Source organism: Mustela lutreola, chromosome 4, assembly GCF_030435805.1.
Source record: "Mustela lutreola isolate mMusLut2 chromosome 4, mMusLut2.pri, whole genome shotgun sequence".
NCBI lineage: Eukaryota > Metazoa > Chordata > Mammalia > Carnivora > Mustelidae > Mustela > Mustela lutreola.
In genome coordinates, this window is record NC_081293.1 from 113,501,157 (window position 1) to 113,573,245 (window position 72,089).

At 38.2% G+C, this 72,089-nt stretch overlaps 1 protein-coding gene and 1 long non-coding RNA gene across 2 annotated transcripts; both read left to right on the plus strand.

Annotated features, from left to right (window-relative positions):
- Nucleotides 1-9,012: 9,012 nt before the first annotated feature.
- On the plus strand, nt 9,013-10,124 carry LOC131829256 (uncharacterized). Its single transcript, XR_009352794.1, has 2 exons — nt 9,013-9,658; nt 9,931-10,124. It is a non-coding gene; the product is annotated as an uncharacterized LOC131829256 (long non-coding RNA).
- A 2,568-nt stretch (nt 10,125-12,692) lies between these two features.
- On the plus strand, nt 12,693-51,833 carry NAMPT (nicotinamide phosphoribosyltransferase). The gene is made up of 11 exons (XM_059170832.1): nt 12,693-12,995; nt 28,463-28,619; nt 30,100-30,203; nt 32,317-32,445; nt 35,187-35,345; nt 35,901-36,037; nt 41,455-41,680; nt 43,902-44,021; nt 46,873-47,013; nt 48,137-48,271; nt 50,306-51,833. Exons 1-11 carry the CDS (start codon nt 12,939-12,941, stop codon nt 50,414-50,416), a joined length of 1,476 nt encoding a protein of 491 aa, XP_059026815.1. The 5' UTR covers nt 12,693-12,938; the 3' UTR covers nt 50,417-51,833.
- Nucleotides 51,834-72,089: the final 20,256 nt, after the last annotated feature.

Here is a 72,089-nt window from a genome sequence, read left to right on the forward strand (position 1 = left end):
ATATGGTGAGGTATGTTCCCTCTAAACCAAGTATCTTGAAGTTTTTATCGTGAATAGATGTTGAATTTTGTCACATGCTTTTTCTGCATCAATGAAATGATTATATGATTTTTATCATTCATGTTGTTCTTGTGGTGTATCACATTGATTTGGAAATATTGACCCATTCTTGCGTCCCTGGAATAAATACCACTTGATGTTGGTGCATGATCCCTCTCATGTATTGTTGAATTGTTTTCAACCAATATTGGTTTTCCAATATTTTTTAACTCTTTTTTTTTAAAGATTTTATTTATTTACTTTTAACTCTTTTTTTTTTAAAGATTTATTTATTTATTTATTTGACACAGAGAGAGAGAGATCACAAGTAGGCAGAGCAGCAGGCTGAGAGAGGAGGAAGCAGGCTCCCCACTGAGCAGAGAGCCTGATGTGGGGTTCGATCCCAGGACCCTGAGATCATGACCTGAGCTGAAGGCAGAGGCTTAACCCACCCAGCTACCCAGGCACGCCTGGTTCTCCAGTATTTTAAATATTGAGTACTTTTGCATCTGTGTTCATCAAGGATATTGGCCTCTCCTTTTGACTTTTTTGTACTGTCTGTTTCGGCAACAGGGTTGATGCTGGCCTCATAGATTACATTTGAAAGCATACTTTCCTCTTCAGTTTTTTTTGGAATAGTTTGGGAAGGATAAATATGAACTCTTCTTTAAATGTTTGGCAGAGTTTGGGCGCCTGGGTGGCTCAGTGGCTTAAGCCGCTGCCTTGGGCTCAGGTCATGATCTCAGGGTCCTGGGATTGAGTCCCACATTGGGCTCTCTGTTCAGCAGGGAGCCTGCTTCCCTCTCACTCTCTCTGCCTGCCTCTCTGCTTACTTGTGATCCCTCTCTGTCAAATAAATAAATAAAATCTTTAAAAAAAATGTTTGGCAGAGTTTACATGTGAAACCATCTGATATTAGACTTTTGTTTGTTGGTAGTATTTTGATTACCAATTCAATTTCATTGTTAGTTATCCATCTGCTCAGATTTTTCATTTTCCTGATTGGATCTTGGAAGATTGTATGTTTCTAGGGCTTTATCCATTTCTTCTAAGTTTTCCAATTTGTTGGCATACAGTTTTTCATAGTAGTTTCTTAATCCTTTGTATTTTTATGATTTTATTTTTCTGATTTTATTTAAGTTTTTTCCCTCTTTTTTTTTCTTGATGAATCTGACTGAAGGTCTACCAATTTTGTTTACCTTTCCAAAGAACCAAAGAACCATCTCTTAGTTTCATTGATTTTTTTTTTTTTTTTTTGGTCTCCTTTATTTTCACTCTGATCTTTAGTATTTCTCCTACTAACTTTGGGCTTGTTTATTCCTTTTTTTTTTTCTTCTGTTTTCTTTCTGTATCGCTTGTTTGAGATTTTTCTTGTTTCTTGAGGAAGCCCTGTGTAACTATAAACTTTCCTCTTAAAATTGCTTCTGCTGGCCATCAGAAAAAGATGAAATCCTGTCATTTGCAACAACATGGCTGGATCTACTATTATGCTACGTGAAATAAATCAATCGGAGAAAAACAATTGTCATATGATCAATTGTCATATGATCTCACTGATACATGGAATTTGAAAGACAAGGCAGAAGATCATAGGGGAAGAGAGGAAAAAATGAAACAAGACAAAACTAGAGAGGGAGACAAACTGTAAGAGATTCTTAATCTCAGGAAACAAATTAAGGGTTGCTGGAGGGGAGGGGCATGGAGGGATGGGGTGGTTGAGTGATGGAGATTGGGGAGGCTATGTGTTGTGCAGAGTGCTATGAATTGTGTAAGACTATGAATTATAGACCTGTACCCCTGAAACAATTTATTTTAAAAAATAATTTTTAAAAAAAATGCTTCTGCTATATCCCAAATATTTTGGGATCTTTTGTTTTCATTTTCATTTGTCTTTAGGTATATTTTACTTCTCTTTTTCCTTCATCGACCCAAATGTCATTTAGCCTGTTAGTGAGGGTTTTTTTGAGTTTTTTCATGTAACTGATTTCTAGTTTTGTATCCTTGTGATCAAAAAAAATGCTTGATAAAATTTCAGTCTTTTTAAGTTTATTGAGACTTGTTTCGTGGTTTAACATGTCACCTATAAAGGAGAGCGTTCCATGTGTGCTTGTAAAGAATATAGATTCTGCTGTTTTGGAATGAAATATTCTATAGATATAGATATAGTTATAGATATAGATATATAAAGTCCATCTGGTCTAATTTGTTGTTCAAAGCCACTGTTGCCTATGATTTTCTGTAATAGTTGCTTAATTTAAAAAAAACAAATAATGCATATATGATCAATAAATTATATTGATCAAATTTATTGCATAATTTTCTAGTTCACTACTTTTGTATCTTTGTCAGCCCAGCATTTATCCTGTGATCAAAAATAATACAAACTTCTAAATGTGTAAAAATAATTGGAAAAAGTGAATATAATCTGTATAAATTTACTGCCTCTTTGATTTTTAACACATATCCATATACCAATTATAATTTGGGACCCATGGAGCATTTTTGCCAATTTATGCCTTCCCAAATTATGTAAATCCTCACATTTCAGCAGATTCTTACACATCAATAATTAGTTTGTATAATTTCATTGTGAAGAACCTTGAGAATTCTTAGTAAATGTGATCTGGCACAGAGCTTTAAAGTCATTCTTAATGGGGCACCTGGATGGCTCAGTTAGTTGAGTGTCTGCCTTTGGCTCAGGTCATGATCTCAGGATCCTTCAACCCATATTGGGCTCTCTGCTCAGCGGGGAGTCTCCTTCTCCATCTCACTCTCTGTGCATATTCTCTCTCTCTCTCTCAAAAATAAGTAAAACCTTTAAAAAAGTAAAGTCATTCTTAAATCTTGAATATTGTTGGCACATGAAGGACTACACAAGAATATCCAGAATTTGGCGACAGCATAAGGAAAAAAAACATCTGAAAGTGAAAACAGAAAGCCATGTAATCATAACACCAAACGCTGAAGAAACAGCTTACAAATGTGTTGCCTGATTTGGAAAATGGTTGATTCCTGTGTCAAGAAGACATGGTTCAGATGTCACTGATGTAAAATGAAACTGTCCCCCCTCTCCAGCTGCATTGTAGCTTGCCTGGCACACTGAAATGGTACCTGTGGGATTTGCGCTGTTTTCTGATACTATCCAGGAGGTGCTTTGATTCTAGAAGACCAGAAGCCCTAACCTTGACCATATTATTGCCAGAAGAAAGAAAGCTAATTTTCCAGACTTAACTAACCTAATGAAGATATTTTCTGAGAGCATCTAACACTCTGTGTCTTATTCTGTATCAGCCAACCAAATTACTAATATGTAAACTCATTTTCAGAGGGAAACTGCTGTACAAATAACAGAATCCCATTGTCAAATCAGGTTTGTTTCACACTGCAGTTTATTAAATCTTCCCGTGAAGTAACCAAACTTGAAGTTGCTTGTGAGCTTAGTTGACGTTTCAGCCTCTATAGTTTAATCAGCTTTGAGCAAGCATTTGATAGAACTATTTCTGGACCAGCTCTAGGACTATGTAGATACCCTTAAGACATTTTATATATGAGGAACATAATGGCTTCTCTGGTGCTTCTCTCTTCGTTTGCAATAGGTAGTTACTCTGTTTAATACTAAGTAAGAAAATATCAATGATAAACATCCAACTTCTATTTATTATTTGGCCATTTTCTAAAAATATATTTTATTTCTTTGTTTACAGTCACTGAATGGACAAAAGAAGACGAGTACACAAGACAAGTTTCCAAGATCTTGTTTCATTCAAAAAATTATTTGTCTATTCCCAGCAGCTTCATCTGTATAGACGTGATAGTCCCAAGATATTTTGTGACTACAGAAACACAGGATCTGAGCTCACTCTGGGGACAGAAAACCAGCACCAGGCAGAACGGAGCTTGGAAAAGTGAAAACAACAAAGACTACTCTGAAAACAAATGGCCAGGAAAGTCCAGGGGAAAAAAAACCTGAGGACTGGACAGGGCCACAGATTTATTTCTAATTATGGAGGGCTTTGGGAACAGGTATCCATTTCGCCATCAGGATATAGGAAGAAGAAATCCAAGTAGTCAAAAACTCCGTAAGCAAGCAGGTAATCCTATAATTACCTAATAGAAATCTCAAGCTTAAAGCCCAAATTGAGCTTTTAATTTGATCTCCTAAGTCTCTTTCCACAATTGAAGTTGTCCACAATTCATTTATTAAAACTTTCATTTTAATTTCAATTCATTTATTAAAACTTTCTGTATTTAAAGCCAAAACCTAAGAATAATCAAGATTCCATTCTTCTCCATATAATTCTCGTGAATCTCCTCCTACTCTCCCACACAAATCTTATGTCTCAGAAAGTCTTGTTAGCTCTATTTCCAAATATCTCAGATCTGCCCCCCTTTTTTCTCTCCACTTTCCATCTTAGTCCAAGCCTCTATCATCTCTCATGCGGATTGCAGTGACCACTTAGCTGGTTTCCATGCTTACTCTCTTGCCCCTTAACATCTCTTCTGCATACAGCAGCTATGTTGATGCCAAGTTGATGGCCAGAGTTGGAGCAGCCCACTTAGGCCACAGAATCAAAGTCTTGCATTGAAAAGAGCAAAGCAGAGGCACCTGGGTGGCTCAGTGGGTTAAAGCCTCTGTCTTCTGCTCAGGTCATGATCCCAGGGTCCTGGGATCGAGCCCCGCATCAGGCTCTCTGCTCGGCAGGGAACCTGCTTCCTCTTCTCTCTGCCCGCCTCTCTGCCTACTTGTGATCTCTGTCTGTCAAATAAATAAAATCTTAAAAAAAAAAAAAAAAAGAAAAAGAAAAGCAGGAGGATTGAGCAAAAGTGTGAATTCCTAAAGCATTATATCATTTCTGCATGGCTTATTCTGAGAGAAAGAAGTCAACTTAAATCTTATTTAGGACACTGTTTTTTTGGGTCTGTTTTGGTTTGGTTTGGTTTGGTTTTGGCTTCTGGTACAACCAACTAAGTATAACTGCGTCCAGATACAGATTCTGGATGAAATAATATGCTCTAACAGAGACATGCTGTAAAGGAGGTGAAGTATATCCCATATGTCCCTGCCTTCCGTGGTGGCCCTTTCAGACAGGGCCCCATTGCACTGAAGAAGGTTGCAGTCTGTGCCTCCCAGGTTCTAGGAGCAGCAAGTGAACAGAGGTTTGAGGTGGGACATCAGCAGAGCAAGGCTAAAGAACACCATTTCTGAGCGGACACGAAGGAAGGAAAACTGATTCCTGGGTTTCCCCATAAGATTGTTTGTCCCTAGAAGGCAGAGTTTCTATCATATAATTCCCTGTAAGTCCAACAAGATCTTGAGCATAATAGCTGCTCATGAAACAATAGAATCCAATAAAGGCTTTTCTGAGAGGAAAAAGCCTTTGAGCCCACCCTGAGCTTGGCCTCCCTCTTTGTCAGGGAAAATTATGAATTTTGAACTCAATCAATTGCTTTCCCATGTTTAGTATTATACCTCTGCATAGAGGCACCTGTTGGCTCAGTTACTGAAGTGTCTGCCTTTCGTTCAGGTCATGATCCCAGGGTCCTGGGATTGAGCCCTACATCGGGCTCCCTGCTCCATGGGGAGTCTGCTTCTCCTCACCCTCTGCTGTTCTCCCTGCTTGTGCTCTCTCACTCTCTATAAAATAAATAAATAAAATTTAAAAAAAAAAAAAAAAACCATCTGTGTAGAATGTGTTGCATTGTTTTGTTGATATACCATCCAGAATAGCACTACATGGAATTCAGTGCTTAATAAATGTTTTGGGGTGCTAGTGATAACAATTTATTGAACAGAAGCTCACATTAATTTTTTTTAAAGATTTTATTTATTTATTTGACAGAGAGATCACAAATAGGCAGAGAGGCAGGCGGGGGTGGGGGCGGCAGGCTGCCCACTGAGCAGAGAACCTGATGCAGGACTCAATCCTAGGACCCTGAGATCATGATCCGAGCTGAAGGCAGAGGCTTTAATCCACTGAACCACCCAGGCGCCCCAGAAGCTCACATTAATTTTTAAAGGTCTAAGCATTAGTACAGAGAAGTATCTAGATGGTAGCTAAAAACTACTGTTGACAATATGAGAGCCAATACTATGCTAGATTTAGTGTAATAATACAATGGGCACATGATGTAAGATTATAATGAAACTAACTGAATAAATGTCTGTGAGAAGAGGTCATTATTTTGTGCTTACTCCTCAGAGATTGTAATGATCACACTAGAAAAAAGTATTAACATTTTTGCTAGCCCACACACATTTTTCTGAGCCTGCATAAGGAACACCCATGGCCTTCTGTTGCTTTCCTCTAGCAAAACCAGAGGCAGAGGGCAGGACAGAATGGGAAGATAAATGGCAGAGGTAGGATGCATTCTACACATTCAACTCAGTTTGATTCTGGAGTACAAGAAGGCCACTAGGAGTTATGTTTACACTAAAGCTATTTTGGAAATGGTTAGATTATTACCCAATAACAAGGACGCAGAAGAGGCAAGTGTAGGGGCAGATTCCTTCATGCAGACAGAGAATTAATTCACCCTGAGCTTCTAGCTAGTAGCGATACTGTGATTACTGTTGTTACCCATGCGACAGACAATTCTTTTTTCTTTTCAACATTTTATTTATTTGAGAGAGAGAGCACATGAGTGGGGGATGGGGGGAGAGGAAGCGGGAGAGAGAGAAGCAGACTCTCTGCTGAACAGGGAGCCTAATGTGGGGCTCAACACCAGGACCCTGAGCACGACCTGAGCAGAAGCTCAACCATCTAAGCCAGCCAGGTGCCTCATAATAGACATTCCTAACTCCCTTCTTTCTTGCAGGTGGAGCTTTCCTCCCATTCTACAAATTGGGCGTGCCAGCATTCTCACTTTTGCATCCTCCCTACGACTGGGGCACGGGCGTTCATCCAGCTCGGGCCAGTGGGGCCCAAGAGAAGTCCAAGGGGACCTCTTGAAAAAGATTTTTGCATCTAACAGACACCTTCAAAACAAAACTCCACTTTATCTTCTTGCTTCTGTGTACTCTTGTGTGAGGTCATGATAGTTAGAGCTGTAGCAATCATCTTGTGACTTGTGTGACAAAGACGGGTCTTCAGTACATTGAGGGTAATGGAGCGGAGAAAATGGAGAAGAGCCAGAATCTTGATATTCTTGAGTTACTGAGCCCACCCTAGAAAAACCATCCCTGTTGTGGATGAAATTAAACCCTTATTCCTTAAGCCACTTTTAATAGTAGCTTATTTCCTGGAGCCCAAAGCATTCTTTCTGAGAAAAGTGAGGGAGACCTTCTTAAGACAGGATGGTACCATTCAAATGTCCTCTAGCTAAGGAAGCCCTTGAGAAGTTGTCCTAAGTATCTGAGATGAGACAACTGCAAGAACCAGAATTCTTTTTAGGGTGTATTGTGAGCTATAATTACTGGGGGTCCAAGAGCCTCACACAGCACCACATTTCATAAAAGTACAAAACCACTGAACGAGCATGAGTTCAGGACATGCGGCTGCAGGAGGATGGCAAGTATGCTAGAAAACCTCACCATCAGCCAGAGGATGGAGCAGAGACAATGACACCAAAATCGGAGCGCAATCAGGGCACTGAAGTGAGTCTCAATGAAACCTTGAGAAGGGAGGATCTGGGAAGAGAAGAGGAGAGAAGATCGTAAGTCCTAAACCATGTGGTTTGTTTCACAAGTTTTTGATTATCCCACAAGGTTGGTGGGACCTCAAGAGACAAAAGAAAATCTAGAACAGTTTATTGTGTCTATGGTATCATAGGTGTGGTTCACCAGAAGAGAACATTTAAAGTCTTGGCAAGGACCATGAGCTTTAATTAAATGGGATTATTTTAATTGAATAGTATCTACAGACGCACTGCTCAGTTTTCAGGGTGGTGCTCACATTCATTCTCACTGAGTTTGGATGAATTTGAGCAGCAGATTAATATCCTAATATGCAGCTTATAGCACGAAGTATCTGTGGGAAATCCAGTCCACGAGCCCAACTCAGAATTCTGAATTTCAGAGAAGGCCACAGGGATCCCACTATGCAAGAGGAGCCCCTTGGTCCCCTCTGAAAAATATGGAAAGGCTCTTTGGAGCTGAAGTTTGCCACCGGTTTGTATGATTAACACCCCTGGCTACAGACAGGATCCAGAATGTTCCCTAGTTTCTGATTAACAGAAGCTATAGTTTATCAGAAAATTCACCCCTGGGAAAGAAAGAGGCACCTAGTCCAGGTCTGGGTAAATTTTGGGATAGATGACATATGGTTTCTTCTGGGACCTATAGTCAAGTTCCATGCCAAAAGGAACTGTGGAATGATAGGTTCCAACTTCCTTTGGAGAAAATACTGTCATCCTGGTGTCAAAGGGAAACACAAGAGGGATAATGGTTAAAGGAAGAAAAGAAAGTTGTTGTTGTTGTTTTTCTTTTTACTGGGTTTACTAGCCAGTATCTATGAACTATAACCATTGAGTCTGCCAGCTTGTCTGGCCAAAGGCTCAGTGCCACACAGACTGAGGTAGGTAAAAAGAGGAAAGAAAGCAGAGATGGGAGGCAGAGACCTCTCTTTCTGGAAAAGGAGAACGATATTGTGGTATCTGGAAAGGAAGTTGGGCTCTTTCCGTTTTGTTCTTTAAAAGAAGAGAAATCCAAATATGTCTATGTGCCAAGAAGAAGTCAACAGGAAGGGGGTGTTTAGAGACTCAGAAGAGAGATGATGTCTAATTGAGCTGGACCAGGGGAGACTGAATGGGGGTGGGCAGGGAGGGATGGACCCAGAGCACTGATGAGAGCGATTCACCTGAGGCAGAAGGAAGGACTCTTCTTTCTCCGAGCAAAAAAAGAAAACACAGGTGTGGAGGCCAGTATCTGTCAGTATAAACCCGGTTATGCTTATGGTAGCAACCTCTAAAAGCTCCACAGCTCACACCAAGAAAGGTTAATTTCTCACTCACACTTCATGGCCAGCGCCAGTTGGCTCTGACTTGATTCTGGGTTGTTCGCTCTTCAGGATTTAGGCCCATGGGTCAGCCCCTCCGTGGCCTACTGCAATCTTTGGGACAGAAGGAGAAGAGAGAATGACAAACCACGCCTGGGCTCTTAAAGCTGCTGCTGGGAGTGATGCTCATCCCCGCAGCACACATTTTATGGCGAAAGCAACCCCCATCATCACGCCTAAGCTCAACACTAAAGGACATAGGAAAAGGACTGTGATTTGGGGTGAACCATACAAGCTGTTAGAAGTTGCTCCTTCGTTCATTCAGTCAATATCTGTGAAGCCCCCGCTCTGTGCCTGGTGCTCCACTTGGCTCTCTGAATGAGACCGAGGTGCTGTCGAAGCTATGACCATTTAGGGAGTTCCTGCTAATGGCCTGGCATCACCTGACTGACACAGGGGACTCCCCCAACCGCTGAGAGGGAGGGAGTTGTTTCGGGGTCATGGGTTTGAGGAGAGAGGTAAACATTTCAAATAACCTCTGAGGAAAATGGGGAAAAAAAAAAAAAGCTGAATGGAGGAAGTGGAAGAGTCACCGAAGGCGTCCTGCAACGGATGCAGATTCCTGTGTCACTGTGTGACGTTTCCTGTGAATGCTCAGTAGCCTGGATACTCCCACAGAAGAAAAGGTAAGGATCTGGGACCAGCTGGGAGATGATGGAGCCAGGCATGGTGCGGGTACTATGAAAAAATGGTATCTAGCCCAGGTCTCGATAGGGAGAAAAGGAAAGTCATCTGGGCAGATGCTGGGTCTTGAGAGCTAAGGACATTTGCAGTGCAATGACCGTGAACAACCCAAGTCCATGTGCTAATCCTTCCTGTTTGTGGGCTACACTTACGCTATCACTTCTGTACGTTCAGAAGACTCAGCAGTTTTCTGTGTGTTCCTGTGTGCCTGCAGAAGACCCAGCCGCTGAGTCATCGAAGAGTGCGTCAACGGTGGGCAGCGCTGACAATCAGATCTGCGAAGACCCACATCTTTTTGTTGATGAGTCCCTTTCCTTGGGAAATTACAACACTTGAGAAGGCCCCAAAGCACCATGGAAGTTTGAATAAGAAAAGACTTAAGTTTAATTAAAAAGTTCTTCTGTTACATTTATCTTTGTGACAATTGTTGCTTCTTGGTAAAACTAGAGGAAATTATAAAGGGGGATGGACAGGACCATTGTCAGGAGTTGCAGATTCGTGAATCCCATGCCTACCTCTTGAGGGTTTTTTTTTTCCTGTTCTGTTTTGTTTTGTTTTTAACTGTTTCTTACTGAAGTGAAACCAGGTCATATGGAAATATCTGAGGCAACTTTGAAATACAAACGTGTGCCGAAGTCTGGAAGAGTGTGGGGAAACAGGAGTGGTACAGTAACACCCACTTTGCCTAATCAAATATATGAGTGGCAAGCTGTCCTAGCACTCCAAGGGATATAAATCAGGAGCTGGGTGCCCAGTTTACCCTGCATGACTGGCCATTGGGTATGAATGGTAGTTTAACTCAGGGCTTTGAATAAAGTGAGGGGACCCAACTGAGTCTTTTTATTATTTGTTATGTGAGGGTGCCTATGAGAAGCAGTTTCTCAAAAACTTTTACATGCTACTGGATAAACATGCTAAATGCTGGTTGTTAACCCGTCTTTCAAGGGAGGCTATTTAAAAATGAAATCTTAACTTTGTATTTGGTGATCATTTCATAGTTCTGAAGCCCAATTAACTCAGAACTGGTCCTGTGTTAAGCTTGTAGGTAGTTACATACAGCGTGCCTGATTCTCAGGCAAATGGTGATTTTTTCTATTGCAAATATAACTTCTTTTCCTCTGGAGGTGCTGTGAGGGGTTAAGTCACTAATATGTATGCAGGCCTTGTGACTTTCTTACATTTAATAAACAATGCAATCTTAACATTTTTGCTTGAATTGATCAATGTTTTCACTTTAAAAATGCAAATTCAACTCAAAGACTGCAAGATCAATTTTTATTTTGCTTTAAAGAAAATCCTACCATAAACAAAGCCCATTTTGTAATCAGGGCCCAATTTTTTTTCCTGAATAAGGCAGCACAGAACAATGGTCAGTTATACATACATGGATTCCAGGAAGCTAAGCCAAAAGAATTTGTCATTTAAGTAAGGTAGGTTATGGAAATTTTAAATGAAGAAAAAAAGCACCAAATCAAGAAAGGCATCAAGGATCATCCTCTTTATTTGAATCACACTGCTTGACTTAATAAAATTTGCCAAAATTTAAAAAAAAAAAAAATTTAAGTAATTTACCTACTTGTTTTAAAAAAATAACCAAAAAGGGGGAAAAAAGCCTCTTCTGTTTTCAAACTTTTTGCTGAAAATTCTTATTCTAAATGTATTATTATTTACTACCTTGGTGAGTTTATTATTACTACCTTGGTATCTCACCACTTCCGTGATCTTGGCCTGCATGGACTCTATAGATGGAGGCGACTGTCAAGAACCTGCACTTATTCCAAGACCACAGTCTGGACCCAAGTTTGCTTTTAACTGAAGAGGTAGGTCTCGGTTTTGTTGTGATGAATCTCTCAATTCACAGCGTCCCCCTTCCCATCCCACACCACCCCCCACCCCCCCATAAAGTGAGATTTTTACCAACTTTTAAAATAGTCTATAGAGTTCCTATGCCTGTTTTCATTGATCCGCTTCCCCCCCGCGCCCCCGCTACTTGTATCTTGTAAAACCTAAATCTTGGAATAAAAAATTTAAAAAAAAGGCCGCAGCAGCTACTGATCATGTGGACAAAGGAAATCTTAATTTTACGCAAAACTACAATCACGTATGAGAATTGCATAACTGGATCGTCTACACTTCGGTGAAGTCATCCGACGTCGTATCCGTTGCTTCTTTTTTGGAGGTTACCAAATCATTTCCCAAAATTTAACAACTAAAGCAATGATGAAATCAGTTTTGCACCGTGTCACAACTTGGCCCGTTGCCGTTTACTTCTCGGCACTGTTAGATTCAATGAGGCCTCGTACTTTCATTATCTGGGAGGGCTGAATTCAACCCCCGCCTTCACGTGCAGACTGTTTTCTGCGGAAAAAAAGTCAAAACATCAAAGGATCCAAGAGCTCAGCAACACAGGCAGAGGAAATCGGAGTAGATGCAGAGCAAAGGGTCCCCTCAGACCTTCCTCATCGCCGCTCTTCGGATTTTAAAGAGAGGCTTAGGAGGACCTAGAGGGACAAGAGGGCTGCAGGCAAAAGGTTCGATCCCCAATCCCAGCCGGAGACAAAGGTGAGTAACTGCGGGAGGGGGATGGGGAGACCGGCAGAGGAAGGCTTCACGACCACCAGCCGGGTGGCGTCACTTCAGGACTCAGAAAACGAGCCAGGACCGGGTAGGACAGGAAGGGGTCAGCCAGGCGGACGAACCCGCTAATCGCAGGAGGGGCGAGGCTGGGAATTCCCCCTCCCGCCGCTCTCCGTTACGCGGAGCCGGGAAATGAAATCAACGTAGGGACGCGGGTCCCACACCGGGACTGCCCGGAAGCCTCCGCTTTCCCGGAGCTGGCGTCCTGGAGAAAGAGCGCGTGCCTCACGTCCTCTCCCCCAGCCCCGCCCCCTCGCGCGCTGCGCACGCGCGGCCGCGCCCCGCCCCTCGCGTCCCCTCCGGGGTAATGGGGCGGGGGTGGGGGCGGGGAGCCGAGGTGAGGAGTCGGTCGGAGTCCCTGGGCTGAGAGCTCGAGAGCTACCGGCGCCACCACCCTCCGCCGCGTCACTGCTCCCGGGCCCGCCCTTCTGTGGCCCCTCCTCCCCACTCCTCTTCGCCCTCCTCTCCCCGCCCCTCCGACCGAGCGGTGACTTAAGCAACGGAGCGCGGTGAAGCTCATTTTTCTCCTTCCTCGCCGCCGCGCCGGGCACCTCGCGGCGCGTGGCCCTCACACTCCCGCCCGAGATGAATGCTGCGGCAGACGCCGAGTTCAACATCCTCCTGGCCACCGACTCCTACAAGGTAGAGGTTCGGGGCGGGGGCAGGTGAAGGAGGAGAGGGCGCGTCCGGGACAAGCGCGGGGCTGTGGGGCGGGGGGCGCCGCTCTGGGGTCGTGGCGCTGCACGATCCCGAGGGAAGGAGCGGCCGGGCGGCGGCGGCGGCGGCGGCGGCGGGCTGAGGCAGGTGAAGCTGGCGCCGCAGTGGGGAGGAGGTGGATGGAGGAGGGATGGAGGGATGGACGGCAGGAGGCGGGGCTTTGGGGTGCGTGGTGTGGGGGGGCGCGGCGAGGGGCTGAGGCGGGCCGGAGACGGCGCCGCCCGCCCGCCGCAGGCGCGGGACGCGGGGCTCCGGGCTCCGGGCTCCCGGCTCGCGGTTGGAGAGGCCGTGGCGCGGTCGGGGCCAGAGAGGCTTGGGCGTCCCCGGCCGAGCGCACGCCTTCCCCGGGAGCGCGGCCTTTTGGCCTTGGGCCGGGTCGGGCAGGGCCAGCCTGGCGAAAGGTCGCCGGAGGAGCGGGTCAGTTAGGTAACGGCCCCTGGGGCTCGGCCGTGCAGAAAAGGAATGAGGTTTGAAAGTGGGTTTTCCCCTAAAGGCTGAATCGAGTGCGCTCCCCCCTTGCTGGCCAGGTACGTCCCTCCCCGAGAAAGAGGTGGGCGAGGACCTAGTAGGGTGCCGCAGCAGCCAGCCACGTTCTTCTGCCTGTGGCCGGGGTGTGGAGGCCACTTATCTGCCCTCGGTAGACGTGCTGGAGTCCCCGGCCCACTCCGCTGGGCTCCGTTTCAAACTCCTTGGCTCCCGGTGATCACTCATACTCCTTATCCCTTGTTGTAGAGGCCGGTAGGCTGCCCTTATTCCATTAGGGCCACTACAGGATTTCTGTGAAAAGGAAAGTGAAAACGGGAGCTAAATGAATTGTAGTTTTAACCCTGGAGAACTCACAGAGAAATGACACATTTGTGTTAATAAGCTTATAGGACACTTGAGAGTATTGCTGCCGCCTTAGTTTTGTTTGAAACTCACACAAATTAGTAAAGGAAAGAATGATGAGAGGAAAATCTGGTAAATGTTCTTTTCCCTAGGTTCCAAATTACATGAAGTTAACTGAACTATACTTTGCTAAGCTTTGTTGGCCAGCACACTTAAAAGATGAAATGTCAGGCCAGACACCCCACTTGAACAAAATAAATTTTAGTATTTACTTAACATGGTGGTTTGGAATATGAAGGAAAGCATGATGCTCTCATATTGTTGGTTTTTGTTCAGAACTTTTGCTTTTTCTTTCCTTAAATATTTCCTTTAAAATTTTGGAGAATCCCATTTTGCTTACGTTCTGTTTTGTTCATTTCTTCCCAATCGCCTTAAGATTCTACTTAAGATAATTTAGATGGGTACTTTTTAAAAGTAGAGTCAAGTTTCTTTAACAAGTAGTCTTTTAAATGGAATTTTAAAGTGGAAATCTACAGCATTGCAAGGAGATCAAAATATTATCAAGTATGGTTTACATGACCTTAAAACTTTCTCTTGTCTTTTTCCTAGTGTTTTGAGTATCTTCAGTAATGATTTCACAATGGTCTCATTCATAGTTTTTTCTTAACTAAATTTCTTCCGCCAGTTTTTTTTTGCTAATTAAATCTTTAAAATGATTTCCAAGTTTTCTTAATGTAGCAATTAATGATTTGGTTGGGAATGAGAAATGTAAACAAGTTGATTAGTCTTTTAAAAACAAAAGGAGTACAAATTCCTTTAGTTTGTACTTCCTCTAGCAATTATACATAACAAATGTAAAATTGCCTTAACATCAGTTTTCTGGGATGCTTTTAATTAGAAGAGTGAATTACCTTAAAGTTTTCTAATCTCCTAGCAGGCATATGTAATGCACTGTTAGAATTTGCACCTATTTCATAAAGTGTATTCCTGCCCATTTTTGAATCAGTCCAATATATTTTATGTTCCTCATGTGAAACCTTTTTATTTTCTTAAATGTGGTTTTAAGTCTTTGGTTTAATTCTAGGTAGGTAACATACAGTGTAGATGTGTTGAGGGTGTACAATATAGTGATTCAACACTTCCATATCATTACCCAGTTCTAATCAGGACAAGTGCACTCCTTTATCCCCATCACATTTAACCCATCCCCTCACCCACCTCCTCTCTGGTAACCCTGTTCTCCATAATTAAGAGCCCGTTTCTTGGTTTATCTCTCTCTCTCTCTTTTTTCCCCTTTGCTCGTTTGTTTTGTTTCTTAAATTCCACGTATGAGTGAAATCATGTAGTATTTGTCTTTCTTTAACTGATGTGTTTTGCTTAGCATGATCCTCTCTAGCTCCATCCATGTCCTAGCAAATGGCAAGATTTCATTCTTTTTTATGGCTCAGTAATCCATTTTGTGTGTGTGTGTGTGTGTGTGTGTGTGTGTATACCACCCCTCTTTTCATTAGTCAAGGGCACTTGGGCTGCTTCCATATCTTGGCTATTGTAAATAATACTCTAAACATAAGGGTGTATGTATCCCTTTGTTATTAGTGTTTTGCATTTGGGGGGTAAGTATCCAGTAGTAAAAATTACTGGATTGTAGGGTAGTTGTATGTTTAACATTTTGAGGAATCTCCATACTGTTTTCCAGATTGGCTGCACCAGTTTGCATTCCCACGAACAGTGCAGGAGGGTTCCTTTTCCTCCACATCCTCGCCTACACTTTTTGTTTCTTGTGTTGTTGATTTTAGCCATTTTGACAGGTGTGAGGTGATATCTCATTATAGTTTTGATTTGCATTTCCCTGATGGTAAGTGATGTTGAGGTTCTTTTCATGTGTCTTTTGGCCATCTGTATGTCTTCATTGGAGAACTGTCTGTTCATGTCTTCCATCCATTTTTGAAATTGGATGATTTGTTTTGTGGGTGTTGAGTTGTGTAAGTTCTTTATATAATTTGGATATTGACACTTTGTAGGACACGTCATTTGCAAATGACATTCCCCCATTAAGTAGGCTATCTTCTAGCTTTGTTGATTGTTTGCTGTGCAGAAGCTTTTTGAGATGTAGTCCCAATAGTTTATTTTTGCTTTTGTTTCCCTTGCCTCAGGAAACATACCTAGCAGTATACCTAGCAACCTGAAGTTGCTTTGGTTGATGTCAATCCTTTTCTAGGATTTTTATGGTTGTAGGTCTCACGTTTAGGTCGTTAGTCCATTTTGAATTTATTTTTTTGTATGGTACAAGAAAGTGGTCCAGTTTCATTCTTTGTGCATAACTGTCCATTTTTCCCAACACCATTTGTTAAAGAGACTTTCCCACTCGATATTTTTTCCTGTTTTGTCGAAGATTAATTGACCATGCAGTTACGGGTTTATTTCTAGGCTTTCTTTACTGTTCCATTGATCTATGTATCTACTTTTTGCTAGTACAATACTGTTTTGATTACTACAGCTTTGTAATATATCTTGAACTCCAGAATTGTGATATCTCCAGCTTTGTTTTTCTGTTTCAAAATTGCTTTGGCTACTCAGGGTCTTTTGTGGTTCCATACAAATTTTAGGATTGATTGTTCTGCTTCTATGAAAAATACTGTTGGGATTTTTATTGAGATAGCATTAAATGTGTGAATTGCATTGGGTAATGTAGACATTTTAACAATATTTGTTCTTCCAATCCATGAGCATGGAATGTCTTTCCCTTTCTTTGTGTCCTCTTCAATTTCTTTCATCACTGTTTATAGTTCTTAGAGTATAAGTCTTTCACATCTTTGGTTAGGTTTATTCCTAGGTATCTTATTATTTTGGGTGCAAATGTAAATGGGATTGTTTTAATTTCTCCTGCTGCTGCTTCAGTATTGGTGTATAGAAGTGCAAGATTTCCGTACATTGATTTTGTATCCTGCAACTTCACTGAATTAGTTTATCAGTTATAGTAGCTTTTTGGTAGAGTCTTTTGGGTTTTCTATATATGGTATCATTTATTTGCAAATAGTGAATGTTTGACTTCTTTACCAATTTGGATGCCTTTTATTCGTTTTTCTGGTCTGACTTCTGTGGTGTGGATTTCCGGTAATATGCTGAATAAAAGTAGTGAGAGTGGATATCCTTGTCTTGTTCCAGACCTTAGGGGAAAAGCTCTCAGTTTTCCCCATTGAGGATGATGTTCGCTGTGGGTTTTTCAGATATGGCCTTTATTATGTTGAGGTATGTTCCCCCTAAACCTGCTTTGTGGAGGGTTTTTATCATACATTGTACTTTGTCAAAATGCTTTTTCTGCATCTGTTGAAATGACCATATGGTTCTTACCCTTTCTCTTATTGATGTGATGTATCACATTGATTGATTTGCAAATATTCAACCACCCTGCAACCCAGCAATAATACCCACTTGATTGTGGTGAATAATGTTTTTAATGTATTATTGGATTCGATTTGCTGGTATTTTGTTGAGGATTTTTGTATCTGTGTTCAACAGAGATATTGGCCTGTAGTTCTCTTTTTTAGTGGTGTGTTTATCTGGTTTTGGTATCAGAGTGATGCTGGACTCCTAGAATGAATCTGGAAGTTTTCCTTACTTTTTTACTTCTTGGGGATAGTTCAAGAAGAATAATGCTGGGGCGCCTGGGTGGCTCAGTGGGTTAAGCCGCTGCCTTCGGCTCAGGTCATGATCTCAGGGTCCTGGGATCGAGTCCTGCATCGGGCTCTCTGCTCAGCAGGGAGCCTGCTTCCCTCTCTCTCTCGCTGCCTGCCTCTCCATCTACTTGTGATTTCTCTCTGTCAAATAAATAAATAAAATCTTTAAAAAAAAAAAAAAAGAAGAAGAAGAAGAATGCTAACTCTTCTTTAAATACTTGGTAGAATATTCCTATAAACCCATGTGGTCCTGGACTTTGATTTTTTAGGTTTTATTTTGTTTGTTTGTTTGTTTTTATTACTGACTCAGTTTTTTTGCTAATAATCACTCTTTTCTAACTTTCTATTTCATCCTGTTTCAGTTTTGTAGTTTATATATTTCTAGAAATTTAGCCATTTCTTCTAGGTTGCAACCAGTTTGTTGGCATATAGGTTTTCATGATATTCTCTTATATGTGTTTGTATTTCTTTGGTGTCGGTTGTTATTTTTCCTCTCTCATTTGTGATTTTGAGTCCTTTCTCTTTTTTTCTTGAGTCTTGGCGGTTCATCAGTTTTGTTGAGTTCTTCAAAGAATCAGCTCCTGGTTTCATTGCCCTATTCCATTATTTTTTAAATTTCTGTATCATTTATTTCTGCTGTAATCTGTATTATTTCCTTCCTTCTAATGTTTTTAGATTTTGTTTGTTGTTGTTTTTCCTAGCTCCTTTAGGTGTAAGATTAGGATGTTTATTTGAGATTTTTCTTGCTTTTTGAAATAATCTTATACTGCTACAAACTTGCCTCTTAGAATTGTTTTTGTTGCATCCCAAAGGTTTGCGACCATTGTGTTTTCATTTTGTTTCCATGTACTTTTTAATTTATTTTTTGATTTCCTGATTCATCCATCATTGTTGAGTAGCATGTTATTTAACTTCCATGTATTTGTCATCCTGCCAGATTTTTTCTTATGGTTGACTTCCAGTTTCATAGTGTTGCCGTCAGAAAAGATGGCATGGTACGACTTTGACCTTGAATTGGTTGAGGCTTGTTCTGTGGCCTAATATGTATTCTGTTCTGGAGAATGTTCTATGTGCAGTTGAAAAGAATATGTATTCTGCTGTCTTAGCATGGAATGTTATGAATTTATCTGTTAAATCCATCTGTTCATTCAAAGCATTGTTTCCTTATTGCTTTTCTGTTTAGATGGTCAGTACATTGATGTATGTAGGATGTTAAAGTTCCCTATTATTATTGTATTATTTTCCATTAGTTCCTTTATATTTGTTATTAACTTTGATGTATTTGGCATTCCTATATTGGGTGCATAAATATTTACACTTGTTATATCTTCTGGTTGGATTGCCCCCTTTATTATTATATAGTGGCTTTCTTTGTCTCTTGTTATAGTCTTTGTTTTAAAGTCTAATTTGTCCAATAAAAGTATTGCTACTCTGGCTTTCTTTTGACCTCCATTTGCATGATAGATGTTTCTCCATACCCTCACTTCAATTTGCAAGTGTCTTTAGGTCTAAAAGGAGTCTCTTATAGGCAGGATGTAGATGGATCTAGCTCTTTTTTTTTTAAATCCCTTCTGTCAGGTCATGCCTTTTGATTGGAGTGTTTAGTCCATTTACATTCAAAGTAATTATTGATAGATACATTTTATTTATTTGGGGGGGTGGTTGTTTCTAATGACTATCTCTGATCTGTTCTTGTCTTTCTCCTTTATGGTCTGCTGGTTTTCTTCAGTGATATATTTGGATTTCTTTGTCTTTATTCTTTGCGTATTAGCAGTTTTATGTTTGTGCTTACTGTATCTCTTTGGCATTTAGCAGTCTATATTAAGTTGATGGCCACTTAACTTTATTTTCTACCTTTATACTGTCACTTTTGGCCTGTCTGTTCCACTCAGAGATTCCCCTTTAATATTTCTTGCAGGGCTGGTCTAGTGATCATGAGCTCATTTAGTCGTTATCTGGGAAACTCTTTTTTTCTCTCTTTCTATTCTGAATGATGGCCTTGGTGGATAGTTTTCTTGGCTGCAGATGTTTCCCATTCAGGCACTTCGAATATATCATGCTCTTCTGGCTTAGAAAATTGCTGCTGAATTATCTGCTAATAGCCTTATGGGGTTTCCCTTGTGTGTGACTATATTTTGTCCTGCTGCTTTTAAAACAGTTTATCACTATATTTTGCCAATTTAATTACTGTATGTCTTGCTGTGGATCTGCTTTTATTGTTTTTTGGGATGGGGAGGGGGTTGCTTCATTTCTCCTGGATCTGAGCCAAAGGCAGAGGCCTAACCCACTGAGCCACCCAGGCGCCCCTCTCCTGGATCTGTATGTCTATTTTCTTCCCCAGTTTGAGGGAAATTTTCAGCTATTATTTCTTCAAATAAAATTTTTCCCCTTTCGCTGTCTCCTTCTGGGACTCCCAGAATACGAGTGTTAATACATTTGATGGAGTCACTGAGTTATGTCCATTCTCATTTTGCATAACTATTTTTTCTCTCTTTTGTTCTTGATTACTTTCCATTACTCTGTCTTCTAGGTCATTAATTTGTTCCTCTGCTTCTTCCAGCGTGCTTTTCATTCCATTAAGCATATTTCTTATTTTATTGAGCCCTTTATCTCTGCTATGTAATTCCTTATTTCTGTGTTAATGATCTCACTGATGCTTTCCACTCTTTTCTCAAGTCCAGTGAGTGTTTTAATGATCACTACTTTAAATTATGTATCTGGCAGGTTACATATATCTGTTTCACTTAGATCTCTGCCCATGGCCTTGTCTTGTTCTTTCATTTGGGTCAATTTTGTCTGTCTTCTCATTTTTTTGTCTTAGTCATTGTGCCTGCTTCTGTGTATTATTAGGAAAATCAGCTACATCTCCTGATCTTGAGGGAAATGAAGAGGTCCTGTAGTGTCATGCCATGTAGTGTCCCCTGTTCCCCAGAGCCTGACACTTCTGGGAGTGTCTCCAGTGTGTGCTACATTTTGAGGGGCTCAATAAATAAAATAAGGGCTCAATAAACAAAATAAGCACACATTTAGGTGCTCAACTGTTATACCTGGCCACTTTATCCTTCAGGCCAGTCATCTGCAGAGGCTGTCTTTGCTTGTTTCAGGCAATGTTTGATCCCTGGCTGAATGCAGCACGTTTTAACTAGGTGTGCTCTGTTCTGCTTGTGCAATGAAGCCTGTTGCCATTGTCACTGGAATTGAAACCCTGCAAGTCTCCTGTCTCTGGAGGCACTGTGTGAGCAGAGGTTTGGGCTGGTCTGGATGAGGGGGCCCACAGTGCTAGGACTGAGGCAAACGTGACTGGGAGGGGGGCAGTTCCACTCAAGCATGGTGCAGGGGTGTTGATGGAAGGAAGTTAGGTAGGGAATGTGGATGCTGCCTGGTTCCCGTAGGTGGTCCTGTGTTTGTGCTGGGGGCAGGGAGAGGGAAATGGCTTCTGCCAGTTCCTTTATTCCTAGAGGGATCTCATGCTGCCTCTCTGGGACATGCTCCAAGATGAGCAGATAACCTCTCCACTGTCTGCTTCAGGCTCTCTTCAGAGCACTATTTCCACGCTGTGTTCATGGGCTGGTTATTTGACTTGCCTTCTTTCTGAGAGCAGTGCAGTGTCCTCTGGGCTGTAAAAGCCAAGCCTGCTGACCTTTAAAACTCAGGGCTTTAAGCCCCGCTAGTTGAAAGAACTCACGAAATTTGGCTCCTCTTTTTTTCCAAGCGAGTCACTATGGGTTCATATTTTGATGTGCTCCCCTGTGTCTCCAGCCTCTCTCTCTCTCTTCTCTCTTCCACTGCCTCGACCATGATCCATTTCTTCCAAACCTTATCTCCATACTTCCTACCTTCTTTGATGTGGCGTGTTCTCTGCTTTTAATTGTAGAGTTTTTTCTGCCAGTTTTCAGGTCAATTTCTAGGGTATTTAGGGTGATTAGATAATTATCTAGTTGTGGGATGAGGCAAGTCTTGTGTCCTCCTACTCTGCCACCATCTTCCAAGTTTGTCTAATATGAAACATTTTAAAATTTTCATCTTGGGGTGTCTGGGTGGCTCAGTCAGTTAAGCATCTGCCTTTGGCTCTGATCTCAGGGTCCTGAGGTTGAGCTTCGTGTTGGGCTCCCTGCTCAGTGGGGAGCCCACTTCTTCATCTCCCTTTGCCCCTCCACACCCCTGCTTGTGTGCCTGCATGTGTGCACACACTCTCTCTCAAATAAATAAAATCATTTAAAAAAATCTTTTAAAAAGTTTTTTTATCTTAGTAAGATTTTTCATTTTTCTTCCCCAAAAATCCCTCAAGAAGATTCAGTCAGGTTCATATGTTCTATTTCCATTTTTACCTTTTTATCTTCTTAGATGAAGAAGAGACAGAAATTATAATCCTGAGGTTAGAAACAATGAAATTTTTATTTGGCAATTCCATGAGACTATTACATATTCTTATCAGTACTTCTGAACTACTGGGCAGTTAATGTAAGTAGGGAACCTAGTGGTTTTAGATGTGTTGATGGAAGAGAAAATATTGTTGATTTCTTCTTGTAAAACTAAAGAAAGAATAGTTTGTTGTCTAAAATCTACAGAAAGGTATTTTGCAGGTAGTAGGGTAGTGTCCAAGCACATGAAAACATGGTTATATTGTTTTTACTTGTATCCTCTCTGGGGGGTTCAAGACAATTCGGACCAAAGGAGGAAGGTGGAAAATATATATTCATTTCTGTAATCTCATACTATCTTAAATACATAATAAGGAACTGAGAAACAGGTTAATGTAGTTGTTTCTTCCATTTTCATCCTGGGCTCTTGTTTAATCATTTTCAAAATGGCATAAAGTAAAAGTATCAGCTGGGTTGTATTTATGTTGTGTGTTGGGCTGCTTTAGCCATTGCAGTACTTAAAAAGCATTTGGAACTTTTTGTAAAGAAGAACAGTCAGATTTTTGTTTGGGTGTTCCCCACCCCTCACCCCACCCCCACCCCCGCCAACTGCCTGTCCCTGGAGTAGCCATTGATTAGTTTACAAATAACTGGTTCATTAAAAAGTGCATTTCTATTCCTTGTTCCATTCCCTTGCTTCTATGTAGATAATGTTAGTAACAAACTATAGGAAAGTATAGTTTAGTTTATTTCTGAACATTTTACCTATTAGCAGATTAAGATGGAAGATGCTGACAATTGAGTTGAAAAATTATATAGTGTACAGTAGTAATATTTAAGCAATTTACACATCACCCATTGTTATGAATTGTGCTGTCCAGTTTGGGTTGCTTCTCAAAAGGTTATTTCTAAACTGGTTATCTGGAACTCAGCCCACTTTCATTAATTTATTTAATAAACATTGGAGATCTCCAAGGTATTGTAAAAGACAAGGCATCACTTAAAATCCAGGATGCGTGGAAGTTGGTTTTAGAGAAGTTAAAGAAGATTGTATAATTTATGTATGGTGATTTGGCACCCAAGGTAGCTTGCTTTTTTTTTTTTTTTTTTTTTTTTTTTAAGATTTTGTTTATTTATTTGACACAGAGAGAGAAAGAGATCACAAGTAGGCAGAGAGGCAGGCAGAGAGAGGGGGAAACAGGCTCCCTGCTGAGCAGAGAGCCCGATGTGGGCTCGATCCCAGGACCCTAAGATCGTGACCTGAGCTAAAGACCAAGGCTTTAACCTACTGAGCCACCCAGGCGCCCCCCAAGGTAGCTTTTTTTTTTTTTTTTAGAGATTTTGCTGCCTCATTAATAGCAGATTAACAGGGCGCCTGGGTGGCTCAGTGGGTTAAGCCGCTGCCTTCGGCTCAGGTCATGATCTCAGGGTCCTGGGATCGAGTCCCGCATCGGGCTCTCTGCTCAGCAGGGAGCCTGCTTCCCTCTCTCTCTCTCTGCCTGCCTCTCTGCCTACTTGTGATCTCTGTCAAATAAATAAATAAAAAATCTTTAAAAAAAAAAAATAGCAGATTAACACATTTTAAAAGTTTGGGCTTTTTGGAAAAAGAGTTGGGGACAGGTCTTACTGGCAAGTTAGTCCTGCCTGGAACTTTAGCTGCCCAGTGTCTGAGCTGTTCCTATTTTTCATCGTTCCTTCTTTTGCATTGCTTCTGACCAGACACTTCAGTTATTTCACAGTGACTCTCATAGCAGTCTGAGCATTGTGAGGAATGGAGTTCTGTTGTAGTTTGTGTATCAGAGATTGTGTGTACATTTGTTCAATGCAATTTTCCAGTGAGTTTTATATTATAAATTATAGGAAAAGCTCAGGCAACAGAAATAAAATCCTATATGTAAACCACAAATACACTTGATAGGAAAATTAACTTAGGTCAGTAGTAATTATATAATATTTTGCAAAACAAAGATACCAGAACCAGGTGTCCTCTTTGTCAGTTGACTACATCTTTTTCAAAGGTGTGGCAAAAAAAAAGTACAAACTATCAGGAACTCTGTGCTAAGAGGTTTATGGGAAGGGGCAGTATGATTATAGCTGATTCGGAAGACCCCAAAATATAATCCAAAAATCTTTAAGTCCTGCTTTTGAAGTTATTATTGCTTCAAAAGTCAAATAGCAAAAAATTATTTTCTGTGGCAATAGAAGTATTTCTAAGGCTTGAGATATCTTAAATAACGCTGAAAAGAATAAAGAATCAGTTTAATTTTTTGTTATTTCTAGCACATTAGCATTGACAAGGCAGAAAGTCTTGGCCATTATAAGGCATTATGGATCCTCTTCTGAGTGCCCTATTATATAGATAATATAACTTATTTGTGTCATTATATATATTTTCCCATGTGCTCTTATATACACATGGTACTGTTGAAATGTTGGCTTATGATCATTTCTTAGCTGTTAAAATTGTAACTGATAAAGTAGATTAGTAGTGGCTGTCTTTGGTGTATTGTGATCCCATTGTGAGAGGAAACCTCTTGAAAAAATATCAGATCAACTTTATGAGAAATCTGGAGAAGCTCAGAAAAATCTTAAGAGTTTGCTCTTACAGAAAGATTCTATGCAACTTAAATATTTCTTATATATCTCTTCATTTTTTCATTATTATTATTATTATTATTATTATTATTATTAGTGGGGTGGGGAGAAGGGGAAAAGGGAGAGAGAGACTCTTGAGCAGGCTCTTTGCCCAGCACCAAGCCCGACACAGGGCCCAATCTCACAACCCTGAGGTTATGACCTGAGCTGAAATCAGGAGTCAGATGCTTAACTGACTGAGTCACCCAGGCATCCCTCATATTTCTCTTTAAATGTCATAATTGGGACAAGGATATTTAGCCTAGGGAGTTATTACAATCTTTAGCTTTTCATGAAGTAAATCAGTCACATGACTGTGAAATTAACTTCTATTTAAAGAGCTACTTTTTCCTATGTGCCTGTGTTCTTTACTACATATGTTTTTGTATACTGCTAGTGCTCTGTTAGCTGTAGGAAAATCTTTCTAGTTTAGGAGACATTTTTAGAAGTAAGATTTGCTGAAGATATTATGAGAAGTTAGCTATTTTCATCTTATAAATAATGTTAAATTTATCGTAGAACCATTTTCTCTATTGGTAGAAGTCAAGTAGTGCTTAAAAAAACAAACCCAATATGATATAATAGCTCCCCTTTTGTAGTTCAATTTTGAAAACTATGAAACTTTGTTAGCATTACTTGATATATTTAAAACTGAGCTCTTGATTTCCTAGTTCATTCCTTCCACAGCCTTCCCTATCTCAGTAAATGACACCCATTATTCACCTAGTTGCTCAAGCCAAAAATGTAGGAAACATAAATTCCTCCCCCTTTTTATCTCCCAAATATAATCTATAAGCATAATTTTCCTTTACCTCCAAATGAGCCACTTCTATCACGTAAGCTAGTCTTTAGCCTCTTATCTGATGGTCCTGCTTCCTCTTTGGTCACCCTGTAATCCATTCTTGACCTCACTGTCAAGTTGATCCTTATAAAATATGAATCAGATCGTATTCATTCCCACTTAAAACATTCTAATGGCTGCCTACTGTACTTGAGGTAATAGTCAAGCTCCTTGCTGTAGCGTACAAGCCCTACGCAGTCTTGTCCCTGCATCTCTCTGTGACCTCACCATGTACTCCCTCCTCCTCCTCCCCACTCTCCATGTACCAACCACACATGTTGTGTTTGTCCCTTAAGTCAGTGTATTTCCTGTTTTGTAGTTTAGGTCCTGTCACCTGTCACCATCTCAGAGAAGCCTTCCTGGCCCCGTGTTTACAGCAATCTATCAGACCCCCTGTAGCCCCTCATTTTCTTTTAATTTTTCAAACCTACATCTAGATCTGAAGTTATTTTGTTGATTTATATGTTTTTCTCTGACCTTCTAGCTCTTATTAGCCATTTGAGAATTAAAAACCACCTTAGTCCATTTTATTTCCCCATCCTCAGTACCTGAAACAATGCCTGATACATAATGGATACACAGTATATACTTCTGAATAAACTATTTACAAAATAGCAATTTAATGATTTGATTTTCTGCTGTATCATCTCATTTTCTAGTGAAGGTTCCAAGTGGTTCTGAGAGAGTGGTTTAGCAGAAAGTAAAATGAAGAAAGTAAAACGCTAGTAAACCTGGCAAAACTTGGAACCATTATAAATCTTCTGTTGGCTATATTCTTAGAATAATATTTACTAAGAAGCTCTGTTTAAACATTTTTTCCCATTAAAACAATGGCATAAGCTAATATAAATAGATCCAAACATACTATTTGGCTTTTTACATATATTGGGTGTTCATTGGTAGGCAGTTAATTGCCTGAGAATTAGCTTCTAAAGTTAAATTCTAGAACAGTTCTCGAAAGTTCTCCAAAGAAGATTTTAGAAGTCACACTTAGTTTCTGATGAAGCAGCCTAGACAGTTCTGTGTTTTTAATGACATTTGTTTTCAGAGGAAGCATTCCAAATATTTATGTAGAGGTTTAAGTACGTAGTTAAAGAACATGGCAGTAGTAAAGCTTTGAAATTCTAAACATACTCACTGTCCAAAACTGGAACTGGATTTGCATGATCAAAAAGTTTTAGTATACTTTTAGGCCAAAATGGGGTTAAATAATTTAGGAACATTTTCATTCAGCTTTTGACTGGTGATGAAAATAATTTATTTGCCTTCTAACACTTTTAAATCTGGTGTAGAAAAAGTAAATTTATAAAATGCACCTTTTAGTATCTGAACTGCAAAAAGGTCAAACTACTGAGAGTCACAACTATGAATCTAACTTCTGTGAGCTTGCATAATGTGATCCAGACCTTTGGTTTTTACTTCATTGGAGTTGACTTTTCTTCTGCCTCACTGCTCATTCCCACTAAAGGAGTTGGAGTCCCTTACATTGTAAACTGGACATTTTCATGTTTATATACATCTTGGGTATGTTTTTAGGTGGTGTTAACCTTTTTCTAATCAGTTTCTTAAGTAGTTGAAATAGTAGTGATTTATTACTAGGGTATCATTCAAATATTTGCATTTTGGTGAACTGGTTCACAGATTTAACTGCTCTGGGTTTTGTTTTAGTTATTTCACTGAGCTACTACTTCAGCTTCCAGTAGTGTCAGTCTCTAGGTTCTGACATAAAAAACAAAAACAAAACCCAAGCCAAACCCTGGTCTCTATCTCTAAGTTTAAGATTCTTCATGCAGGTTGCCTTCAAGCAGCATAAGGGTGCTGTTTTCATAGAGTTCCAGGTTGCTTCTTTTGGAGAAGAAAAACTTATTATAAACATTTGTGATTTTTTTTTTTTTTTTTTTTTTGCTTCTATATAGAGTATATTTATTTTAGAATTTTTTATGCTAATCTACAAATATTTTTTTAGGGTAAAGCCATTTTACTTTAAGATTATGCATCCAAACAAGGAAAGCATTGGTTTCCCTAAACTTAGGGTTGGAGCTAAACAGAACGAACGGTCTATGTTCTTCACAGTGTAATCCATGGAACTTGCTTTGCAGCGACCATTACACCATTACCTGCTTGACTGCCCTGTACCTTAACCTTTGAGGCATTTTTATTCCTACTGTTTCAACAGAGCACATACACATTATACACTTCCAGTTACTTTCTATTGGTAAAATGTTTACCACATTAAAATATAAGAAAACTCAAATTACAATGAACTCACTTTTTTTCTTAAAACAAAGACATATTAACATAGTAACTCCAATCCAAATTCATGGAAAAGAAATAATACTTCATGTTTTTCAACTCCTAAGGATTCTTTGTTACATTGGACAGGGATTTATTTCCCAATTCAGAGGAAATTTGGGAAAAAGTAATATTATAAACAGGACTTATTTGTTAGTTAGTTAGTTAGTTAGTTGGTTAGTTAGTTATTTGCTGCTGTTGTTACTTTCATCCAGGTTTTCATAGTGTTCCTATGAAGACCAGAAGGAGTCATTCTCACTGCCTCACTATATACAAAGTAGAGTCATGGGGAATCATTGACTACTGACTGATCAAATGTAGCACATTTGGATAGTAGCAGTATCAAATGCTGCTTCCAGTTCATTTTTTATATCATGGGTATGCACCACTCCAGGCAGCTACATTTCTCTATCCTGAAGAAAGACCATTCCCCAAGACCAAATGAGATACCTTTCTTTGAACTTTCATTTCAAGGGTCCATCCCATTAAAGGTCTCATACTTCTTTAAGTTCAGTTTATTTGTTTATAAAACTTAATGCTGTCCTCTGGTTTTCAAATTTAAGATAACTGAATGAACTACTAAGAGTATCCTAATAAGTATGATGCTTCTTTCTGTATTCTTTACAGCCAGGAAAAGAAGCTGATCAGTAGCAAATAAGAAGTGTAGTTTCTCTGGTTTTAGATAATTTCAAGCCTTTTCTGCCATGATTTATATTCTTTTCTGATGTTCTCTAATTCAAGTATTTCTCTTTCCTTTAGGTTACTCACTATAAACAGTACCCACCCAATACAAGCAAAGTTTATTCCTACTTTGAATGCCGTGAAAAGAAGACAGAAAACTCCAAAATAAAGAAGGTGAAATACGAGGAAACAGTATTTTATGGGTTGCAGTACATTCTTAATAAGTACTTAAAAGGTATTATTTTTCCTAGTACATTTAAACACTGCTTTTATGTAACACTTCATAAATCTTCTCCTATATTGTTATATTCTGTGATTTCAAATAGTTAAATTTTGACATTTACTTAACTATTTTGACTGTTTCAGATGTTATTTTTGAATTGTAAAAAACTCTGTTAATTTGAATGCATTAAATCTTAAACTTTGGTGTATGGGCTTATTCTAAATATGAGAAAGAATTTCTGAAACTAATTCGGGAGTAAGTTTAGAAAAGTCAATAATTTTCTGAGGCTAACCTGGTATGTTTATAGATTTAAGTCATTAATTCACAGTAAAGGATTCATTATTCATCTAGAAATTCATTTTGAATTATGGTAGCAATTAGAATATTTTTGTCATAGTCTGTTTTATCTTAAAAGCCTATTTTTCAGAACTGCCTGACACTGTGGCCTTAGTTAAAATAGGTTTTAAAATGGAAAAAACCCCAAAATAATTTCTGTGCTTTTGTATTTGAAAGTCCATCGCTTCTCGGCCTTGTGGCTAAGATCAAGTTTTGTATGTGAATGTCCAGTTTGTTTTATAATGGTATTTCTAGGGTGAAAAAAGTTGACAAAGGTTTTTATACATTTTGGAAAATTTCATGTCTGAAGCCTTTTCAAATGAAAATAATCTCAGAAATGAAAAGAGATTAAGTTGAATTTTACAAAGATAATAATCTTTTCCCATAATCTTGGCAGTTTTAAGGTCAGATTTAAGTTCAGATATGTTATACCATTGAAAACCAACTTGAATATCCACAGTACTTTGCAGTAAGACTTCCCAAGATATTTTAAATGAGTTTTCTAGTAACCTTATATAAAGTCCTAAAGATTGATGTCATACTTTAGTTCTATAGCTTAAAAACTTTATAGAATATTATTAATTATAGCTCAGATCTGTTAATTGCCTGTTAGAGGCCAGCATTATGCCAAGTGCTTCATGTGTCTTAACTCACTTAGTTCTCATAGTCATTCTATAAGTAGGTACTCTACTATTATCCTCATTTTACAGCTAAAGATAACTAAAAGTGTATTTGAGGAGCAAATACTTAGTCCTTGTGAAAATTATTGGATTATCAGCCCCGAAGACACCCTTTATGAATAAAGTGAAAAGGTTCACCTGGAAAATTATCTGTATCAAATTTGAAGAAAAATTACAGTGATAAATCATCTTAGAAGTTAACTTATTACTGTGATTTTAAAAAATCCTTTTCGTGTAATGATTTTTTCTGCACATCTGCTTTTCAAATAAAAACTTCTGTATGCTTAGAGTGAACAAGCACAAGGGCAAATTCCTTTTCTGGCTGTGCGGTTGACTCTGGGTGATTATTTAACCTCTCAGTTCTTGGTTTTTTAATCCATAGAATGGTGAAATAGCTAGAGAGATTGATCCTACAGCAACTCAGCAACTTATAGAATGCCTTTAGAAATGTAAAAAGGAGGAATTTGTCTTTTCAGGTAAAGTAGTGACCAAAGAGAAGATCCAAGAAGCCAAAGAAGTGTATAGAGAGCATTTCCAGGATGATGTCTTTAATGAAAAGGGATGGAACTACATTCTTGAGGTAAAAAAAATGTTGTGTTTTGCTCTACTTTGGTTTTACTTTTAGTTCAAAATTTCTTACAAAGGAATTTGAGTAAAAGACTATAATTATAACTTTTTTCTATCTGTGACCCTAATATAATTACTATTTTAGATATTCTTGGAAAAGTTAAGGGTTACATTTAAATTTTTTTCTATAGCAGGTCTAAATAATTGGTTATAATATAAATGAATTATAATTTAAATCACTAGCATTTTTCAGAAAGGTGATTTGATCTTTTCTTTGAAGATGCGCTATGATTAAAAAGGGTGTGGTTATTTGGCAGTTGTAAAATTTAGGTCTTTTTTCTTGGCTATACATTATTTAAGGGAATAGATGTGGTGAGACTATCACTATACAGTAATTCTAGGAAATTTCCTTGACTGAATCATTGGAATGGTTCCGTGTCAGTCCATAAGGTTGATTTTTATTCTTTATTGTCCTGTAATATTCATACGTAGCATGTTTGGATCAATTACCTAAGCTTTTTGAACATCCAAAGATCTGGGAATTGAGTTATGAGAGTTGAGTGTCCTCTGGTGGTGGTCTTCACTACAAAGATGGATTGGGAATGGGATCTTCTGGTATCTTGTCATGTAAAGTGTTAATTTATGTCTTAAAAACAAATGTCTTTTCCACTGTAGACTATCAAACACAAAATAATTAGAAATACTTCAACTTTCAGGCTTATATTGTAATACTGAGTTTTACTAATTTTTACTTATGGGTCTTTGAAGAAGTCAAGTAAGCATTATGTGCTATACTTTCCCTGTGTCTTAAGTAAGGTTAGTAAAATCTGTTGGCTAACCTACACTTACCTCATTTGGTTTGCTGGGAAGAGAACAGTGATAGATAGGTGGTAAGCTTATTAATATAATTCCCAGTAGCCAGGGTGATAAATCTTTTGATTTTATGGTCAGAGAATTTTAGGGATCTAATCTAGTCTCACCTAACCCTGTTTTAAGGATAGAGTCTGAGACCTAGAGATGTTAAATGACTTGCCCAAAGTCAGTATTTTTGAGTCCACGCTGCGGTTTCTAAGGCAGTATTCTTTTTGCTATATCATAAGGTCTTCCGGTGCTTCTCATTAAATGGATTTTTCTTTTATCTAGTTAACCTGTCCCTGGGATTTCTGAAATAATTTGCCTTCCTAGCCAAAATTTAGCCACACCGTTTACCTTTAAAAGAAAGGAGGCATAATTAAATACCCAATAACATACTCTGTAGCAAATGTGTTTCAGGCTAATTTTAGAGAGAACTGTTGCACTTGCATATTGATTCCCAAAGCTTTAGAAAGTATACTTAATGTTTGGTCTTTCTATTCCTAAAGTGGTTTCAGCCTACTACCAGAATAAAGAGAAAACCTATTTAAGATTCTTCCACTGGCAGGGATTTCTCTTTTCTCTTTTTTTCTTTTTCTTTATTTCTTCTTTCTTTTTTCTTGTTTTGTTTTGTTTAAGATTTTACTTATTTATTTGAGAGCAAGAGACAAAGATAGTGAGAGAGAGCACAAGCAGGGAGGAGAGGGAGAAGCAAGCTCCCCACCAAGCAGGGAATCAGATGTGGGACTCTATCCCTGGACCCTGGGATCATGACTGGAGCCACAAGGCAGACATTTAGCCGACCTAGCCACCCAGGCGCCCTTTCTTTTCATTTGTCGTCGTTTTATGTTGCTAATGGCAGTCCCTTATTTTGTCTTTTAACCTTTAGCTTTTCTTTTATGAAAACAACTAAGAAGAAAGATAGTATTCTTGGAATATCTTTAAAATATGTCGGAATAAACCTTTTTTAAAAGAATGAGAAACTTTTTGATCAGTTTGAGATTATCTTCTAGTGAGAAATATTTTTAGCAGAAGTACTCTGATAACATAAAAGTTAAAAATTAGTATCAGTGCCTAAACTGTTAATAATTTTAGTTAATTTTATTTCAGGAGAATAAGAATATTCTGGTTATATTACTAGCAATATAGTAACATGTACAATTACAGTTTTTATGACAGTAAGTTTAGCTTCTGTAAAATATAAAGAACCTTATTAAAACAAGTAACTGGATGTCATCCGTTGAATGAATAAATTCATTATTGTCTTTTACCAGAAATACGATGGGCACCTTCCAATAGAAATAAAAGCTGTTCCTGAGGGCTATGTCATTCCCCGAGGAAATGTTCTCTTCACAGTGGAAAACACAGACCCAGAGTGTTACTGGCTTACAAATTGGATTGAGGTGAATTGTTTTATTCTGATTACAGTTTAACATCAATTAAGGATGTAAAAACCATTGAACTGGCATTCTTGTTTTAAAATTGCTACTAATAGGGCAATCCTGTCGGGACCCCTCTAACTCTTGAGAGCTATTTCTGTATCTTCACTTAATACACTTCAGACACACACACACACACAAATAAATTTTTAAAAAATTTAATTGCTACTAATAAAGCTGTGTAATCTTCTACAATTTACTAAACCTTTCCAGGCCTCAGTTCTCTCATTTATAAAGTGACAGTTGGATTAAATAATCTAAGTTTCCTTCCAGTGAAATCTAGTGTTCTGAGACTTTATCTAAGTGAAATTATTAAGAACTATTACTATTAAAGCTCAGTTGTCTTCTCTCTTGTTTGTTGCAATCCTAAGTGTATATTATCATAGAGAAAACCGAGGAAAGTAGCACAGGTTTATTTTTTAGTAACTTAGGATATTTTGTGGATATTCTGTTCTAATTATACTAAAGGAATTTTGTTCAGATTTTTAACAACAGATTTCTTCCTTATCTAATCAGTTTAGAGCCTGTGTTTTACCACCTGATATTTCTTTCTAAACAACACTCAGGACTTGCTAATCATTTTAATTTCTAAGCCCAAAAAGGAGGATACACTAGAGACTCTGAGGAAGGCTCTTTGTTTTTGTTTCATCTGTACCTAAGTAGTCCTATTTTCGCATGCTCATAGTTTTTTTAAAGATCTTATTTATTTATTTGACAGACAGAGATCACAAGTAGGCAGAGAGGCAGGCAGAGAGAGGAGGAAGGAGGCTCCCTGCTGAGCAGAGAGCCCGATGGCGGGGCTCCATCCCAGGACCCTGGGATCATGACCTGAGCCGAAGGCAGAGGCTTTAACCCACTGAGCCACCCAGGCGCCACTAGAACTAATTCTTTAACTTAGTATTTATTGGTTAAACTACTTTGTTGTTATATTGTAAAATCATACGTTTGAGGTTATTTATAAGTACTGGAAAATTTAAAAAAGAATATAAGAGGTCCAAGAATATGTTTGAAATACATTTTCGAAATTGACAGAAAATTTAAAACTCAAAATTAACTGGGCCCTTTATGGGACATCAACTTATAGTAGGCTAATAGGCCCAGGAAAAATGTCCAGTTGCCCAAAATAATGACTTAAAGTAGTTTACTGCAGTGTTTTAAAACTTTGAATTGACTGAAAACTTACTAGTTTTTATATAGTTGTGATAGTATTTTTACTGGGAAGTACTAGACTTTAAGAGGATGGTATTATAAAAACACAAAAGGAATAGTTATCCAAAGTTACCTTCAGTGCCAGAATATCCCAAGCAGATAAATCTTATTTTGAAAATCATCATCTATGGGTAACTTTTTTCACTTTTATTTTCTGATTGAGGGTTTAGTCAATAAGTACTTGCCCTTGTATCTAATTGAACGGCCATAGAGCAGATATTTATGGACATGGAGGACTAATTCCCAGCTCACCTTGCTTCATGTATGTTTTTATTTTCTTCAGAAAGTGAAAAAAACACTAGCTTTAAAAAAGCAACAACAAAAACCCTTTTGAAATAATCATTATTTTGGTGTATTTCACTAGACAACCATAAAGTTAAAAATGTTATATTTAGACAACTTGTTATTTACAAACTTAAAAATGTTGTTCAGGCAATCCTTGATTTAAAACATTTTAAATAGCACTAAATAGTATTCCTTCCAGTGACCTTGCCCAGTGTATGTTCAGAGTTATTGCTAATATTCTTCGCTATTCACTGTACACTGATTTTTAAAACCCACTAAAATTATTGAATTACTTTATCAATATCAATAGTGGTGCTAGAAATTGGCAATCAGATTTCAAAACATGTTTAGAAGAGCCCAAGGGTTCTGTAAAGATGTCTCAGACTTACAAAGGGGCTGAGGATTGAACACATTGTGCTAAACATAACCACCTCTTCCAACCAAAAAGCAAAACGAAACCTTTTTGCTGTTAAAAAGAATTATAAAATAGACAGTGACCACACAGTTTTATAGCATATGCAGAAATATTTCATGTATCTTTCTTAAAATGAGTTGATAAAAGTCAAGAACATAAAGCACAACTCAGTGAATAGAATTCTCTAGGGCTAAGCAAAAACATCGCTGAACTAAATAACCTACTGGTAGTCATAATAGATCTAAGGAAAAATTAGATCCAGGACTATGTAGAGAAGTAAATGATTAACTTCTTTAGCCCCACACTGTTCAAAGTGTATTCCCATGCTGGTCCATAAACTATTTGATGCAGGTCCACATTAAATATAGTAATTGAGGATAACCAAACTTATTTAGAAACTTTCATGGTAATTGCCGTAATACCTAAGTGTGAATGTATTTTATAAAACTATTTGTCCATGACAGATTGAAAATTTAAAAAAAAAATTTGTCCTTTATCACAGTTTTTCTAAATATTACTTGCTTCGTTGGCGCTTTGACTAAAAACTAGGTAATTTGATGTTCTGTACTACTAAGATCCTATAGTGCTTATCCTTTGTGTTGATGATTTGAAAGCTAAGCTATGCACTATCTCCGGATTGCACGCGGTGGGCATCCTGCTCGACAGTTCAGATGTCTAATTGGTATTTCTGGTAGTACGGAGGTCTAGGACATACCTCCAGAGAAAGCAGGGATTTTACTCAGAAAGAAATCGGTATTTTATATCCTAATATTTGTGATTGATTTTATCACTACAGACTATTCTTGTTCAGTCCTGGTATCCAATCACAGTGGCCACAAATTCTAGAGAGCAAAAGAAAATATTGGCCAAATATTTGCTGGAGACATCTGGTAACTTAAATGGTCTGGAATACAAGTTACATGATTTTGGCTACAGAGGAGTTTCTTCCCAAGAGGTAAGAAACTGAAATGAACTTCATTTCATAGAATGTGGTTTGTTGGTTAGAATGGTAATCTAAATTATAAATTTGGGGGATGTTACTGATACTGATCTTGTTTCTGAATAGACTACATTTTAAAACTCCAGACATTCAGTCAATAGATATATATTAAGTACTTACTATGTGTTAGCCTCTGTTCAGAGTATGTGAAATGAAGCTTTCAACAAATGCCCCTCTCCTTTACATATCGAATGGATGAATGGATGTATAATGTTATATATTATAATAAATACAGTAGGTGTCAGATTATGTTCTACAGAAAGGCACAAGGCAGAGTAAGGAAAAAGAGGCTGGTGGGAAATGAGGGTGGGTCACGATTCAGTCGGTCTCTCTGCCAGAAGTAACAGTTGGCTCCTTAAATGTTTAGGAGACACTAGATATTTGTCATAGGAACTGTTATCTCTGCTAAGAATGGCTTGAAGACAGGAATTATCTTGAGAGATGAACTTTATACCTCAAAATATGAGTCTTTTTCTTTTGTTGGATTTTGGTGTGTGGTTTATTTTCCAGACTGCTGGCATAGGAGCATCTGCTCATTTGGTTAACTTCAAAGGAACAGATACAGTAGCAGGAATTGCTTTTGTTAAAAAATACTATGGAACAAAAGATCCTGTTCCAGGCTATTCTGTTCCAGCAGCAGAACACAGGTACAATTCTGTTTTCATCCTCCTATTATCTAAACATTTGTTTTCTAAAATGACTTTTTTCACTCTTGTGTTGGTGATTCAGTGATGTTTTTCTTAATTACAAGCCAGTAACTACAGTAAATCTTCACAAATATAAGCAATATGAATGAATTAATTCAGTATTTATACTAGGTATTAAAGATTAGGTAGAGAACTTGGAACCATCCTAATAAAAACCACTGAAGAGCTTTCTTTTGACTCTTAAGTTGCCGTGTAAGTTTTAAGAATTTTTAAAAGAACTGCTCTGTTGCCGCATGCAGATACGTTTTATTTGTTAAATCTAGGAGCACTCCCTGTAAAACTTGGGTCGCTTTTTCTCTTTTCCTGCTTTCTACATGCCCTGCAAGTTGTCAGCTGGACCCAGTACCATCAACTGTAGAAGAACAAGGCACTCTGATGAAAGGAGGGGGTTCAGATTCTTTTCATGCTACCTTATCAGATATGGCTAAACCAGCTCAAGTCACTGTAAAAGGCAGTTACAATCCAGAGTGCAACTGTTCTGCTCCCACTTTACTAAAACTTTACTGAAAGTCCGTGGAGCTTTTACAGTGTATGCCAAACCTAATTTCTTGTTCTTAATAGCAAAAATTATTTACAGTAATCAGTTTGGGGGAGTTTATTAAGTTTTACTCCTACTTCGATATCACAGGGTGCTAAAACCACCAGTGAGGTTTTCTCCAAGGCAATCTACTGGGTGCTGTAAGGGATAGAAAAATACAAGAAATTGACCCTTCCTATATCAGTATAAAAATAATAAACTAGCAACTTTCTGCTCTGTTGATGAAGTACTTTTAAAGAGATGAAAGTGCTCTAGTGCTGCAAGGGAAGGAAAGGAAAGATGTTACTTCGCTGGCAGGATCAAGAAAGCTTTTTATAGGGGCGCCTGGGTGGCTCAGTGGGTTAAGCCACTGCCTTCGGCTCAGGTCATGATCTCGGGGTCCTGGGATCAAGTCCCGCATGGGGCTCTCTGCTCAGCAGGGGGCCTGCTTCCCTTCCTCTCTCTCTGCCTGCCTCTCTGCCTGCTTGTGATCTCTCTCTGTCAAATAAATAAATAAAATCTTTAAAAATAAAAAAAAGAAAGCTTTTTATAGAGATGGTTATGTGAAATCTTCACTTCTTGAAGGAATGGCAAAATTTATGGCAGACATGAGAGAGCAATCCTTCTGAGTAAATCTAATCACATGCCTACCACAGGTCAGGGATTGTCCTGAGAAAGCAAGAGTGAAAGAGGAGATGGAATGTGTTCAGGGAATATGGGCTGAAACATAATAGGGATTTTGTTGGGAACATAGAGTAAACTGAAAAAATAGATTAGTTAAGGCCCTCAGATTCATTTGACATTGAATGTTAACTGTGTATATCATGCTAGGTTAATCTAATTATTTTTTCAAATGGGAGTGAGCATTGAAGTTTTGAGCATAAGGAGCTTTGACATCAGATAAATACTTTATGAAGATTGTTTTGATAGCAGGATATCCTGTGAATTGACAGAAACAAGAAGTTAGGCTGAATAGGAAACTTGCAGCAGTTTAGAGAGATGACAAGGTGCACACCCTGTGGCTCTGAATGGAAAGAAGTCGCTGAAAATGAGCAATGGCTTGGGAGATGAAACTGCTAGAACTTGATGATTAGATTGGGACTGGTAGATGGTAAATTCTGTAAATATTCATGGGAAATGCTGTATCATGACATTAGGGCCTTGTTGAATGCTCTCATGAGTCAAGGCTCATGAAAGTGGGAACACAGGGATGTCATCAACAAATGAAGGCTCTAGGATTACAGTAGTTTTATTTTGGACTTAGATGTATGTACATCTTCTAAAAACTTGAGTAGTATCTGCGGCCACCTGGATGGCTTAGTGTGTTGAGCAGATGGCTCTTCATTTTAGCCCCGTTCTGATCTCAGGGTCCTGGGATCGAGCGCTGTATCAGATTCCACACTCAGAAGGAAGTCTGCTTGTCCCTCTCCCTCTGCTCCTTCCCCCCATTCATGCTCTCTCGAATAAATAAATAAATAAATCTTTAAAAAAATAAAAAGACACACACAAAAATAATATATATATATGACTCTTCACTAATGGTTTTGTTTTCACAAGTATGATACTATAAATCTGAGAATAAAGATATGTCTTCCTTAGGGTTTCCATGTTAAAACAGGATGTCTCATAATATTTATTGCATTTATAAATTTGTCCCTTTTAATATATAAGAATATTTCAGATGTTCCTAAATGGAAAAGTCTTTTGAACAGTAGCATGGTATAGTGAAGAAGCTTTGAACTAAAAGCTGGGAAATCTGAGTGACCCAGTAAACCTTACAGCTGACAGTCAGGGTGGCCCTGGGCAGGTTGCTTACCTCTCCCTTCCCGAGTTTGTCCATCCAGCCAAACAAAAGGAGGAGCTAAAATGCAAGTCTCCAACATTAGCAGGTCATTCAGGATAAATGAGCTAACATCTAAAACAACTTGAAAATAAGAGAACTCTAAAAGCCATTATTGTTACAAATATTTTAAGGAATATATGAATCTGGACTTACGTATATGCTGTTATCGTTTGCTTAAAAAAAAAAAAAACCCACTGAACCCAAAGATGTAGGGAGAGTTTGGTTGACCAAGAAACTTAAGAGAAGTATTAGACTATTTAATGTGGAACCCAACTTAAAATTGTACATCATGTGGTTAAGAAAATGCATACTTTTTTGAGCTTACGTAAAACTACCTTGTTAAACTATATAAGTAAAACAAAAATCAATAGAACATTGAGGAGGAAAAAAAATATGCTATTTATAAACTTTTCCTTAAACTTTGGAAAGTTGTCAGTTTGATTTGATGACTGGAATAATCGCATTAGTAGAATTCATTGAACAGATATTTATATAAGCTCCATATACCAAATACTATTATCAGAAGAATAGGTGTTACAATTGGATTATGTAAAGGGTGCTGTAGGATATGTCTCCCTGGTGATCAATATAATAAAGATAATCACCTTCCTGCCTAACAAGTAGATCTGGAGTCCAGAAGAAGAACCTGGACTAAGGTATAGATTTTGGAAACCCTTATCACAAGTGGTTTTTGTTGTTGTTTTTAAAAGCTAGTATTTTTCACACAAGGAGGTGGATGGAGGAAAGCATGTACCAGGTCAGAGCTTATAGTTAGACTGAAGGGGAGAACACAGCCTCCGAGGCAGACTGGAACCATAGAAATAGGAAAAAAATAAAATAAAAATGGTGGAGAGGTCTCTGAAGTTATGAGAAAGAAAGCTTCAAGGAAGTTCAGGTGCCAGAGAGGAAGCAAGTAAAAGACTACAAATGAACAACAAAGTGGTGGTGGGTGATGCAAGGAGCAGAGGGAGGGGACTGTTGATACCAGCACTGGACAGGCAGCACTGTGTGGGCGGCCAGCTTTGCCTGTACGAGTTCATTCTTACATTGCAAAGCTTTCTCGTTTTGGTATTCTTTGAGCTCAATTTTCTACATCCTTATAAAGAGGACAGTAGTAGTTCTTGATGTAGATGGGGCTTCTTTTCATTCATGTCTTAATTATCCCTTTCACCTGCAGATGCTGGCATGAAGTAGGGAGTTGGATTCGTAGCTACTGGCAGCCTCTGTACTTGTCAGGAGCAGTGTTTGCTCTAAAATAAGTTTTATGTGAATAGACCTGCTGTGTCTCCATTTCATACAAAAGTTATCACTGAGTAGCTAAGTCTTTATAACCCTGAAGTGTACATGCTCTGTTAGCACCAACATATCACTGACTGCATGGGGAAATAGTTTACTTCAGTCCTTGAGAGGGAAAAAACAAAACCCGAGGGGTGCCTGCATGGCTCAGTGGGTTAAAGCCTCTGCCTTCAGCTCAGGTCATGATCCCAGGATTCTGGGATTGAGCCCCACATTGGGCTTTCTGCTCACCAGGGAGCCTGCTTCTCCCTCTCTCTCTGCCTGCCTCTCTGCCTACTGTGATCTCTGTCTGTCAAATAAATAAATAAAATCTTTAAAATTTAAAAAAAAACAAAGAAAAGAAAATAAATATTTTTTAAAAACACCTGTAATGGAATGACAGTTTCAATCATAGATTAGTGTAACTTTTCAGTTTTGAAATAAACTTGAACCTACATGGGCCTATACAATAAATGAATGGGTTGTCTTCCCATTATTTTACGTAGAAAAATGGATGGGGTAGAGATGAAGACTAGAAAATTAGGGAGAAGAAAAAATGGTTTGGCATGAGGAATTGGTAACAGTTTTCAAATTCATTATTAAATTGTTTGACTAGGGGCACCTGGGTGGCTCAGTGGATTAAGCCTCTGCCTTCGGCTCAGGTCATGATCTCAGGGTCCTGGGATCGAGCCCCATATCCGGCTCTCTGCTCAGAGGGGAGCCCACTTCCTCCTCTCTCTTTCTCTCTGCCTGCCTCTCTGCTTACTTGTGATCTCTGTCTGTCAAATAAATAAATAAAATCTTTAAAAAAAAAATTGTTTGACCTATACTTATTAACTAAGAAGTGCTTGTTATATATTATTAATCTTATTCAAGAAGAATCATTATTGAGGACATTTTAAAAATCACTGTTGCAGTTTCTGCCTAATAGAAACTCTCATATTTTATTTCCCATCTTAATTATGTTTTGCCCAAACTAAGTATTAAAATTCTTATATTCCCTGGGCATGTATTAATTAGTAGTGGATACTCTATAGCTGAAATAAATGGCTGCCTGTAATTGGCCATTTAAAGGTATAACTGGTAAAGGGTTAGTTGACTATATGTACATACAGTACAGTACAAATAATTGTGTAAGTAATTGCCGTTAAGTATAAGATTTTTAAAGTTAAGATAGACAAATATATGTCCCTGCTATTATTGGTATATGGTTTGGAAAACTCACAGAAGGGAGCCAAGTGCTTGCATTGCCTAGCAAAATAATAGGAATATGTAGTCATTCTTTCTGACATTTTGGCATTCAGGAGTTGCTTTTTTTAGTTAAATGATTTGGTTTGATTTTTTAAGTAAACTCCACACCCAGCATGGGGCATGAACTCACAACCCTGAGATCAGGAGTCACATGCTATACTGACTGAGCCAGCCAGGCACCCCTAGTGCACTGATTTTAAATGAGCAGGTTCAGGAATACAAAAAGAGTTGGGTGACTATGACTTTAAGAGTTAAAATAACTATGGGACAGGAATAAGATTTCTTATACTCTTAAACATTAGCCAAGGGGTAGTGTGGCCCAAATAGTCAACAACCTTATGATGTGTATTCATTAAGCTAAATCACTCACCTTCTTTGTGATGTTGATGGTGTAAGTATAGTGCATGAGAAGTGATTCAGGAGTAGATAATGTGTCTGCCTAAGTAAATCTGTTTTCATTTTATTTCCTAGTACCATAACAGCCTGGGGGAAAGACCGTGAAAAAGATGCTTTTGAACATATAGTAACACAGTTTTCATCAGTGCCTGTATCTGTGGTCAGCGATAGCTATGACATTTACAACGCATGTGAAAAAATATGGGGTGAAGACCTAAGACATTTAATACTGTCAAGAAGTACAGAGGCACCACTAATAATTAGACCTGATTCTGGAAATCCTCTGGACACTGTATTGAAGGTAAATTTTAACACATAACTTGATTATTAAAATGCCTATAGATGAGCTATATTAGTACTATTTTAATTTCATTTGTGCACATACCATTTCAGAACTATTTTAGCATTACAGCCCAAGGAGGGTAATAAATTTGTCCAAGGATACATACAGCTCTGGGTTAGTTGTGTATCATCAAATAGATAATAATGTTGAACAGATATTTTCTACATACCTTGAAAATTAATTAGTAACATTATGGATACCTGGGTGGCTCAGTGAGTAAGCATCTGCCTTCCGACTCAGGTCATGATCCCAGGGTTCTGGGATCGAGTCCCACATCAGGCTCCCTGCTCAGTGGGGTCTGCTTCTACTCTCCCTCTGCCTGATTGCCTGATGCCCCCCTTTTTGTGCTCTCCTGCCCTCCCTCTCTCTCTCTGGGAAATAAAATATTAAAAAAAAGAAAGAAAATTAATTAGTAATATTAATCCTGTGATTTGGTTACCAATTTTGTGGTTTTTCTTTACCACAAATCATTGCTATACCTTTGAAGTTTTTAGTGCAGAAGAAATACATGCAAGGTGACATGGAAAAAAAAGAATTCAAAAATTCTTTTCATGTAGTGATTCTTTGGAGCTACTGTTGATCCTCAATGTAGCGTTGCTGCTTTGCTTTTTTTTTTTTTTTTTTTTTTTAAGCATTCAGGACTTGGTTTGCCTTCTCTGGAAATCATTAGTAAAAGCAGGTTATTTGGTGCCTACTACTAGAAAAATATTGTGTTAAGTGCTTTACTTAAGCTGTGTCATTTCATTTCTATGAAGATGTGTGATAAATATTACCATCTCTTTTATAGACAAAGCAACAGGCTTAGAGAGGTTAAAATAACTTGCTAAAGGTCACACAACCTGTAAAATATGCTAGGTATCCAATATAGATCTTTGTAGCTCCTGCCTTCGCACTTCACCAGACTTTCCCAACTAATGATTAGATGATAAGTTACCCCTTGAGAAAGGGGGATAGAGAACCAAGGAAGTCTTTTCCTATCCCATTCAGTAACAGGCAGTTTTGAAGATCTTAATCTGAAATACTAACAAATTGGGTTTTAGCAAATTTAACGGGTTTCATGTCTTCCCTGTTGCCTAATAAAAATGTACTGACCTAATTAAGAATAAACCAAGCCATCCGTATGGAATTTTCTCATTGGTAAACTCTTCATTTAGGAAAAGGGAGTGATTCGGGGTAAATATATGTCTGGTAGGTCTTTTGTAAGTTCTGACCCAAGCTTTCTGAGAAATTTTAGATCAGTGTTCAGGAATTTCAGCTGTTCTAAAACTTAGTAGGCAGTGAATGAGTGGGATGATTTGTATAATACGCAATTTGTCTTTAAAAAAATGGGTGTCACCTTTAAATAAGAACTTCTGAGAAACTTGGGCTGTATGTGCTTCATTTCGTGCTTTGTAATCATAGTTTGAGGTTTTATAATTCAGATGGATTATATTTCGTTCTATCAGACAGAATAAGCCAAACTGGGGCACCTGCTTGGCACAGTTGGTTAAGCCTCCAACTCTTGATTCGGCTCAGGTCATGATCTCAGGGTTGTAGGTAGGATGGAGCCCTGCCTCTGACTTGTACTCAGTGCGGAGGCTGCGTCATATTCTGTCTCTCCCTCTGCCCCTCCTGATAATGTTTTCTCTCTCTCTCAAACAAATAAATCTAAAAATATAAATAAGCCAAACAAACTTTTGGGCATAGGCAGAATAAATCAAAATCATAAGTTTGTCAAATGATGTTTTATATACCTACTAAAAATATGATATTTACTGCTTTTGATTCATTGACGTCTGGGTTACAGGCCCAGCCTGTGTTCACTGGGCACTCTGCTCACTTAAAATTTACTGTTTAAATTTCCTAATGTCCAAGATTCTTTCCCTGAATCTGTATTAATTTGAAAGATGGGAAGAAGAAAATTTTGTATTTTGAGCGACTTTACAGTATAAATTGACATGATGGAAAAACAGCACGCCTGTTTCTAATGTAATCAAAAGGAATTGAGACTAAATTTTAGAAGGCTTGTATATCGTGTTGTAAAACTTTAAGCAGTTTGATCAGTTTTTATATTCTCAAGATTGTCTAGCAAAGCAAAGTCATTTTTTTAACTACGGAAAGCTTTTACACTCCCCCCCCCCCCCACACACACACACACTCAGTTTTAGTTACTTTGTTGGGTTTGTATTTTCCCCTACAGGTTTTGGATATTTTGGGTAAGAAGTTCCCTGTTACTGAGAACGCAAAGGGCTACAAGTTGCTGCCACCCTATCTTAGAATTATTCAAGGGGATGGAGTAGATATTAATACCTTACAAGAGGTAAGTGTCTTATATTAAAAAGTTCTGATAAAGCATTCCTTAGAATTAAGCTCATCAGTTTGATAAATAGCACATTAATAACTTAAGTGCCACTCTGATTCTTTTCATAAATGTTCATGATCATATATTTTTTTTTTAATTTTCAGCATAACAGTATTCATTATTTTTGCACCACACCCAGTGCTCCATGCAATCCATGCCCTCTATAATACCCACCACCTGGTACCCCAACTTCCCACCCCCCCGCCACTTCAGACCCCTCAGATTGTTTTTCAGAGTCCATAGTCTCTCATGATTCACCTCCCCTTCCAATTTCCCCCAACTCCCTTCTCCTCTCTAACTCCCCATGTCCTCCATGCTATTTGTTATGCTCCACAATAAGTGAAACCATATGATAATTGACTCTCTCTGCTTGACTTATTTCACTCAGCATAATCTCTTCCAGTCCCGTCCATGTTGCTACAAAAGTTGGGTATTCGTCCTTTCTGATGGAGGCATAAAACTCCATAGTGTAAATGGTCCACATCTTCCTTATCCATTCATCCATTGAAGGGCATCTTGGTTCTTTCCACAGTTTGGCGACCGTGGCCATTGCTGCTATAAACATTGGGGTATAGATGGCCCTTCTTTTCACGACACATGATCATATATCTTCTAATTGCTTAAAATTTATAGACACAATTGATCCTTGAATAATGCAGGGGTTGGGGTGCCAATACCCCCTACACCCAGCACAGTCATAAATCCATATATAACTTTTGACTCCCCCAAAACTTAACTCCAAATAACCTGCTATTGACCAGAAACTTACCAATAGCATAAACAGTCAATTAACACATATTTTGTCTATTCTATGTGTTATACACTATATTCCTAGAATTAAGTAAGCTAGAGAAAAGAAAATATTAAGAAAATCATAAGGAAGAGAAAATGCAAGTCTAGACATGGCAGCCAGACCACACATACTACTCTGTCCTCATTGGGCATCCTTGATACTAAACTAAAGATGTGTCATTATGAAACAAGAAAATAGGCGCCTGTTACGGAACACTTCCTTGTATATATAAAGTGAAAAGTCTTGACATAGCTTGAACAGGTGTGTCTTTCTGGAATACAGTTACGAAATTCAGATGGTGTTAATATGTGCTTTCTCAAAAGAGTATAGAATGGTTTGTCACTTCTTCTAAATTAAGCATTGACTCTCATCACTATTGAGCCAAACAGTGTTCTTGTTATCTAAAACTTTTGCGTTTTTCTTCGAAAAAGCTTTTAAAGCACTACAACTTTAATACCTAAAATACTCCATAAAAATGAAGGCTGTCCCTGCTATCATGCTGTGCACGGTCTCCTGTCCTAAAGCACTGGTATTTTCATGTCCATCAGTCTCCAGTAGCACCCGCTTGTATAACACAAGTTACCAAAGGATTTTTCTGTTTCCAAGAATTTTTGGTGTGGTAAAAGTAAGGTCAATACCCAAATTATAAATAGTTTGTGTCCCAAAGATCCATTTAAGAGAAAACTATGGCATATAACAAACAGCGGTTCAGTGGTGACGTGCATTTGGAGTTCCAGAACAAAGTTTCTGAAAGAGCTCGCTTGCAGTTACAGAAATGAGCTCTCCCAAAATGCCTTACTTAAGAAAAGTGGAAACTCCCCAGACAACTCTTAAGACATTTGGTATGGGGAGGTTAGGGGCTTTCATGCAAAAAGGAAGGAAGACCTGAGTAGAGAGAGCTCAGCAGGCATTTTTAATTGTTGTTGTCTCCTTAGCTCAGCTAAATTAAAGGTTTCTTACTTGGTACCCGTTAAGAACTATTACCCATGCCTACATTTTAGCGAGTTTAGCAGGTGCTCTCACATGCATTTCTCCCCCTTTCACGTGAAAAATCACAGGCTGGAAGGGGGCTGTGCCATTTTCAGAGAACCCATTAGTTCAGTGTTCTTCCATGGCTCACACCCGGCACTCAACTCTGCAAGTCCGCTTGTTCATCCGTGGGTTTGAACTTCCATGTAAAAACTGGAACTCTTCAGTTTTCTTTTTCTTTTTTTTCTTTATAAATTTTGAGAATGTATGTGCAATTTTTTTTTTTTTTAAGTTGAGAATTAGCTTTAAACTCGATGTATGTTTGTTTGTTTTAACTTACGAACAAGAAGTTAAATATCAAGACAGATACTCCTTGGCCTTCATGAAGCCTTGGTCAGAGATGAATCATCTGTGTTAATGCAGATGCACTTGTATGTTTTTTGACCTAAAGGGTAACACGTGCTTTCTTTGTCTTGAAGAGAGTCGAAATAAGTTTTCAGAAGCAAGGAAAGGAATTGTAGCAGTTTTGCTTTTGTACATCTACTAGATGCCTTAAATGTGACAAAATGAAAATTCTGTTTAGCTTCACAAACAGCAGACTTCCCTCATTGTCAGCCTCACTCTTGAACTTTGCTTCCCTGTGACATCTTACGAAGTTGATACAACCCTGCTGTAGATTTCTGTGTACCAGAATCTACTTATTTAGGAAAAGAGGCAGAAACCTCTCTTGTGATAGACACAAAACCTTAAATGTTTTATCACCAGTTGTTTCTCATTCCCTCATTCCTTTCATTCCCCCCACCCTGACCACAGTCACAATGGCAACACTACACATGCAGGAGCTTGGAGTGAAATCCCTTCCTTTCACACTTTTTGAAGTGGGTAGGTTATTTAAAAGAGAAAATGTGGAATATAACTCTTTAGGCCTTACTCTTACCTCACCATGTATGGTGTTATGACTCTAGGATGTTTTTGTTCATCAGTATGACTCAGCAAAAATAACCTTCCTCTATCAGATTACTTAGTTTTTGTTTCTTAATCCTCTAGATTGTAGAAGGCATGAAGCAAAAAAAATGGAGTATTGAAAACATTGCCTTTGGTTCTGGTGGAGCTTTGCTACAGAAGTTAACGAGAGATCTCTTGAATTGTTCCTTCAAGTGTAGTTATGTTGTAACCAATGGCCTTGGGGTATGTACAACTTTTACTCCTGTGTTAGTAACTTCTGCGTCTTTTACATTGAATAACTGCATTCTACCAAAGGATATGATTCTAAACTCCTAATATGCTGTCATATACCACTGACCTTGACTCCAAACAAGGAAAGAAAAGAGGTTAAAAAAAAGATGTGACTTGGAGAGGAGGAAAAATAAGATTTGAGAGATGATGCAGGCCACTCATTTCCTACTGCTTCAGTATTCTACCTTTGAGTCAGAAAGCTGACCATTTTGAGTGGGAATGTCAGCTCACCTAGCCATCACATATTAAAGATAAGTGGCACTGTCCCGTGTTTGAGGAAGGTGGAGCATGAGGTTGGAGTTCAGATACCACAGTCCTGTTCTGATAGTCTTAAAACAGGAGAACCCAAGCTGCCCACTTCCGGGAGCTGAACAGCAATCGCCCTTGCTGGCCCTTCTAGCCCCTGAGAATCTGTAGATCCAAAGGTGGGAGTGGGGGTTACTAAGAACTCCTCAATACCTGGCTTGGCCCCCTGCTTTACTTCATTTCTGTCTGTCTTTGGAAAATTCTGAGGTTGATTGGCTACTTGCTTCTATTATATTGGCCTCCTACCTTTCTGATGTTTAAACTAACCTCTGTTCTCTTCGGGTTATCTAGGTCTTCTTTGCTTTTCACAGTAACATGGAATAGAGTAAAAAGTAACAAAAGGAGAGGTTATCAAGTAATGGAATGGAAGCTTTTACCTTAGTAAAAATCCTAGTTCCCTTGCCACAGATTCTCTAATACAGTTGACATAGATTTTTTTTCAGTAGCATGCATGTGCTGTACTTGAATCCGTTTAAGGTAATCCAGAATATATAAGATCCCTTAAGGGTCACATGTTCACTTTAATGACTTCTTACAACTAGAGTAGTAGGTATCTCCAGTGGTAAGAAAGGATATTTAAGACTTTGGATTTTGTTCATACCTTATACCTTATACAACAGAGGACTCCGTTCTCCAACACAAGCTAGAGTGATGCTTCTAAAAGCCAGCTGTGGATTTGCTTAGTTATACCTATAAAATACCTAAGTTTTTTTTCTTGAATGGGAATTGAGTGAACATTCCTGATTAGTCTTATTTCTCTTTCTTCCAGATTAATGTCTTCAAGGACCCAGTTGCTGATCCCAACAAAAGATCCAAAAAAGGTCGATTATCTTTACACCGGACACCAGCAGGGAATTTTGTTACACTTGAGGAAGGAAAAGGAGACCTTGAAGAATATGGTCATGTATGTTCTCTATGCTGTTTTTTTTTTTTTTAACAATAGGTTAGCTTTCCAAATTAAGAAAGGGGGCTCCTATGTTGTATTTTTAAATTATTTTCAGAACAGATTTTTTTCTTGAAGGACAAAGTACTTTTATGATAAAGTGTACAAATGCTGACCTAGTCTACCAAAATAAGATGAAAACCAAGAAGGGGCTAGATTGTAAGTCAGTGTATACAGTGGGTGAAAAACTTTATAACATTCAAAAAAAAAAAAGTTCTTCTACACAGTGACCCACAGGGTAGTGATGGATGAGCTTCAACAAGATTTTGTGTACATATTCTTACTTTTACTGCCAATTTAGCAGCAAATAATTTCTGAAGAGGAATAGCCAAAAATACTAAAGGAAGCTATTTATGTTATAGTAAAACTATGATACTTTTAATAAAGGAAGGGCTGTCTAAATTCTGAGATGTTGTTAAAGATAATTGCATTTTTTTTTTTAAACTTAACAGAATCCAGTCAAGATGGTTTTCTTTAGTCTCATGTGATTCTCACAGCAATTCTGGGCTACAAAATGCAAATTATGTTATCTTAATGTAAGATGTGAAAAGGCCAAGACTGGATTCTGATGACATAATAACAATTGGTGAAACCTAGACTTAACCAAGTTCCCGGATTCAAATCAACCAAACCAGAAAAATTCCTAGTGTGCCGAAGTGGTCCATGTGCTGTAACAGTCTTTAACATGCAAAAGTACACTTGTATTTGTGAACTCAAAAGTTACAAAATTTATTTAAACCACTGGATTGAACAAACTTTTAGAGGGAAACTACTTATGAACATTCATATTCTCAGAAAAAAAAATACCAAAGAAAGTTTATACCATACATTATCACTATGGATTCTTAATACCATGTCAGATATTCTGCTTAGAGTGTATTACTTTGACACTCTTAAGATTTTGAGGCAGAATATTTTTGTCTTTAAAAAGTATTTAATCCCTAAGCTAATTTTTAGGTTTAGCCTGATGGTTTAGGGGTTTGGTAGCCTTCACTTAACTCTCCTAGCTACCAAGAGTTTGCTGAATTAGTGTTTCCAGATGGACTAGCATCACTTTAGACACAGTCCTAACTAAGATTTTAAAAAGGCACTGATTTTAAGAGTATGTACATGATACTGTAGAATGTTTGAGGCAATAGTCAGTTATAATCCTAAATGGCATTTTAATTTAAGACTAGGAAACCCCATTCTTTGATAGTACTTAACTTTATGAGAGAGAAGGTCATGCATCTCAATCTCAATGCGAAATTTAGGGTGTTTTAAAGAGAAACTGAAGGCAGGCAGATAGTTCCTTAGGGAGACCCAAGTGGTTTTACCAGACCCAAAAGAGGATTTAGTTTTAATTCTCAAGCCTTGTGACCTTTGCATAGATCAAATGGATTACATATATCAGTTAGTTCTGGAATATACAGTTTTTAAATCAGCCACGGAGCATTCATCAAGAAATCAGTACTTTTTTGTTTCTGGCTTGGTTTCTTGTTTTTTTTTAGGGGTTTTTGTTTGTCCAAAGTCCAAAACTCAGTGACTAGGAAATTTATCACATTCCAGGGTGGGTAGGTTTAATCAGTATTGAGTCTGTTGTCTAGGAACAGGGAAGGTCTGGCAGGCTTTTCTTGCTCACCGTCCATCATAATGATCAGCGACAGCAGGACTCTTCTGGCAGCCGAGCACCTTCCACCTGAAAGCATCGAGATGGATCAGCTAGGATGTTTTTGGATTTTCCTTCAAGGAAAACTTTTAAGAATATTTAGCTTCTTTTAAAGCTAAATATTTTTACATAGCGCTTTTAGATACTGCCAGGCTCTCTGCCTGCTCCACAAGCATTGCATATAAAGATATTTCATAATTTGAACACCATAAAACATCACTGTGTTTGACTAGTCAGTCTAATTCATCAAAGCATTAATGAAGTATTTTGCTTGATTGTTAATAAAACTTACATTTTTATGTTTACATAAAATATGAAAATATATTTACATTGTTTTATTTGTACAGGATCTCCTCCATACTGTCTTCAAGAATGGGAAGGTGACAAAAAGCTATTCATTTGATGAAATAAGAAAAAATGCAGAGCTGAATATCGAACTGGAAGTAGCACCTCATTAGGCTTTACGAGTGGGTGTGTGTGCTCGCCTGCGTGTGTGTGTACGTGCATGCACGCACGCGGACACCTATGTGTATGTAATAATGTTTATTGTACAGATGTGTGGGGGTTTCTTTGTGTTTTATGATACATTACAGCCAAATTATTTGTTGGTTTATGGACATACTGCCCTTTCGTTTTTTTTTTTTTTTCCAGCATTTAGGTGATCTCAAATTAGGAAATGCACTTAACCATGTAAAAGATTAATGGCTAAGGCAAGCTTTTTAGGGCCCTTTGCCGATAGATAGTAATTCAATCTGGTATTGATCTTTTCACAAATAACAGAATCCAGAAACTTTTATATATAACTGAAGATCACATAAAACAGATTTGCATAAAATTATCATTGATTGCTTTATGTTTATATTTAACTTGTATTTTTGTACAAACAAGATTGTGTAAGATATATTTAAAGTTTCAGTGATTTAACAGTCTTTCCAACTTTTCATGATTTTTATGAGCACAGACTTTCAAGAAAATACTTGAAATAAATTACATTGCCTTTTGTCCATTAATCAGCAAATAAAACATGGCCTTAACAGAGCTGTTTATGTTATTGTACAATTTGAAAATTATGTCGGGACATACCCTATAGAATTACTAACCTCACTGCCCCTTGTAGAATATGTATTAATCGTTCTACATTAAAGAAAATAATGGTTCTTACTGGAATGTCTAGGCACTGTACAGTGATTATATACGTTGGTCATTGTATTGTACCAGTGAAATGCCAAATTTGAAGGCCTGTACTGCAGTTTTATATGTCAGATATTGCCTGTGGCTCTAACATGCACCTCAAGATTTTAAGGAGATGTTTTTAGAGAGAATTTCTGCTTCCACGATAGAATATATACATAAATGTAAAATATTAACAAAAGTGGAAGTAGTGTATTTTAAATTACACTTCTGAATTTATTTTTCCTATTCTATAGCTGATACGACTTAAATGAATTACTGGAATGGGTAGTGAGTGTACTTATTTTAAATGTTTTGATTCTGTTATATTTTTCATTAAGTTTTTTAAAAATTAAATTGGATATTAAATTGTATGGACATCATTTATTAATTTTAACCTGAATTCCTCAATAAATAATGCACAAGCAAGTTCTTAAATGAGGATAAATTAAAGCATGATGACATGAGTTTGAAGAGAAGAATCTTAACCAAGAGTAGTAAGTTGGCTACATTCAAAGTGTTCAACATCAAAAATGTTCTAGAGTGATTAACTGCTAGATTCTGAGTCAGTCATCACATCTGACAAGAGACCAGTTTTGTTTTAATGATTCTTGTCTATTTACGTCTGTTCTAAGGCAGGAGTTGGCCAACTGTGGCCAAGTTCAGACTACTTTCTTTTTTATAATAAATACCTGTTGTCTATGACTGCTTTCTTGGGACAGTGCAGAAATCAAGTAGTTACATAGTGACCATATGACCCACAAAGCATGAAAAGTTTATTATCTGGCCCTTTGCAGAAAAAGTTTGTCGACCCCTGAGGTCTAAGAAAAGGAGTGTGTGCCTTAAAGTTTAAGAGAAATGTTGATTTCCAGGGACAGGAGGAAACTATGTTGATAAGGAGTTTGTCTTTCTTTTGTCCTTTCTGTTTTTATTTAAGAATCTGATCTTGGAAGACCAATTTTGAAAGCTTTACTAACATGACTTTAAATGTGAAATTTAAAAAACTGAAAAGCCATAAATCATTTGTCCTAAACAGTTACAAGAGAAAGGTATTTATCAGTAGAATAATGTCTCTTAAAAACATCATTAAAAAGGTGGGTTTTGCAGATGATTCTAAACATTAGTTTATTGAAAATAATAAGCACTGTTCACTTTTATTAAGAGTTTTCATCCTGTAATGCCTAGTGGAAAATAATTTTAAGCTAATTCTTTTAAATGTATCTAAGCAAAAATTAGTATTAAAAACACAGCTTTCTTCACAGAATGTGCTAAGGGGCTTTTAAAGAATTAAAACACCATATTTATTACCAAATAACAACTTTGATAACCACCCATAATTTTGATTTTGTTTAAAACATTGGAATTATAGTACAGATAATATTCTTTGTGTTCTGTGAATCTCAGCAGTTTCAGAGTAGCTAGGGGATTTTATTTTCAGACATCCGGTGAATGCTAACATCTGTGCAGTAGTGCATGGCGTAGAAGGAGAGAGGTGGAATGATTAATTCTATTAGCCACTTGGAACTGAGTAGTCTGAATTTCTGTGACTAAGCACTTAATATTTGGCCATCCCCATTCCATGTGCTAACTATGGTTGACATAGTTATCAACTAGAATTCTGCTGTGTGTGTCACCTTTAAATCAGCCTAACTCTTCCAGACAAAAGCAAATGGCATGTTTGGGTTTGCTTAAGTCATTAGATTTGCAGTTGACATCAGTTAATCCCTCTCAGTTTCATAATATCATGAAGCATTTGTATTTTAAATAGAAGATAGGAGTTCTGTGTTAAGACTCTTTATTTGTACTCTATACTTCAAGTCAAATGGTTTTAATGATTATCCCTTATTTCCTTTCTTGAAATAAATTGTTATGAAAATATTTTATAATGAAACTCATCTTGGAAAACTAGAAAGAGAAAAATGGCAAGGTAATTATTGTTCTGTTTGCCATAATTTAGAATTCAACACTTAAACAAGTATTTTGTAGTTTTACATTCCTTTTTAACCCATTCAGTGGAGAATGTCCAGCTTTTCTCCCAAGTTGTATGTTAATTATAATATGTATATTACAACATCAAAGATAAACATGTAATAAACATGGAAATAAAGTTTAGCTCTATTAGTGAAATGTTAAATTTGACTGTGTGCTTCAAATAATGGCCATTTCCAGATTTACCCTCTTTTAGGTATTCCTCCAATTCAAAGAATTAGAAAATGAGAGACAGGCATTAGGGATGACTCCTCTATTTTCTGCCTTGTGTAGCTATCCGAATGGCAGTGCCTCTTACTAAAGACACTGGAGAGAGACCAGATTTGGGGGGAAAGGGCACAATTCCTAGGTTAAGATCTGAGATGCCATTGAGACATTTAAATGTGGATATTAGGTAGTTGAATTTACAGATTGGGGACAGGAGGGTCTCCAGGTATGAATTTGATGTACAGCTGGTCATGAAAGACACAGGAAAGGGTACTTCTCTAGGGAGACAGACTATGCCCTGGCAAACCACATGCCAAATCCATCCTGTTTTTGTAAATGCAGTTTGATTGGAACAAGCCATGCACGTTAGTCTGATTATTGCCTATGGCTGCTCTCATGCTACAGTGGCAGAGCTGAGAAGTTGTGACAGACCTCAAGGCCTATGGAACCTAAAATAATTCACTTTATGGGCCTTTAAAGAAAAAATGTGCCAATCTCTGCTGGAGGGTATAAGGAAAGGAGGACCAAGGGCAAACCCAGAGGAACTCTAAAAATCTAAGTGGCAGAAGCTAAGCAGGCAAAGAAGACTGACAAGTAGCAGCTAAAGAGATGAGGGGAAAACCAGGAGGAGTAAAGGAAGGATGAAAGAAGGGAGTGTTTCTGCACGGTGTTGGAGATGTGCTGAGAGACCAAGTAGAGTGAGGGATGAAAAGCGTCAACTGCATTGAACCTGGAGATAACTAGCGGCTTCCCAGCATTCCCTGCACAGCGGCAGAGGCAGCACATGGCAGAAAGCCGCTACCTTGCAAAACTCTGAATTCTGGATGTAAAAAGGAAACAAGTGAGGCAACAGTTTGTCTTCCTTTCCCTTCTTAGCTACTGCTTTAATTCTGAAAAGGACTTGGGAAAGAGGGAGAAGTTGACGATAACAGAGCCAAAAGGAATCCGTGGGGGGCATGGGGTCCAAAACACTTGCCGTGATGGGACAGGTGCTCATGCAGGACATGGTTTTCACTGTGAAGTCAGAGACCAAAGGAGATTGCGCTTTGGGAAAAGGAGGCTTTTAAATAGTTTTTGTGGAGAATACAGTGACCGGAGGCATAGTACGACTATAGCACAGTGTGGAGGACCCAACTGTTTGGTGACAACTTAAAAGTGAAAGTTGGCCTATTGCGATGCTTTTGTTCCCTTTCATAGTAGCACTCCAATGCCTGGGTACAGACACAGAGAACATGGAGATACTTAGTGTTTTGCCAGATGAGTTATGCTAAGTGAATAAGTGCCAAAATAATGTTCCTACATATCTAAACCAGAGAGGTAAGGACATGAGAGCTACCCAGAGCACTGGGAAGGTAGTAGGGAGCCCAATGGACAGTGTGCTAGCAGCTCTGGTCTACGTTGCTGGAACAGGCAGGTTTGGAAGAACAGGAAACACTAGTCTCAGTATGCTTGGATCAATGATCAGAGAGGAGCAAGTTCATGGTATAGTACTTTCCAGGGTATGACCTTGCAGTGGCTGAATGCAGAAGATCTTGAGACACAAAACAAGAACAGGAAAGATGGCAGATGTTGAGGTAGAAGAAAGCTGTATAAGGCACCAGCATGTTCCGTGAATGAAGGGAAGGGACCCAGAGGTCAGCAGGAGGCAGCAACAGTAGGTGGTATGAACCTCAAAGGGATCAGGCAGTGGAGACCACTGACCAAGGTCAGCCTGCGAGAGGGGGCGCTCAGCCTCCTCATGGTGTCCAAGCACATATGGACAAGGAGAGACAGACACAAAGCACTTAGTGTGTTGCCGGCTGTTTGATGACCTTTACCAGGCACTAGTCAATATCTGTTGACATAACGGAGGGAAGGAATAATCTCAATAAGAAATTTCTTGATTTTATTAGCATGCTATAAACACCCCTTCTGCTGACACAGGCCCAAGTGTTCGAGCCTTTATTGCATTTTTGAAATTGCTTGTTTTTAATGTTTCAAGATTTACATTTTGTTTAGTTCTTTTAAAAAGAGCAACCAAAGCATTCTGCAGCCAAATAAAACCAGTCACCTCACCTGTATTCAGGCTCTTCCCACTTCGTTTTAAATTACTATTAAATTTTATTTGAAGTTTCTCTAATTGTTATCTGTTCTTCAGAGACAAATCCATCTTTATTTGGTTCACAGTCATTTGTTCTATTAAAACTTCCCAAAAGTATTTGTTTAGGTCATTCCAACAAAGAAAAATATGTTCTTAAAAGGAATTTTAGAATCAGATTACCAACTGCACCAAAATTTCTTTAACTAACATAGAAGTTGGCCTTGATAATCAGGAAATTTGCCTGTAGACTACCCCAGAGCAACTGAGCCTTCGCCTTATTGGTATAAAGACTCTTGGTGACTTAACTTAGTATTCGTGGGCACATGAGGCTTTTACCACATTTCAGGGCTTGTGCTGTTCTTTTGGTGAGCAGTAGAAACTACCAGTTGACTTTTCTACTGGCTTATAGCATAGTTTGCAGAAAAAAGGCAATTTTGGTTTACAATGATTTATATTCATCCCAGAGAAATGAAGCATTATTCTTGGTTGACAAAAAATTTCAGTTTAAAGTTATCCTGACCAACTTTTTTTTTTTTTTTTTTTTTGAATTTTGTAATTGGTTACTGAGCTTTTACTTCTTTGACTTAAACTTTTGGAAGACATGGTTTTTAACTTAAGATGGATTATGCTTATTTATAAGCAATCCTGATGAATTAATTGGCTACAGGTTTAATTCTGATGTGGTCGGTCTTCCGAGTATCCCTGAAAATTTCTACCAGATTTCTGAGCTCAGGGGAAAAAAAAATAACTATCTTCAGCTTCTCACTTTCTATTTCTTCCTCCTCAGGAAGGAATTTCTCTATTTCTCTCATCCTTTAAAAAAAAAAAAAAAAATCCCTTGATAACACCAGCCCTCCTCATCTGGTCCTTGTCGCTCATACAAAGTGACCTCTTGATTGTCAAATGAGTGTGTTTAGTTCTTCTTACCAGAGGATTGCTCCTCTATTTGCCATGCCAATAACTGAAACTACTCTTTTGTTGTCTATGGTATAATATGGTGGGGGCCCTCGGGCTCTTCTTCACACACTTAAACCCTTTAAATGTTATCTTGTCCTATTTATCTCCACATTTGTCTTGGCTGATCTTAGCCATTCTCATGGTCTCAGCTATCACCTATCTACTAAAGCTTCCATGCATTAATATCTCTAGGCTAATGAATTTTTCTATGATGCCTTGTCACCCAGATACCTACCTACTCAAATATAGCAGTTCCAAACTTAGCATATTCCTGAAGATCTGCCTCATTTGGAGGCTCAGCCCACCACCTACGTGAGATTCCCCCCCACACACATGATCAAACTCACGGTCCTGCTAATTTACCTACTAAATGTTATGATTTTTTTCCCTCAAAGTCCATTTCAGACCTGCAGCTCTCTTCCTGAGACAATATAAATAATATCTAACTAGTTTTCCTGTCCCAACCCCCTCTCCCTCTCGTTGTACGTACCAGAGTATTAACAAATTCCAATAGTGTCAGTCCCCCACTTAAAACATTTGAAGCTCCCTCTAGCCTCCAGGATAATGCTCAGAATCCAGCCTAACCCACAAACCCTCCTTGATCTGCCCCATGCTACACAGATAGCCTCTTGTTTTACTTTTCTTTATCTGTGCCAGGATTAACTGATTTGCTCTACCTTCCACACACTCATGCACACATATTCACAATACACTATCTTCTGGTTTTTTCTGCCTTTGCTCATGCTGACGCCTCAGCCAGAAATGCCTTCCTTTGGCCAACTTATTGTAGGTGATTAGGTGATAACGCCTCCAGGAACCCTTTACAACTCATTCATCTGCCATCCTCATTCCATGGACCCTTCCTCTGGGCTCCACAGGTATTGAGTATATTTCTAAAATGCACTTGTGATCCATGGGTCTATGTCCTATGGTGTAGGATGTGTACAGCAGTGTTTTATTCATCCCTATTTCCTGCATTTAGCACATAGTAGACATACAATTGTTTGGTGAGTAAATGTCATTCAGATAAAGGCTTTTCTGAATGTCTTGGTACCCTATATAATGCTAATACCCTGACCATTTTACTAAATATTTAAAAAAGCCATTTTACTGTTTTTTAAAAAGATGGATAACTTTCAAAACATGTTCAAATATTACTGTCCTTTTGAAAAATCATTACAGTACATTCATGAAATAAGGTGTTTAATCAAAATATAGATTAGAGCCTGGAGGTTTGACAATGGCATGGAGGAAGATGAGCCTAGGCTCGTCTCATTCCATGAATACAATGAGATAACTATCTAATCATCCTAAGTTACCCCAGAAATTGACCTGAAGACTGGCAGAACAAACTCTACAACTTAAAAAATAGAAGCCACATTGAAGAGATAGGAAGGGGAGGGATGCAGTTTGGGAGAGAAATGGATTGTGGCCAGTGCAGTGGGGAGGGAGCTGTGATTGAGGAGAAGGGCCAGAGACTAACAACACAGGAAAATGAATCCCCATAGCAACTGGCTTCAAAAACGAGAGGGGCCAAATTTTGTAAGTTCTTGAAACCAGCAGGACTTGAAGCCTGGTGTTTTAAAGGTCAGGAGACTTGGATGACATAGAGTCCCACGGACATTGCTCAGCTTTTGGAGAGAACCTAATCAAACAACACAACAAACATGGATGTAAGCTTGGAAACAGTGATCTAAAGAGTACCTGGAGCACACAGTGGGGAGTTATTTGCTCATCTTGGAGGACATCCCAAAGAGAAATACTGTGGAGACGCTTCTGGTAACAAAGGAATTGCCATTTCCCTTTGCCACCACTCAGCATAACCACAGGCCCACCTGTGGGAACCAATGCAACATCCACTCTCCCTTCCTAAATTGCTTACACCAAGCCCTACCACCAAGTGCTATGGGGGAGCCACTCTTCCCAGTCATGCTTACTTCAGTCCCAGCACAGCTGACCTCCTCCACCAGAGGACATGCCCAATCTCCTGCTCCCACTCTCTACTAATATAGGAGTTTTGTGGAGCCTCAATTCAGGCAGTGACTGGTCTCTTTTCACAAGCAGTTCAGAGCACACCTAGTTAAAACACACCACATTCAGACCAGGAACCAAACACTGCCGAAAATAGGCAAAGAGATGCTGCAGATGACTGACCTAAAGGATAAAACAGCCAGAACACAACAGCTGAACACATACAGCACACATTGGAGACACTCCCAGAAACGCCGGGCCCTGGTGAACAGGATACCACATGACCACATGGTGGCATGGCACTACTGGACCTCTTCTTCATGAGGCTGTTACCCTCAAGAACAAGAGATGTAGTTGACTTTCCTGACACACAGAAATAGGCACAGAAACTTAGAAAAATGAGAAGACTTTTCCAAATGAAATAACAACACAAGGTGATGGGCAGAAGAAATCCAAGTGAAAAATACAAGTAATTATGCCTGATAGGGAATATACTGTTCATAATGATACTGGACTCGAGAAGACTGGAAGGCATCAGTGAGACCATTAATACAGATAAGGAATAAAACAGCAGGGATAAAGGTCTTAAGAAACAAAGTGAGAAATATGCTTGGTAGCAGCAGGCTGGATGATGAACAAATTAATAAGTTAGAAGACAAACTAATGGAAAGTAATCAAGCTAACTAAAAGAGAAAAAAGAATTATGCAGAATGACAATAGACTTAGGGAACTCAGTAACTCCATCAAATGTAATAACATTCATATTATAGGAGTTCCAAAAGAAGAAGAGAGAGAAAAGGAAAAAATTATTTGACAAAATAATGCTGAAAACTTCCCTGATCTGGGGAAGAAAACATATCCAGATCTAGGAGACACGGAGGAGCCCCCAAAAATCAACAAAAGCAAATTGGCACAGAGACATATTGTAATAAATTTAGCAAAATATAATGATAAAACTTTAAAAGCAGCAACACAAAATAAGATAGTAACTTATAAGGAAAACCCCATAAAGCTAACAAGGGCTTTTTCAGCAGAAACTTACCAAGCAAAAAGGGATTAGCATGAAATATTCAAAGTGCTGAATGGGAAAAATCTGCAGCCAAAAATATTCAATCAAGCAAAGCTATCATTCAGAATAGAAGGAGAGAGAATTTCCCAGACAACAAAGACGAAAGGAGCTCAAGATTACTAAACCAGCTGTGCAAGAAATATTAAAGGGGACTCTTTTGAGTGGAAAGGAGAGACCAAAAATGACAGTATAAATGTAGGAAACACAAAAGGAGCATCGGTAAAGGAACTCAAAAAAGGATGTAAAACATGACAACATATACCTAAAACCTGGGAGGAGTAAAGAATGGGTTCACTTAAACAACCATCAGCTTTAAGTATAGACTGCTATCTGCAAGAGGTTAGATACAAACCCAATGGTAACCACATATCAAAAACCACTAATAAATATGCAACCAACAAAGAGAAAGAAATCAAATATATTATTAGAGAAAATCAGCAAACCATGAAAGACAAAAGACCAGAGAAAATCATCCAAAACAACCACAAGTGCAGTGACAATAAATTCGTATCTGTCAGTAATTACTTTGAATGCAAATGGACCAAACACCCAATCAAAAGACAAAGGGTGACAGAATGGACTTAGAAATAAATAAATAAATAAATAAATAAATAAGATGGGGGGGCACCTGGGTCGTTCAGTCATTAGGCGTCTGCCTTCTGTTCAGGTCATGACTGCAGGGTCCTGGGATCAAGCCCTGCATCCAGCTTCCTGCTTGGTGGGAAGCCTGCTTTCCCTCTCCCACCCCCCCCCACTTGTGTTCCATCTCTCACTGTATCTGTCAAAGAAACAAAATCTTAGAAAGAAAACAAGACCAATCTATATCTTGCCTACAAAAAACTCCTTTTAGATCTAAAGACAGATGGAGAATAAGGGGATGGAGAAAAAATTATTCTACAAATGGATGGCAAAATAAAGCTAGAGTAGCAATACTTGTATCAGACATAATAGGCTTTACAGCAAAAACTATAATGAGAAATGAAAAGACACTACATAATAATAAAAGGGACAATCCAAAAAAGAAGATATAAAAATTTTAAGTATTTATGCCCCCAACATAAGAGCACCCAAATACATAAAACAGGTAATAATAAACATAAAGGAACTAACCAGTAATAATACAGTAGCAGTGGGGGACTTTAACACCCTACATACATTAATGGGCAGATAATCTAAACAAAATCAACAAGGAACCGATGCTTTCAATGACATACTAGAACAGATGGATTTAACAGACATATACAGAACATGTCATCCTAAAACAGCATAATACACAATCAAGTACACACAGAACATTATCCAGAATAGATCACGTATTAGGCCACAAAGTAAGCCTCAACAAATTCAAGAAGAGCAGGATCACACTACACATCTTTTCTGACCACAAAGCTATGGAACCAGAAGTCAACCACAAGTAAAAATCTAGAAAGATGACAAACACATGGAGGTTAAAAAACATGCTACTAAACAATGACTGTGTCAACCAGGAATCAAAGAATAAATTAAAAATTACATGGAAACAAATGAAAATGAAAACACAATTGTCCAAATCCCTTGGGATTCAGAAAAAGCTTTTCAAAGAGGTAAGATTACAGTAATATAGGCTTCATTTGAGAAGCAAGAAAAGTCTCAAACAACCTAACTTTACACCTTAGAAGAGCTAGGAAAAGAACAAAACCCCAAAACAGCAGAAGAAACGAAATAATAAAAGTTCAAGCAGAATTAAATTATTCAGAACCTAAAATAAAAAAGAACACTGTAACAGAAGCTCACTCTTTGAAAAGACCAATAAAATTGATAAATTTTGTCTCATCAAGACAATAAAGAGAAATTACTTAAATAAAACCATAAATGAGCAGCACAGATATACAAAGAATTAAGAGTGTATTATGAAAAAGTATACGCAAACAAAATGGACAATCTGAAAAATATGAATCACTTCCAAGAAACCTAGAAACTACAAAACTGAAACAGGAAAATACAGATAATCAGAATAGATCAAAAACAAGCAAAGAAATTGAGTCAGCAATCAAAAAATTCCTAACAAACAAAAGTCCAGGACCAGATGGATTTACAGGCAAATTCTACCACGTATTTTTAAAAGAGTTAATATTTATTCTCAAACTATTCCAAAAAATTGAAAAGGAAGGCGCACCTGGGTAGCTCAGTGGTTAAAGCCTCTTCCTTCGGCTCAGGTCATGATCTCAGGGTCCTGGGATTGAGCCCCGCATCAGGCTCCCTGCTTGGTAGGGAGTCTGCTTCCCCCTCTCTCTCTGCCTGTCTCTCTACCTACTTGTGATCTTTATCTGTCAAATAAATAAATATCAAGGCTCTACCAAATGCCCTTCTCTCTCTTTGAACTTCTAGTGGTGCTCTTGGGAATTTTAAGATTTTAATCACCATCAGTTGGTTTTCTAACAAAGCAAAGTAAATAAATATAAAAGGTTGTTGAACAACAAAATTCAACCTAGTAAATTTAAAGATCAAACAATTCATAGAAAGCAGGCATCCCAATAGAAAGGAGTTCCACTGAACTTTAGAAAAGTTGACACTTTTTAAAGGCAGAAAGGGGACAGAAAAAAATTTTTACCAAAGAGTGCACTGTAGTAAAGAATTCATCGTGTCAAGGAAAGGTCGTTCTCCTAAGGGGAAGACATGGGCCTATGAGGTGAAATACCTCACTAGTGCTAGCTAGGTGATTCAAAATGATGGGTTAAAGGTTTTGTTCTGGGGGTTAAAACTGCAGGTAGGACAGGCATTAAGAAGTAATGAGTTAAGATGGTGAAGGAGGAGGGAGACCACAGGCTTGCCTCATCCCTTGAACTCAGCTAGATAAATATCAGATCATTTTGAACACCCAAGAAATCGAACCAAGGACAGAGAAAATCAAAATGAACAACTAGAGCTGAAAAAAGAAACCCCACCACATTGTGGAAGACAGAGGAATTCTCCCCAAAAGAAAGATCAAGAAGAAACCACAGCCAGGGATTTGCTCAAAACAGATATAAGTAATACATGTGAGCAAGAATTCAGAATAACAGTCACTAGAATATTAGTTGGTCTTGGGTGGGGGTTGGGGGGAGAGAAAACAATTCAGAAGACTCCAGAGAAACACTTACTGCAGAGATAAGAGAACTAGAAATCTAGTCAAGCCATTAAAAATACTATAACCAACATGAAATCCCAATTAGATGTAATCACAACAAGGGGACAAGATGCAGAGGAACAAATAAGTGATCTAGAAAACAAAATTGTAGAAAATCATGAAGCTGAAAAGAAGAGGGAAAGAAAGCTATTAGATCATGAATATAGACTAAGGGAACTGAGTGCTTCTATAAAGAGAAATAATATTCATACAAGTCCCAAAAGAAGAAGAGTGGACAAAAGTGACATAAGGTATATTTGAACAAATATAACAAAACTTCACTAATCTGGGGAAAGAAACAGGCATTCAAGACCAAGAGGCACAGAGAACTCTCCTCACCGTCATCAAAAACAGGTTAACACCAAGACCTATCATGGTGAAACTTGCAAAATACAAAGACAGAGAATTCTTAAAGCAGATAAGGACAAACGATCTTTAACACAATAGGGTAGACACATAAGTTTAGCAGCTGACCTCTCCACAGAAACCTGGCAGGCCAGAAGAAAGTGGCATGATATATTCAACGTGCTAAATGGGAAAAATATGCAGCCAATAATACTTTATCCAGCAAGACTGTCATTCAGAATAGGAGAGAGTTTCCAATATAAACAAAAACGAAAAGAGTTCATGACCACTAAACCAGTCCTGCACGAAATACTAAAGAGAACTCTTTGGGGAGGAAAGAACACTAAAAGCAACAAAGACTGGAAAGGACAGAGAACATCACCAGAAATACCAAATTATAGGTAACAAAGGCTAAACTCATATTATTTCAATAATCACTGAGTGTAAATGGACTAAATGTACCAATTAAAAGACACAGGATATCAGAATGGACTAAAAAAAAAAAAAAGACCCATCTATATATTACCTAAAAGAGACTCAGTTTAGACCTAAAAATACTTGTAGATTGAAAGTGAAGGGATGGAAAACAATCTATCATGCCAATGGATGTCAAAAGAAATCCAAAGTAGCTATACTTACATCAGACAAACTAGATTTTTTTAAGGATTTTATTTATTTTTTTGTCAGAGTGAGAGAGAGAGAACACAAGCAGGCAGAGCAGCAGGCAGAGGCAGAGAGAGAAGCAGGCTCCCTGCTGAGCAAGGAGCCCAATGTGGGACTTGATCCCAGGACCCTGGGATCATGACCTGAGCTGAAGGCAGCTCAACTGACTGAGCCACCCAGCCGTCCCGACAAAATAGATTTTAAACCAAAGTCTGTAACAACAGATGAAGAAAGACATTATATCATAACTAAAGGGTCTATCCATCAAGAAGATCTAACAATTGTAAATATTAATGCCCCCAACTTGGGAGCACCCCCATATATAAATCAATTAATAACAAACATAAAGAAACTCACGACAATACAATAACAGCAGGCAACTTTAACACACTACTTACAGCAACGGACAGATCATCTCAACAGAAAACAAGGAAACACTGTGTTTGAGTGACCACTCTGGACTGGACGGACTTAGATATATTCAGAACATTTCATCCTAAAGCACAATCACATTCTTCTCCAGTGCACATGGCACATTTTCCAGAATAGATCACTTACTGGGTCACTAATCAGTCCTCAACAAGTACAAAAAGATCAACTTCATACCGTGCACATTTTCAGAGGACAGTGTTATGAGACTTGAAGTCAACCACAAGTTAAAATTGGGAAAGACCACAAATACCTGGAGATTAAAGAACATCCTACTAAGAAATGAATGGGTTAACCAGGAAATTAAAAAAAAAAATAGTAAAAATACATGGAAACAAATAACACACTACAGTTCAACAAAACTTTGGGGATGCAGCAAATACAGTCCTAAAGAGGAAGTATATTGCAATACGGGCAATATACTTTTACAAGTATATTGTAATATACTTGTAATATATAATATACTATATATATAGATATATATACACACACACACATATATAATATAATATACAATTATATATAATATACAATACAATATACAAGTATATTGTAATATACTTGTAATATAATATGATATATATATACACACATAAATATATATAATATGTAATATAATATGTAATATAATATACTTGTAAAAGTATATTGCCTCAAGAAGAAAAAAAAAAAGGCAAGGAAAGTCTCAAATACATAACCTAACCTTATACCTAAAGGAGCTAGAAAAAGAACAGCAAATAAACCCTAAAGCCAGCAGAAGGGAAATAACAAAATTTAGAGATCAAATAAATGATATTGAAATTTTTAAAAAACTATAGAAGAGATTAGTGAAACTAAGAGCTGGTTCTTCAAAAACATTAATAAAATTGATAAGCCCCTAGCCAGACTCATCAAAATGAAGATAAAAAATCCAAATAAATAAAATCACAAACGAAAGAGACCACAACCAACACCACAGAAAGACAATTATATTATTAAAAATTATATGCTAATAAACTGGGCAATCCCTAGAAACATACAAACTACCAACATTGAAACAGGAAGAAATGGAACTTTTGAACAGACCCATAACTAACAAAGAAATTGAATCAGTAATCAAAAATCTCCCAAAAAAAAGAAGTCCTGGGCAGACTGATTACCAGGAGAATTTGACCAGACATATAAAGAAGAGTTAGTACCTATTCGTCTCAAACTGTTCCAAAAACAGAAACGGAAGGGAAACTCCCAACTCCTCCTATGAGGCCAGCAATAGCTTGATCACAAAGCCTGACAAAAACCTCACTAAAGGGACGCCTGGGTGGCTCAGTTGGTTAAGCAGCTGCCTTCGGCTCAGGTCATGATCCCAGCGTCCTGGGATCGAGTCCCACATCGGGCTCCTTGCTCCGCAGGGAGCCTGCTTCTCAGTCTGACTCTGCCTTCCACTCTGTCTGCCTGTGCTCGCTCTCGCTCGCTCTCTCTGACAAATAAATAAAATCTTTAAAAAAAAAAATAAAAAAAATAAAAATAAAAAAAAAAATAAAAAAAAAAAAAAAAAAAACCTCACTAAAAAGGAGAATTAAGGCCAATATGCCCAATGAACATGATGCAAAAATTCTAAACAAGATACTCACAAATCAAATCCAACAAGTACATTAAAAGAATTATTCACCATGATCAATTGGTCCTTATTCCTGGGCTGCAGGGATGGTTCAATATGCACAAATCAATCAACACGATACACCATATTAATAAAAGAAAATATAAGAATCATATGATCCTGTCAATAGATGCAGAAGAAGCATCTGACAAAATGCAGCACCCATTCTGGATAAAAACCCTCAACCAATTAGGTATAGATGGAATATACTTCCCTTCTCCTAATGTCCTCCATGCTATTTTTTATGTTCCACAGAGAAGTGAAACCATATGATAATTGACTTTCTCTGCTTGACTTATTTCACTCAATATAATCTCTCCAGTCCCATCCAAAAAAAATGAAGGCAGGTAATCACAGTGGGAGACAAACCATGAGAGACTATGGACTCCAGGAAACAAACTGAGGGTTTTAGAAGGAAGAGGGGTAGGAGATGGGTGAGCCTGGTGGTTGGTATTAAGGAGGGCACGGATCGCATGGACCACTGGGTATTAATGCAAACAATGACTCATGAAACACTACATCAAAAACAAATGATGTTCTGTTTGGTGACTAACATCATCATCATCATCATTAATTAAAATAAAATAAAAGGAATATACCTCAACATCATAAAAGCTATATATGAAAGACCCACAGCTAATATCATCCTCAATGGGGAAAAACTGAGAGCTTTTCCTCTATGGTCAGGAAAGACAGGGATGTCTATTCTCACCATTATTATTATACAAAGTACTGGAAGTTTTGGCCTCAGCAATCAGACAACATAAAGCAGTAAGAGGCATCCAAATTGACAAGGAAGAAATCAGACTTTCACTCTTCACAGACAACATGATACTCTATGTAGAAAACCTGAAAGATTCCACAAAAAAATTACCACAACTAATACATGCATTCAGCAAAGTTGCAGGATATAAAATCAATGTGCAGAAATCTGTTGCATTTCTATATACTAATAATTAAGTGACAGAAAGAGAAATCAAGGAATCAATCCCATTTTCAATTGCACCAAAAACCATTAAGATACCAGGAATAAACCTAACCAAAGAAGTAGAAGTATACTCTAAAGGCTATATAATACTTGTGAAAGAAATTGAAGAGGACGCAAAGAAAGGGAAAAACATTCCATCCTCATGGTTTGGAAGAACACTGTTAAAATTTCTACAGTACCCAAAGCAATCTACACATTTAATGAAATCTCCATCAAAATGTCACCAACATTTTCACAGAGCTAGAACAAACAACCCTAAAATTTCAGCCACAAAAGACACTGAATAGCCAAAGCAATAATGAGAAAGAAAAAAACTGGAGGCATCACAATTCCAGATTTCAAGATACATTACAAAGCTGTAGGCATCAAGACAGTATGGTACTGGCACAAAAACAGACACATAGGTCAATGAAACAGAATAGAGAACCCAGAAATGGACTCACAACTATATTGTCAATTAATCTTTGACAGAAAAAGTAGGAAAGAATATCCGATGGAAAAAATACAGTCTCTTTAACAAATAGTGTTTGGAAAACTGGACAGCAACACGCAGAAAAATGAAACTGGACCACTTCCTTACACCACACACATAAATAAATTCAAAACAAGTGAAAGACCTAAATGTGAGAAAGGAAGCCATCAAAATCCTCGGGGAGAACACAGGCAGAAACCTCCTTGACCTCAGCCACAGCAGTTTCTAAATAGACATGTTGCTGGGGGTAAGGGAAACAAAAACAAAAATGAACCACTGGGACTTCATCAAGATAAAAGGCTTCTGCACTGCAAGGGAAACAGTCAACAAAACTAAAAGGCAGCCTACAGTATAGAATGGGAGAAGATATTTGCAAATGACATATCTGATAAGGGATTAGTATTCAAAATTCAAAAAGGACTTATTAAACTCACACCCAAAAAACAAATAACTCAGTTCTAACAAATAAGCAGAAGGCATGAACAGACATTTCTCCAAAGAAGACATCCAGATAGCTGACAGACACATGAAAAGATGCTCAACATCACTCAGCATCATGGAAATATAAATCAAAATCATACCAAGATACCACTTCACACCTGTCAGAATGGCTAAAAGCAGACAACAGGTATTGGCAAGGATGCAGAGAAAGGGAACCCTCTTGCACTACTGGTGAGAGCACAGCCACTTCAGAGAACAGTATGGCTCTTCCGTGAAAAGCTAAAAATAGAACTACCCTATGATCCAGCAACTGCACTACTAGGTATTTACCAAAGGGATACAAAAATACACGTATGATGGAGCACACCCACCCAATGTGTATAGCAGCACCATCAACAACAGCCAAGTTATGGAAAGAGCCCAAATGCCCATCAAATGATGAATGGACAGAAAAGATGTGGTGTATATACAATGGAATACTACTCAGCCAAAAAAAGAATGAGATCTTGCCATTTGCAATGACGTGATGGAGCTAGAGTGTATTGTGCTAAGTAAAATAAGTCAGAGAAAGATACTGCATGATTTCACTCATGTGAAACTTAATAAATAAAGTGGATGAACTTATGGGCGAGGAGAAAATAGAGGGCAACAAGTCAGGAGAGACTCAACTATAGAGAACAAACAGGGTTGATGGAGGGAGGGTTGGAGGATAGGAGAGATGGGTGGTGGCTATTAAGGAAGGCACATTTGTGATGGTGAGTACTGGGTGTTAAATGTAAATGATGAAGCACTGAACTCTGCTCCTGAAACTAATATTAAACTATATGTAAACTGATGAGAATTTGAAGAGAAAAAAAAAAAGATAAGCTTTTAGTCTTGGTTGCTGATGTGGGGTTTAACAAAAGTGACTTCATTTTGGGTCTTTTTAACAAAAATCTGCAGACTTCACTGACACAGATTCCAAAATTGGTAGCTATTTTAAATGTCTTTTGCTTTTGGATAGAGAAACAGAAGTTTAGTAAGTAAAATTAAGAAATCTGACCATGTGATGTGGGAAGATTTAGAAGAAAACCCAGGAATCTTCTGTCCAAATCAGCAGCATCAAACTTCTGACAAAAACTATTTTTATATTTTTATCATCAGCTTTTTTCCCCCAGAAATATAAGCAGGCTAGATAATTCTGATTCTCCTACCACTGAAAACAACAAAACGAATGGGCATCTTTATTATTACTACTATTATTATATTATTATTATTACTACTACTACTACTGCTGCTACTGCTACTACTACTACTATTATTGTAGAAGTAATGATCTAACAGGATAGTAAGAAATGACCAGATCAAAATCCAAGTGAAAATAGAGCCCTGAAGAAAACAAACAAGCACTAAATGTGGATTTGTCCTGCAGCATTTACCAAACCTGGAGACTATTGGCTTTAGTTTTTAGGGCCTGACAGGATATGGTAAACAGAAGTCAAAGACTGTCTTTCAATAAAGCAGGCGCCCAAAGGGCTACACTTTGGAATGAGGATGAATACCAATGGTAAACCAATAGTAAACCTACCACTGCACCACGAGGGCACTGCAAGAAAAGTTGCTTTAGGCAGGCAAAGTTGGGGGCGGGGGGAATCCCTAAGAAGCTATTGTTGAAAGCTAGCTCTTGCATCTGTCTGAAGTCTACACCCTTGCGTGTTACAGAAACCTCAACCTTTACATTTAGATTAAACTAGACGGGTAGAGTTTCCTAAACACCTGGCAAAATGTAAGCCCTCTCTGATAGGATTCTCATCCTAAGTCTCAAGGAATTGCCAGAATAGTTTTCCAAGGTTAATGAGCAGTTAGTTCACAAACTAACTAATTACACAAGGAAACAAGACACCATGAAGGAGGTTGACAGAAAATGGATCCATAAAAGGCTCAGATATTAAAATTATGAGACATTCTAAAATAACTATGCTTAATGTTTCTCTCTCTCTCTCTCTTTTTTAAAAGATTCTATTTATTTGACAGACAGAGATCACAAGCAGGCAAAGAGGCAGGCAGAGAGAGAGGAGGAAGCAGGCTCCCTGCCAAACAGAGAGCCCGATGTGGGGCTCAATCCCAGGACCCCAAGATCACAACCAGAGCCAAAGGCAGAAGCTTAACCCACTGAGCCACCCAGGTGCCCCCTTAATGTTTTTTTAAAAATAAAATAGCTTGGGCGCCTGGGTGGCTCAGTGGGTTAAGCCTCTGCCTTCAGCTCAGGTCATGATCTCAGGGTCCTGGGATCAAGTCCTGCATCGGGCTTTCTGCTCCGCAGGGAGCCTGCTTCCCCCTCTCCCTCTGTCTGCCTGCTTCTCTCCCTACTTGTGATCTCTCTGTGTCAAATAAATAAATAAAATCTTAAAAGAATAATTAAATAAAATAGTTTGGAAGTAAAAATTTTTAAATGACCCAGATTTGAAAATTAATAGATTAGCAGAATTTATGGAAATTAAAAATGCAGAAATAAATCAGATTAGATAACCGGCAGATGGAACAGAAGGGACGACAGCTCAGAAGACATTTTTTTTTAGAATCAGCACAAAAGATATGGACAAGGGTGCTTGGGCAGCTCAGTTGGTTATGCATCTGACTCTCAATTTTGGCTCAAGTAATGATCTCAGGGTCATAAACTAGAACTCCACTAAAGATTCTCTCTCCCCCTCCCTCTGTTCCTCTTTTCCCACTTACATTCTCTCTCTCTCTCAAAATGGACAAAAATCAAAAAGGGCTCAATGAATGCCAAGCATCCAGGCATGTTACCGTGGAATTGCAAATCAACATCACAGAGGATCTTAAAAGCAGCTAGAGGGGAAAAGCTGGCATTCTAAGGACAGAGACTGCCGTCTGAGCTCTCAACTTTTGCAGCTGGAAGATACTGCTGCGTCCCAAAAGGACCGTGTGTTCTCTGTGTGTGTACATGTGCTCTACCTGCATTATTTCACCTCACCCTACCACTCTCGGTTTGCACGATTTTTTTTTATTATGTTCACTTAGCGAGCATATAATACATCATTCGTTTTTGATGTCCCGTGTTCAGCGATTCACTAGTTGCATATAACACCCAGCGCTCCTCCTCACACATGCCCTCCTTAATATCCATCATCCAGTTACCCCACCCTCCCACCCCCCTCCTTTATGGAACCCTCATTTTGTTTCCCAGAGTCCAGAGCCCCTCATGGTTTGTCTCCCTCTCTGATTTCTTCCCATTCAATTTTCCCTCACTCCCCCTGTGGTCCTCTGCACTATTCCTTATGTTCCAAATATAAGTGAAACCATATGATAATTGTCTTTATCTGCTTGACTTATTTCACTCGGCACCATCCCATCCAGTTCCAGCCACAGCAATGCAACGGTGGGTGTTCATCCTTTCTGATGGCTGAGTAATATTCCATTGCATAGATGAACCTCATCTTCTTTATCCATTCATCTGTTGAAGGGCATCTCAGCTCCTTCCACAGTCTTTAAAGGAAATATCTGCCAACATTAGAACCCTATCCCCACTAAAAATATTTTTCAGGAATGAGGATAAAATAATGACATTTTCAGATCGCCAAACACTGAGGGTTTGCTACCAACATACCTTCAACAAAGGAAATTCTAAGAGAAGAAAGAATAAAGAATACTAAAAGTAGTAAATATCTATGGATAAACTAAACACAACTGGCTGTGTGAAACAATAATACTGTCTTATGGATTTAAACAATACTTAAAATACTTAAGTACAATACTTAAAATCTACTTAAAATCTCCTAACTCAGGAGCAAGATAAATGGAGTTCAAAGTGTTCTGTGGCACCTGAATTGTCAGGAGGAGATTAAATTTATTCATTGATTTTAGACTTTGATAAGTATGAATACTGAATTAATAGGAATAGGAACAAAGTATGTTGCTTTCAAACAGGGAAGGTTAAAATTCGTCAAAAGAAGGCTAGCAATGGGAGAAAAAGAAATAAAAACAAGTGGTTCAAATAGCAAAATTAAAAGATGAATGATACATTCCACATACATGTTGCACGTATGAGCAATATATACATATATCCTATATGCACATAAAATCTGTCAAAAGATAGAATAGTTTTGGGTTTTTTTAAATCCAAGTATTTGTAAGAGACACATCTAAAATGTAAGGTAAAAAGGCTGAAAATATCTTCTAAATTAGCAATTTATGAAAAAATAATGGCTCTTTTCCTTTATTTTTTATTAATGTATAATACATTATTTGCTTCAGGGGTACAGGCCTGTGTTTTGTCAGTCTTACACACTTCACAGCACTCAGCACAGCACACACCCTCCCCAAGGTCCATCTCTCAGCTGCCCCATCCTTCCCTCTCTGGTTTCATCCTGTTTCGTTTTTCCCTCTCTTCCCCCATGATCCTCTGCCTTGTTTCTCAAATGACATGGATGGAACTAGAGCATATTAGAGCGAAATAAGTCAGAGGAAGACAATTATCATGTGATCTTGCTGATCTGTGGAATTTGAGAAACAATGCTATTTTCCTTTAAATCAGATGGCCTGTTTGTTCAGTGCTGCTGACCGAGGCAG

Bases quoted from the DNA above. Each gene is read 5' to 3' on its own strand.
- NAMPT (XM_059170832.1), top strand. From the start codon at position 12,939: ATGAATGCTGCGGCAGACGCCGAGTTCAACATCCTCCTGGCCACCGAC. The intron at 30,204-32,316 runs GTAAAAAAAATG...GTCTTTTACCAG, and splicing joins GATGGAACTACATTCTTGAG to AAATACGATGGGCACCTTCC. The intron at 41,681-43,901 runs GTAAATTTTAAC...TTTCCCCTACAG, and splicing joins CTCTGGACACTGTATTGAAG to GTTTTGGATATTTTGGGTAA.